The sequence below is a fragment of the Diorhabda sublineata genome, chromosome 5, assembly GCF_026230105.1.
Source record: "Diorhabda sublineata isolate icDioSubl1.1 chromosome 5, icDioSubl1.1, whole genome shotgun sequence".
In the NCBI taxonomy this organism is placed as follows: domain Eukaryota; kingdom Metazoa; phylum Arthropoda; class Insecta; order Coleoptera; family Chrysomelidae; genus Diorhabda; species Diorhabda sublineata.
Window position 1 is genome coordinate 17,578,873 of NC_079478.1, and position 72,089 is coordinate 17,650,961.

At 32.8% G+C, this 72,089-nt stretch overlaps 1 protein-coding gene across 1 annotated transcript; it reads left to right on the top strand.

Annotated features, from left to right (window-relative positions):
- The first annotated feature begins 23,299 nt into the window (after positions 1-23,299).
- On the top strand, positions 23,300-44,704 carry LOC130444083 (homeobox protein slou). Its single transcript, XM_056779068.1, has 2 exons — positions 23,300-23,828; positions 40,722-44,704. The coding sequence occupies exons 1-2, from the start codon at positions 23,300-23,302 to the stop codon at positions 41,219-41,221; spliced, it is 1,029 nt and encodes a 342-aa protein (XP_056635046.1). The 3' UTR covers positions 41,222-44,704.
- Positions 44,705-72,089: the final 27,385 nt, after the last annotated feature.

Sequence of the window (72,089 nt, forward strand, 5' to 3'; positions counted from 1 at the left end):
GAACAGTTAAAGTTATATAATAGTTATACCATCTGTCGCGCGTTTCGATAACCAAGTTTTTGTCGTCTTCAGTACAAGATGAAAGTTACTGAAATTTATTTATTTATCCGCGAAGATACTATGATGTTATCCTTTCCAAAAGTTTGGTTTTTGGGGATAATGAGTCCATAAAAAAAGCTAACTTATGGTAGAAAGATTATGTTCACGATTTTTCAAAAAGGTATATTGATCCGTAAACAATATCTTTTTTGAGGAGTTTGTTTGATGATGGAACTACATTCTCATTTGTTTATACCCGAAATCACTTCTTTCCAACATATTCCGAGTAGTTGTCAACAGCTTCTCGTGCTTGTTTTGATATTGAGCAATTCCGATTCTCATGAATGAGGTATTACTCATTTGGTGAATAGAAAGTAGAATGTTTACAATGAAATTCTGATGTTTCTTAAAAATTTGTCCTATTGTGAACATTAAAAGATGATGAAGAAGTTACAGGTGTAACAAAAGATGTAATTTTTTATTTTGATGAACTTCAATTCAATAATGAATCTGAGGATTACTAGGCATGGTCTACGTTTGAAAAGTCTTTATTTTTAGTAGTTATGTTTAATGTTTACAATATAATCAATATTCCGTAAAAAAGAAAAACTTTTTTTCAGTTTTCATAATTTTTTTCGATATTCAGTTATTGAATCAATTCTACTTCTATTGCGAGATCGTTTTAAAAAATTGGTTGAACGATTGGAATATTGGTACAAAAATGAAAAACAAATTGTGAGATTTGAAAAGAAGGATAGGAATGCACAAAACTAAAAACTGACTCAATATTTCTGATTGTATAAAATAAAATATCGGAAAAAAGTAAGAAAGTGATAATAAAAACGGTTACCGAAGTTGATTCTATCCATTGCTCAAAGACTCAAAGAGGTATCATAGAGGTTTAGTGGTAGATTATCCAGTGAAAAAAAGAGAGATTACCTAAACTTGATCAAAATGTCAAATAATACATTAGCCAACAGATTTTTGATTAACATAGCAGAATAAATTTATTACTCTGGAAATGATTCAGAAAGAATTTCCTGAGTGTAATAATAAATTTAAAGGTTTCTCAAAGGGACATTTCAGTTCACTGTAAGTTTAAATATAAAAAAATAGCTGTACATTACAACAGGATTATTTACACCTGATTAAAAAATTGAATCATATAACTTTTGTCTCTATGAGAATTGGTTCGATAGTCATGATGTAGTATTCAAAGCACGTGTTCTAAAGGCAAATTTATATAACTAGTAGAATCAGGTAAGGAGATTGGTTTTGTTCCGGCTGCATTTATGGTATCAATTATTTGCAAAATGGTTTTGAGATAATCTTCTATCCAATACATGATAGAACTAGGGAATACCCAAACTAAAATAAAGGTTTCGTTTGAACCTTCAAGTACCTCCAATAGCAACACATAATAAGGTAATTGAAATTATCAAACATAATTTTTGAAAACAATTTATGTAATAGATAAACTTTGTAAACAGTTGGGTCACAATTATAACAAGAATGTGATTTCCAAAGAGGAAAAATCTTTAGTACTTCTGACAATATCTCCTGTTGTGGTTTATTTGGAAGAATGATTTCCTGTTTATAATTTTCACAATTATATCATGTTCGATGATTTGGCGCTAATAATTTTGATGATTAACTTTTATTTATTTTTTTCATTCATTAATACTGTCACGAACTCGTCCACTGGCATGTGTCGTGTAGCCGGTCCTGTTCGATCATGTTAATAGAATTTAGTGTTTGGTGGACGCACCGGCTACAAATTTCCAGAATTTCTTCATAAAACCGCAAGTCTTTATATTGTTTTTATGAGCTTTTTACATCTAATATAGGTACAGTTGTTTGTTTCCAGCAAATTATGAAACTCTAGGAAAGAATATTCTTGACGATAATGTATATAAAGCGAGTTTCTAACAACCGTAGGGTCCAGTAAACAATCTGATGTAGTAAACACGTTGGAATAATAAAGAAGTGAACTGTGTGTTTAAATTAATTAGTATAATTGTTCAGTAATAAGTCTTACGGCATGAATAGTTAAGAGTATAAATAAATCTAGTAAGATACGTCGTGTGTATAAATTCACCCCACGGTTCAAATAAATAAGAAAAGCATGACATGAAATTTTACATGTAAGAATCGTGACATGAAAATATTGTTTGAGGATTGTTTGTTGTTGTACTATTCCATATTCTAGAAATCTGTTGTGAAAATTGGACAAAACATACATATTTATAAGCAAATATGTTATTTTCATATCAACACAGGAGTAGTCTGGCCTTATTTCGCTTTGTGAGAGAGTCTTTAATAAATAATATAAATTCTTAGTTCTATTGAATTAATTAATTCCTACTTTGCACACTCAGCTCAGCATCTTGCAACCAACTTTTTCGGTTTTTCTTTCATTTTCTTCTACTAATTTTAACCAAACTTTATATCATATTAACCTCCTGTCATTAACTCGAATATTTTGTTAACGATTCAAATAATCAGTCATGAGTTTAAATATTCAAATTCAATTTTTTCTGTTTTGTTCACTCATTCTGAGCAACATTAAGTACGAAGCTAAATTTGACAGACAAAAACCAATTCAGAGTATCAGCAACTTCAACACCATTTCATTAATGCCGAATTAAAAACATAAAGGGATTTCATTTAAATGGTAGGGCAATTGACAAAACGTCAGTAGTAGATAGGGAAAAATCGATCAACGCCAATAAAAGGTTTCCACTGATATAGTCAAAAAAGCAATTAACTATAACGAACACTCGTTTAACTTGTTGTAAAGAGCACCTGCACAGGATATATCAATGAATTTTCGATTTCTATAATAGAGAAAATAAATTTTATTAATTTCGTGAGCGGATGAAAAACATTACAAAATTTGAAATATGTTGAAATATACACTGTATTAAAAAGAGCCAATGATGAATCATGTGGAGTAGTATTTTTTGGATATTCATTGTTATTCTGGCACAAGTATGATAAGCCACCCCACAACGATCAACATGAAACTCTATACATAGACTATTGAAAACACGAGAAATCGATTTATCACATCTATTTTATGCGGAAACTTTTACTTGCGTAAATACAGGAAGAACAGATATCGAACTATGCATAACTTTATTCCATAGATTTCATCAAGATCTATCTGTGTGTGAAAAGTCATGATGATTGACGCATGCGCAGTGTTCCTGTGGAAAGAGTAAGCAAATGCATTATTTTCACGAAAAATTAATATATGAAATGAAAATTTAGTATTTTTGTAAGTTTAGGTTAGGTAAGGCTAGATTAGGTTAGGTTAGGTTAGGTTAGGTTAGGTTAGGTTAGGTTAGGTTAGGTTAGGTTAGGTTAGGTTAGGTTAGGTTAGGTTAGGTTAGGTTAGGTTAGGTTAGGTTAGGTTAGGTTAGGTTAGGTTAGGTTAGGTTAGGTTAGGTTAGGTTAGGTTAGGTTAGGTTAGGTTAGGTTAGGTTAGGTTAGGTTAGGTTAGGTTAGGTTAGGTTAGGTTAGGTTAGGTTAGGTTAGGTTAGGTTAGGTTAGGTTAGGTTAGGTTAGGTTAGGTTAGGTTAGGTTAGGTTAGGTTAGGTTAGGTTAGGTTAGGTTAGGTTAGGTTAGGTTAGGTTAGGTTAGGTTAGGTTAGGTTAGGTTAGGTTAGGTTAGGTTAGGTTAGGTTAGGTTAGGTTAGGTTAGGTTAGGTTAGGTTAGGTTAGGTTAGGTTAGGTTAGGTTAGGTTAGGTTAGGTTAGGTTAGGTTAGGTTAGGTTAGGTTAGGTTAGGTTAGGTTAGGTTAGGTTAGGTTAGGTTAGGTTAGGTTAGGTTAGGTTAGGTTAGGTTAGGTTAGGTTAGGTTAGGTTAGGTTAGGTTAGGTTAGGTTAGGTTAGGTTAGGTTAGGTTAGGTTAGGTTAGGTTAGGTTAGGTTAGGTTAGGTTAGGTTAGGTTAGGTTAGGTTAGGTTAGGTTAGGTTAGGTTAGGTTAGGTTAGGTTAGGTTAGGTTAGGTTAGGTTAGGTTAGGTTAGGTTAGGTTAGGTTAGGTTAGGTTAGGTTAGGTTAGGTTAGGTTAGGTTAGGTTAGGTTAGGTTCGGTTAGGTTAGGTTAGGTTAGGTTAGGTTAGGTTAGGGTAGGGTAGGTTAGGTTAGGTTAGGTTAGGTTAGGTTAGGTTAGGTTAGGTTAGGTTAGGTTAGGTTAGGTTAGGTTAGGTTAGGTTAGGTTAGGTTAGGCTAGGTTAGGCTAGGTTAGGTTAGGTTATGTTAGGTTAGGTTAGGCTAGGTTTTTTGATAGAGATTTTTCACACAAAGATAGATCTTGATGTGATCTATCGAACAAAGTTATACATGGCTCGATATCTGTTAGCTTTCCTTAGATAATAGTCACTTCCAGTAGAATTTCATAATTATCGTCGTGGGGTGGTTTATCATACTCTTACGGTCATTTAAAAAGAATTTCTTCACTTTCAACTGTACGGAAAAGACTTAAAAAGTGATCGAAAAACAACTCAGAAAATGACGGAAAACGCTTAGCATGGGATATACCGATCATTGACTGTTGACGACTGGAAAATATGATTTTTAGCGATCAAACTTATTCATTCTGGAAGGGTTATCGATCAAGTGTTATTAGACGACGCGGACGTGAAGGTGAATCTCAGTGCAAATCCGTAACAGACTTAAATACCCAGGATAATGTTTTTGATTTTATTGACAACAAATGGAACTAGAAGCTTAATTCCTATTGAATAAATTAAAAATTCTATAAAATGACTTCATAAATCACGCCGTGAATTTATTCAGTTCAAGGAAACATTTGATGGAACATTTCAACATGACACAGCAATTCGAAATTGATCAACATTTTTATTTATGAAAAGAAACTGAAACGGTTTGATTGACCTCACAATTCACCAGACTCAAATTCAATTGAAATCTTATGGCATATTGTCAAGAAACGTTTGGCTAAGATGGATTGGGCACTACAAAAGAAGAAATGGTTACAAACGCTAAACAAGAATGATTCCACAATGATGAAGTCAAGAATATACACCGTGGACACAATGCAATGATCTGTTTCTGACGTCATTTTCGCCGGAAGGTGACATACTTCATACTAATATAAAATTTTAACTAATCATAGTAAATAACATTAGTTTACAAAATTTAACTTCAAAATTTTGTAGCTCGAGAAACTTTGTTTTCTAGTTTTATCCTTTGAGTGTATATATTAATCAATAACAGACATATTTTTCTATTTTTCATTTTTTATGTCATGAGTAGTTCAAAGAAACAGATCATTTTTGCTATAGGGATATATGGAGAATAAGTGTTTTAAGATTTTAGAGAAATTATATCAGAGTTAGTGAAAAACATCTATTTTGAGTATTGTGGGATAAAAATTAGAAGTACTGTACTTCCAACAGTGTTTGTGAATAGAGTGTGGAATATTTAAGATTTTGGCGGTGTGATGAAAGGAGTGCTTTTAAATTTGGAACACCGACTATTTGGCGACAACCATGAAATCATCTCGAAAACATTTATTTTTGTAGCGTGAACGTTAACGGTTAAACACATTATCGAACTATAATCGTACTATAATCTGGCCGGTCGGTAGTGAGAGCAATAAAAGCGCGTGATCGGCTCATGGGATGCTAGTGGTACCTTTTATAACGATTCGTATTGGCTGAAGCAATGTCTGAGAAAGTCAAGTTCACACAGTTGCACGTTACATTAATTAATTATATTATATTCTTATATATAATATATTAATAATTATTTTAAGCTTTTGTTTTATTATGTTATTTATTTACTTTGATAAAAATTAAAAATTAAACTACATTTCTAGCATGCGCTTTTACAGTAAGAATTATGTGACTGTATAATAGCGCATGTTAAACATGTACTTTAATTTTTATTATTCTTTAATATGTGGTATTATAGTTATGTTATACATTAACTATCCTCTATTTTAAAATAAATTTTATTGTTAAAAGTGGCTGTGATATTCATGGAACTAAATTTTAACTGTCTATTTACGTTATTCAATGTGAAGAACAATTATTTCTAAACGCGTCATTGCTTTAATACTTTTGGAATTTTGACAAAATGCATCTGAGGATACAAAGCATAATAAATATTTATTATTTATAAAAACTGGAGCGATTTTCCTCATTGCAACCAAGTTATTGTTTTTATGACTATCATGAGGAGATGACCTCAGATAGGTTCGGGGGTTGGTTTAAGGGAATTTGATATAATAAACTTGAGGACGGATCAGTCAATGTAATGGACAATGCATCCTACCATTCCAGAAAATTAGACCAGTGTCCCACAAATTCCACAAGAAAAGCGGACATACAACAGTAGTTAAGGGAACGAAATATTAATTTTGAAAACAATATGTTGCGGGCAGAACTATTGGCATTGGTTAAAGAGAATCGGCCATTAGTCCAAAGATATGTCGTTGATGAGATGGCCAAAGAGAAAAATAAAATTGTTTTACGATTGCCACCTTACCATTGTGAATTCAACCCAATTGAACTCATATGGGCACAAATCAAGGGTGAAGTGGCAATGAAAAACACAACATTTAAAATTAGTGATATCCAAACTTTATTTACTAAAGCTTTAAATAATGTTACCCAAACCAATTGGAGTAAGGCAATCCAACATGTCCACTTTTTTCGAAATAAAATGTGGGACATTGATAATTTAATGGAAAAACAAGTGGAACCTCTAATAATAAATTTAAAAGCTGATTCGTCCTCGTCGGAATCAGATTCCGAGTTAGATTAAAATAAAAATTCATCCGCCCTTATATCGTTTTGTATGAATTTACTTTATAACCTTTGATACGTATTTGGATAAAACATATAGCACGACATTTCTTTCTTAGATATTACGTTACAGTATTAAGTACCCTTACATTTTTATTTAATATACCATAAATTTGAAAAACCGTCTAGCTATTTAAGGTTAGGGAAAACCAAATTACGATTAAAATAATAATTATATATATTTATAGATACTTTTAAAAAAATCAAGCAACATGTAGGTATAACATTTAGTAGTTAATTAAGTGAACGAAAATTTTAATGTATGAATGATAAATAAAAGTATTATTTATATAATATGATTAAATTAAAATAAAGTATTTAAAATTCAAATAAAAATGTTAGTTTGAAAGAAGCATTTAAAATTCAATTCAAATTTGCCACTAAATACCTTTTAGTATTGTGTATGGTGTGATTCAGGCTTATAATTTTTCTCTCACGCACTATGCACGTGATTACTCTCTGTAATGAGTGGCTCAATATAGTTGTGTTCAAAGTCCACTTCAGTGCTTAGCCGGCTCATCAATACTTGAAATATATCTGAACCCTTTGAACAAGACATTGAAGAACCAAGCCCATCACAAAAATGATGCTGATTTTTAACATATGACAAAAATGCTGTTCCCAAAATCAAGACTGAAATAAATTTGTTTTTTGATAAAAATGAGGTTGAAACATTAGAAACAACACGACTGGCCTTTATTCATTGACAACTGTAGCTTAAAATATATTCTGTTACATAAGGAAAATATTGTATAGAATAAAATAAAATCACCATATGTGGCAAATTTGCATCGATTCAAAATTTTGCTCGGCCAATAAAGTGGTTACACTGAGTAAAGAAGAGTATTGGTAAAAATAAATTGGCCCTTGAAAAGAAATATGGAGCGTGGAAAGAAAATATAGTCCATTATCCATTAGTAGCCGATTACAAAATTATCCTTCCATCATTACATATTGAACTGGGCATCAAAAACCTGTTGGATCACTAGTTAAGGAGGAGGACTGCTTTTCTTACATTTTCCAAAAATTTCCTAAGCTCACTATAGGAAAGATTGAAGCCGGTATGGACAGCTTCCGTCTTTGTGATGCAGAATATTGTACTTGTAGAAGATCTTCTGCTTTAATTGAACAATATGTGTTGCGATATGAGCATAAAGCTCCACTTTCTTCATATTCACCTGGACAAGTTTACGGAAAAAGGAGTTATGCGCAAAGAACAGGGAGTGCGTATGCATCAGGACATATAAGTGCACTATCAGAGTTTCTAGGGTAGGAATATGATGGCTGACTACTGTTGGTCTCTGATAACATCATTTTCCAAAGTCTACACATCAAAGAAGATCATGATAACTAAGTTTTTTAGAGCTAATGATTTCCAGCGATGAAACTGATTTATTTGTATCAATCAAGTAAGACGAAATGAAACTTCTACGATATTATACAGACTGTCAAACACATATAAATGTTTGGGGGCTATTCACATGTATTACGTAATAAAATAACACTGCTTACGGCAAAAGGCGACTTTATCAAAGGAACGCGTGGCACTTGTCAAAGAAAAGCCGCGTTGTTTCTAGACTAGACTGTACTGTATAGTTTAGGGCGGGAACATTCGAGACTTTCTTTCACGCCGATATAAATGTTGCGCCTGCATGAATTGGAGTCATTCTGAATTGTAACTTGAGAGCGATATTACGTCGATACAAAGTTTATTATTAAATAGTGGAAAATGAGTGCAGTGAAGAAATCTAAAACGTATCATTTTAATAAGGATTGGGAGGAAGAATTTTTCTTTTGTATGGTGAAGGATAAGTGCATTTGTGTTATTTGTCGTGCGTCAGTTGCAATACCTAAGCGTGGTAACTTAGAGAGGCATCATAAAACGGTTCATAAAAACTATCAAAAGGATTTTCCGCCACACAGTGAATTAAGAAAACGAAAAGTAAGTGATTTTATATCTTGTTTGAAAAAAGAACAAACCATGTTCACAAGACCAGCCAAACAATCAAAAGCTCCTACGATCGCGTCATTTTCTTTACAGTTCGACGAATCCACCGATATGACAGACACTGCCCAGCTGTGTATTTTTATTCGGATGGTATTCAATGACTTGTCGGCTAAGGAAGAATTTTTGACAATCATTACTCTGAAGGGGAAGCCATGGCGAAGATATATATGAAGTTTTCTTTAATTTTGTAACAAACTACGAGCTGCCAATATATACATTAGTGTGCATTACAACCGATGGAGCACCAGCAATGACTGGAAACAAAAACGGTTTTGTGGCATTGTGTCGAGGTAATGAAGAATTCCCTTCATTTTTTTCATTCTATTGCATTATACATCAACAAGTTTTGTGTTCCAAAGTTTTAAACACGGAGGAAATTATGGGCATTGCAACAAAAATTGTGAATTCCATCCGTGCACGTAGCTTGCAACGGCGGCTCTTTCAGTTGCAGTTGGAAGATAGGGAGTCAGCTGAACACACTGATTTAGTTCTTCACACAGACGTCAGGTGGTTGAGTCGCGGAAAGTTCCTACAAAGGTTTCAAGAATTATTGCCCGAAATAACAGCTTTTCTAGACGAAAGAGGTGATGACACTCAGATTTTGAAAAACGAAAAATGGCTGACTGATTTGGCATTTTTGACTGACATCACAATGCACTTAAACATCGTTAACTTGGAGCTTCAAGGTAAAGGAAAAACTATTATTGAGATGATTAGCGCAGTAAACGCATTCAAAAGTAAATTGCAACTTATGATAGATCAACTGAAAAGAAAGGATCTGAAACATTTTCCGTCTTTGAAAGCAAGGATTCCTCAGTTTAATTATGATACGTATGAGGCTGAATTATCAAATATTTTGGGACAATTCGAAATGCGTTTTTATGATTGCAGTAAATTGGAAAATATAGCATCATTTATGAGTTATCCTTTTTCATGTAAAAACATTGAGGAATTAGCTACTTAAATAGCAAGTCAGTTTAATATGAACTCATGTTCTGTTGAAAATGAGTTGGTGCAGATTATATCAGATATACGTCTCAAAGCTACAGCATCTGATACAAATTTCTGGTGTTTTATATCTGAAGATAAATATCCGAATCTAAGGCAAATCGTCCTTCAACTGACGGCATTGTTTGGGTCAACTTAGTTGTGCGAGTCTGCATTTTCTGAAATGAAGATAATTAAGTCAAAATATCGCAATCGACTAACTGACGATCATATGTCATCATGCTTGCGATTAGCACTCAGTGGTTACGTGCCATCTTATGAAAAGTATGCTGAGGACATGCAGTGCCACGCTTCAACATCCAAAGCCACTCTTTAGTTACACCATATGTAACTCTTTTGTTTTGTAACAACCAATAAACTCGCAATTTTGAATAACTATGAGTTTTTTCATTGATATTGTAGAGAAGAACCTAACTAAACCTAACCCAAACCTTGACTAAAATAATGTACCTATATTGTGCAGAAAGCTAATATCTATATCCCTACCTAGGTAGGTAGGGTGTATCGTGTATGTACGATAACCCTGCATCACACATACTTGCAGCCTCTCAGAGTCCATCGTAAGTATTCTAAAAATATTGAGGTAGATCGCCAGTAGTTCAAGTTTGAGCACACTGATCTAGAGCATATGATAGATTTTCAAGAAATTTTTGGCTAAAATGGATTGTCCTACAAAAATAAAAATGGTTACAAGTGCAATATAAGTGTGGTTACACGATGATGAAGTCAAGAACATATTTGTTACTACATATATATATATATATATATATATATATATATATATATATATATATATATATATATATATATATTACAGTAAATTATGAATAAGAGCTTTTTATATACCTGCGCATATAAATTTCATAGTTATTTTATTTTATCAGTCAAACTAATGAGCAATCGGTTTTTCTAAATATAGTATGACATGTATGACAATGTATTTACCTCGAAATTTCAATAAATAGTGTATCACGTAACAAGAGTTGTATGAGTGCGTAATGGGCTTACAACTCGTGTAACGTACTATACCTTTTCTACGCCCAATCATGCATGCTACTTAAGAAATCGTGTCTTATTTTTAAAGAAATTGCATAATGTGCTGCCTACATTTAGGGGCATCACTCTTTCAATCCTAAATATATCTGTCTAATGCTAAAAGTTTTTATGTTTTTTAATTGACTTAATTTGTGTAAATAGACCAAATAGCTTACGTAAATAAAAATTTGTATGTAATTTAATTAAATCAAGAAGTTTAAGTTTTCTTCGCAAAACGCACGTGTATGTTATGAGATCTTATTACGTGAGATATGTCATTTTTGGCGTAGGAAAACGATATTATACCAGGTAGATTTAAATAAACTAATTGATCAATTTATGGTAAATTTGGCTGAGGTTTTTTATATCTTGTCTATCATTCACAAAACATTTATTTTGTTTTATGTATATCATTTCTTTGATTAATAATTTTTGGTAGTTGGTGTCATGAGCTAAGATTTTTGTTTTGTTAAAATCAAATTCATGATGTGCATTTTTTTCATGTGTCTGTAGAGCATCTTTGGTGTATTTGTGACTATTTATTCTGTTCTCCAAGTATCATTTCGATATAATTTTTAAGACAATTCAGACATAGTATGGAATACATAATATTTAATTTTTTAGTGTAGTGAATAGAGTTGATAATGTGTGATCTATGACTTACATTGATGTTATGCTTCGATAAAATATATTTCAATTTTTTTGTTAGTTGGTTTGTATAGTGGAATGCTATCTATGTATCTTTTTCTTTACTTGAATTTATTTGTGGATTTATATTGTTCTTTATGCGTAATTTATATGTGCGTTGTCGGAAGATTCTATTAATTTGATTTTCTGGATATATATTATTTTTCAAAGTATTTTTGAGTTTTTTTTATCACTTCGTGGTGATATTCTGGAGTGAAGTGAAGTGGATACTTGGGTTAAGTTTATTAAAATTATCAAGAAATGTATTGCATTTGTTACTAGGAATTACCGCAACACTCGTCAATGTATCTTTTGAAAAACCCTACATCAAAATCTACATCATCCAGTATTTTCTCATCTCCATATTCCATAACAATTTGCGCGGGACTTGAGCAAATTGGAGATCCCATTGTACATCCGTTTAATTGATGGAAAAAGTTTTCCTTATATTGGAAATAATTATTAGTTTGAATAAGCATAATACCTTCTAGAAACTCGTCATAGCTGAGTGATATATGTTGTTTGATTGAATTCCATCTATTTTTCCATACGTGTGTTGAGATGATTAGAAATATTTGTGTACATTGAGACAATGTCTACAGATATGATTTTGTAATTGTCAGGAATATATACTGTATCTAAAAACTGCTTTTATGTAAGAGCGATTTTTGGTTATTTTTGATAAACTGTTGCCAAGTTATTTGAATAATTTGCAGAAAGGTGACTGGGTATATGACAATATTCGGTTTGTGTAATTTTGGTAGATCATATAGTTTTGATGGTGGAGCATTATGTGTTTGTAATTTTTTTACTTCATTTGCGTTCATAGAACCATTATTTAAAAGCTATTATATATATATATATATATATATATATATATATAAAAGTTTTTAAATAATAATAAAATATATATGTATATATACTCAATTAATCATATTAACCAAGTAAACACTTATTAGTTGTCTTCTTTTAACAGATAATATCTGCACGTAATTTTATCGTTCTCCGAACCACACAAAAGCGATTTCCTAAGTAGCAGATGTGTCAATTTCATTTCAATCACGACATAATAGGGGCCGTAATGGAATCAGCCTTTGGTCTATTTGCTAACACTCTAGTGCGGTCCACTTCCACTTTCCACACTCTCTCCATATTCTCCTTTCCTTTCACGATCACCCGACCTCATTTGGAAATCATCGATTCGAATTTAAACTTCGCTGGTTAACTAAGGGCCTGTTTACACTTTGATTTACTTGAGTTAAAACGGTTTAGATACAGATGAGCCAGTCGATTCAAACTTTTATTGGGTTTTGTAATTAGTCAAGTTTATTCAGTTGATTCGAAAATTACTACATTATTTTTTATTTATAATAGATATATCGCTCTTTTTCTCTTAATGGAATACATTTTTTGGAGCCGAAAGAGTAGATATATGGTAGATATATAACAAAATGGTAATTGAGTAATTGATAATTTTTATAAATAATTTTTTCGCTATATCTCCATATAACTTATAACTATTATTCAAGAAGATGATTATTGAATCAGTATAGCCAGCCGATTATAAGCAATAAACTGCAGTGTCAATTGGTTCAAAGGAAATTTGATATATCCGAGACTTTTATTGGTAGCTACAAGTCTCAACTCATCTCGATGTTCAGTTTCTATAGGTAGATCAATGTTTTTTGTTTGGTTTTCCAGCCCAAGTTATTGTCTTCCAAGACTGAAGGTAAACTAAAATCTAATGACTTGACTTACCTGTTTTATACTAAATTTTCCCAACAAAAAACCTAAAATACCAAATTTGGAAAAGGGTGATATATATAAAATTGGTGTGATATATTGGGCAGACTAAGAGATCCGTTATTGTCCGGTTTAAAGAGCACATAGCTCATTTGAAATATGGATGGAGCGGAAAATCGAGTATTGCCGATCACGCTGCCACACAATCATGAAATAAATATTAATAATGTGAAATTGCTAAGAATTGTATCCAATAATAAATTATTCGATCCATTTAAAAGCATTGATATTGCTAGATGTAAGAGTAGGGACAAATAGCCAATTCCTTACAGCCTACCATATAGTTAGTAGTCGAGGAATAAATGTGAAGATTCTCGCCAAGTAGATTTTCCACCTGGAATTAATTTTCGCGGGAGAAGATTTATTAGTGGGAAAATTCAATACAAAACAGGTAAGACATTTATTAGATTTTAGTTTACCTTCAGTCTCTGAAGACGATAACTCAGTTATCGAAACACGTATCAGGCAGTGTAATTGTGAGTGTTTGTGTAGTGGTAGTGTAAACAGTGTATTCAGCCGTCACATATCTTCTTTTCCATATTTCCAGTTTATTTCTGTGTCATTGTTCATGCTTCAAATGCATCTAGAACTGCTGGTTTCAAAATTTATCATTTCAAACGCTATGATTTTAACTGCTCTTGAAAGGTTTATTCCTCTCAGTCTTTTTAATAGTGATCCTACTGCTCTATTACTTTTTAGAATTCTCTTATCCAGCTCATTTTCTCTATATTTGTAGATGTTACCACGTTTTCATTCAGTACATTTGCTTTCATCTGTGTATTTTGACTATTTTTGTTCCAATACAAATCCACCAAAATCCGTTTTCCATTTTTCTCGGCGATCTTGTTAATAACACTCTATCATCTGGATATGCAATGCAATATGTATGGTGGAAGATAGAGTCTGTTTTTTGTATAATACTAGTTATTATTCATATTTTCAATATAAAATTAAATAGGTTCGTAGAGAGAGAAAGAGAATCGCCTTGTCTTTATCCTTCTCAGACGATTCATCCAATAAATAGTATTTCATTAAAATTCTGATACTTCTATTGTTCGAGATCATTTTAATGAGATTTTTCAATTTTCCAGGCATTCCTACTTTTTCAAGTGCTTCATATAGTTTTTCATATGTATTGAGTCGTAAGCCTGTTTGAAATCAATGAAATCTTGTATTCTATGTCAGTTTAAGAGTGAATATTTGGTTAACTATTCATTTCATATCATCCATATATGTAACAATAGAATTTGATTCCAGATGCATTTCGTTTTCGATTATTTTCATATCTGTTAGTTAAATGCTGAAAGAATCCACATGGCTTTACGATAAATTGAAATGTCTACTCCAAACCTTCAAATCCGGTCATGCAGCTTGGTACTCCTGTCATAGTGAGTATCAATTTTTAATTTATAGAAATAGTTCTAGGAGAACTGTCAGCATAATTATACTATATTTTGGCATTTATTCAGTTTCTGAGTTCTAGAGATATTTATTTATTTATTTATTCACATGATCCCACGATCCAATTCCAAATTAATAGTTAGGAGAAACGAGAAAACGACTAGGATGTGTCCAGAAGTAACTGGCCCATTGAAGAAAACACAAAAATATATACTTATTTTTCAGCGATGTTCAATAAGTTCGATACCCTTTTTATAATAATAATTGTCAAGCCCCTCAAGCCATCAACTGCTGACATTACCTCTTCTTGTTGGAAAATTTTTGACCACCGAACCCTTTTTTCAATCTGGGAACAGAAAATAATCCGAGGTGGCTGAATCTGGCGAATATGCACCCATGAGGTAGCAATTCAAACTTTAATTAATTAATTTAGGCCATTGCAATAACGTATGTGTGAGCTGGTGCAATGTCTTAATGGAACAATACTTCCTTCTTAGCCAAATGCCTAATACTCGCCGTTGATAGTTTTCAATTTTTGAAAATTAACCTACGTGTATCTCAAAAAACCGACGCCATGACCTTATCTACGCATGAAACGGTCTTTGCCTTCTTTGGAGCAGGTTCTCCCTTTTCACTTCATTGTTTTGATTGTTTTTTGTTTCGGGTGTGAAGAGACGTTCCATCCATGGCTATGAAATGGCACAAAAATGCTGTGAAACATTGTCAAACAATCGTTGGAAACATCTTCACGGCGCTGTGTTTGTTCCAATGTGAGCAAACGCGGCTCCCATCTTGCGCATAGCTTTGTCATGTCCAAATTTTCAGTTTATATGCGATGTACCGCACTTTGATCATCCAGTACCCTTTTCTTCTACATTTCTGAAGCTGTCACATCATTTGGTCGACCACTGCGATGCTGGTTTTCGCAGGTCATACGTCCTCGTTTAAAACTATACTACCCAATATTTTAATGTTGATAAGAAGGAGCATTCTCACCCAGAGATAGTAAATTTTTTCCATGTTTACAAATTAACTGAAAACGTTCACTATTGATGGCTACCAACCACCGACATCTCAGGCCAGATACTTCTGGAACCATCAGTGAATAATTAAATAATTAATTTATAAAATAGTGCAAATAAACAATAGGTACCTTAACTTATAATAATTGGTATAGTATACAGAAAGATACGAGAAAAGCGAGCTTAACAGTTTTAGATAATTCCGTGATATCTCTACAGAATACGAATAATAAGAAAACTATAAAACGGTAAATAGTTCATGTTTATGTTAGAAAAATAGTGCAAAACATTCAAATAGTTTCACATATGACATAACAGTCATATTTATTCAATGTATATAAAAATTGAGAACATTGAGTTCTACCAACTTGTAAACAGAATAAAGAGTGGGACGAGCTGAGAACCCGAGGAGTATGTATTGGTAGAAGACCTACCAATTCTAGAAAGTTAATTTTATCTGTCACAATTTTGTATACAGTACATATTTACTTATCCGTAATATCTTCTATAATAGATGTAGAAAGAACATTTCTTCTCCATTTGGTTCTATCCTTTGCTTCCTGTTTAGCCCGTCTCCAATTCAATCCTCTTTTTTTCAGGTTGTTTGCTATTGCCGTATTCCACCTATTTCTGGGTCTGTACTTACTTAATTTGAAATTAGACTTTCCCAGATTTTACATGTCCCATTTCCCTTTGAAAACTCTTTACTACTACGTTATTGTCCGTTATAATGGGAACTGTTTCGGTCTAACAAAGGCTTTTGCGTACAACAATTTAAATTTAGTAGTTGTGAAATCGTAATGATCACCTGTTTAATTAAAGGGTATTGTGATGTGATTTGTTTTTATGGGAATCGGGCTCGTTGATAGGCTCTTATCTAGTGGTTGTTTTTCGGTTTTATTTTATGAGTGTGTGGATATAAAGTGCCAAAAGAGATGTTAAATGATTAGAAGCGGATTAGAGGAAAATGAAAGTGAGATAAACAACATATAATCATCATTAACGGACATTAAACATTTTTTTTGTTAAGAAGAAAAATTGGATTAATTTTATTATCAATAGAACAGTGGGATTAACTGGTTCATTGTCTAAAGTTAAAAATCGTTATTTTGTGGTAGGTAATATCTATTCATATCTGTTTGTTTTTAACTTTTGTTCTTTATTTTCATATGTTATGTTGTTTGTATGTATTCGTTAACATTTTATTTGTGGCAATTCATTATGTATGTTTTGAGGCAAGATGGGTTGTAAAGGGCGAAATGGGGTTGTTTGTCTGAGAGCATTTAAATTTTTAATATATGGTTTTATTAATTTTTAGGTGAAATCATGTTCTTGCAAGAAAAAAGCTGGTCTGTATACACAATGCCCTACTATAGACTACTTTAGAGCGACATTCTAAGCTAATGAAGGAGGATGTTGAACTATTGGTTCCCCTTCGGTAAATCGGTAAATTTGTCGTGAAAGTGAACCGAACGGATAATTGACACAAGTGTGGCTGCGACATAAACATCGCAATAGTGATGAAGGTATGTACAACAACGTGAATTTCTTTTGTAGGTATTCGTTTGTACGTCAAGTTGATTCCAAAATTTTGAAATTTAATTTCTAATTCATTTCTATTGACGATTGTTTACTAACAATTACGTTTTGCAACAATTTACCTCTCCGTATATAGATTATTTTCAATTTATTGTTCTCATATATTTCTATAATTCACCTAATTGTCATATTTTAGCAAAACGGAACATTGGTCGACCATCAGAAATAGGACATGGGAATGATTTGTGACTTGTGGGTCACATCAAAAGTCTCGGATATATTGAACTTCGTTTGGACGAATTGATACTGCAGTCTATTGCTTATGATAAGCATTTTGAATTCCTGAACCAATTATTTTATTTTTATTGAAAAGTTTTTACAAGCACTAAAGCAATTTTTTTGTTTTCTCAATATATCAATCAAAAACACATTTACCGCTAGAATTCTATCTTATCCTTTTAGTTTTGATAATGAGCAGGGCCACATTCTACTAATTCTTTAACATAATTTGGCAAAAGAGTTGTCTTTTTCTCATTATCCAAACACCTACTGCACCTTACATGATCATCTCCTCAAAGAGCTGTTGTCTTACTAACAGTGCGTTCTCAAACACTGCCAATTCAAGTGCCGACCTATTCCAGGGCGTCTAAATGAACTCCAAGTGCGATACGTAATTCGTACCATCGATTCAAACAGTTCCTTTGCCAAAAATACCCTTATCACCTCCTGGATGACTACTAGACGGCCTCTTTCGCAAGAGGAAACTCTTATACCTTCTTCGGCTGTTAGCGACGGCATACGAAGATCTTCGCGAAAACTACCTTGCATTCCTTGACAATTACCCTATTGCTGTTATGAAAGCCCTCTACAAATCCCACCTGGTTGAACGCCAGCAGGTTTTCTGCGGTTTGTTTGTCGGGCTTCTCTTTTTTTTCTTCCTTTTCCTCTCTGTTGCTCTTTCATTCTATTGCAGTTCACGAGATATGAAAAAGAATGCGTAACTTTGACATGGTTTTCCAATTATCACTCTCATTTTCTTTGATTCAGTAAATTTCATTATTTAAACGACTTCTTCTTTTTTTGACATCCTGTTTATTACGTAATAAGTCAATAAATTGATAAATTTATCCATGAAAAATGTGAATATTTCGACTTCCACTCAAACTTTTCGAAAAAATATTTTTTCAACTCATTTCAAAATTTATAGATTTTTATAAATAGTAATATTATTTAGTGCTTTCGAAATAAAGTTTTTTGGCTTTTTATGTTTCAATAATTTTAAAATAAAAAATAAATTAGAGATAAACTCATCTTAATTCACAACCTCTATTGACCATTGTGTTTGACCATTTTCAATTTCTTGTTCTTATAAATTTCTGTAAAACTACAGAAAAATAGATAACAGATATCATTTACGTCACGCACCTCCTCATTGCTGAGTTAATTACCGATTGGGCATCTGGCAGCAAATTAAATCGCTACCGATGCAGCGCTTAATATATAAAGTTTCATGCATTGCGATCCCAGAGAGGAAAAAATGCTTGTCTGCTCGTTGGTTCGTTGCAAACCAAATTTCAAGCTCAAAAATTCACGTCCGGAAAATAGATTATTTTCGAAAAATTCAGTTCCCTCATCTAAAATATTTGTTGCTTGTATTCGAAGGGCCGATTTGTTAAAAAGATAAGGACTGTATTTAGTTTATATTTTGTTTATCGATCTATATTTCTAACGATCTAAAGAAGACTGGTTACATACTATCGTCTTTAGAACTAACATGATTTAGTAAGATCCTCTCCTATATCCAAGCGTGGGAGATGCAATCCCCACTTATATATGTTACAAGAATTTTGTACAAGAGTAGAAATAAAATAATGAACAAATAGAAAACAATGTTATAGCTATCAATTCTCTAATTTTTTTTATTATCACCTACTAATTTTGTTTTGACGCAATTCTGTTTTCTTTTTTACTTTTAAGTAAAACTTGTTAGTAGCAAATTAACGATTTACAAGAAATGAGAAATAAGAAGTGATCAGCAGAAGCATCAAATCCGAGACATTCGTATTACAAGGAGTGCGATAAGGAGGCAGTATAAACCCATTCCTATTCATAGATTTCATGGATGAATTAATTAGAAGTACAGAAGAGAAAACTAAAACACTTCATATTGGATACCGAAAAGCGCGCTAATATATCAGAATATATCAGAATATCGGATACTCGCTGGAGTGCTCATTACGAGTTAGTAAAAGTTGTATAGAGACAATTGTCAGTAGTTTGGTACATTTTCAAGATACAACAAAAGCAAATCTAGATACAAGATCAGGAGCACGCCTGCTCCTGCCGGCTGTTTGTGATTTTACCTTTCTAACCTATATACAATTCTGGCTTTCTATACTGGAGAAAGTAAATTTAGTTCAATAATATTTGCAGTCTCAAAAAATGACTCTGGATACAGGAATTACCCAACTAAACTAAACCACGGTTGTAGACAATGCTGTAACTTTTGGCATAAAAAAATGCAACGACATACACATCAACATCGAGAAACGAGGAAGATAAGAAGATCGATACCAGGTGAATCAGCTCATAATTATCAATTCAAGAAGAAATACGTAGGTCAATGTGTGAATACATAGACCGATTTCTACAAGAATTGTCGTCACGATACGGGGCCATGAAACAAATCAATAATATTTTCCAAATTATTGAAACAAAATTTATGCTAGAAGCTTCAGATGACGCTCTGGCTGTAACAGTTGACAATCTGATACAAATTTATGGTGAATTTGACAAGGAGCAGAAATAAAATGGTACCGCAGGCATGTAAAAGCCACAGATACGAGTATGGACGTTGCTGCCAAGTGGAGAGCACAAGAAGTCCTGATTAAAAATTATCTTCGATCTACAAGGGTCAAGAACAACTGTCTAATCTAGCCGTACTTTCAATAGAAAAAAAAATTTCAAAAGACATCGATTTCACAGAAGTTATTGAGGAGTTCAGTAAATTGAGGCACGAAAACACATATAACACGCTCCAAAAAACTATCTTAGATTCATTTTATCTAATTTTATTTTGTCGACCTATTCGTATTTTATTTTCTTCTCCCATAAATAAATAAATTTCACTTGCCAGATTTAAATAAAATAAACATCAACACTTATTTATACATACAAATGTAAACTGTATAGAAAGCTTGTAAAACTACATTTTTTAAAGCTGGGTTTGCCACCCCGAATCTCTGACGGGCTTAGTCCGCCACTGCTTATAGAACAATATAAACTGAAAAAAGCAGGATTTAGAGGTGAACAATAAAAAAGAAATAGGGACAAGGTATATTATACTTATTATATATTACGGTTTATTAAGCAAGTCACTCACAAGAGTAAAATTGGAGCAACAGAGATAATACCTTAGATGAGCGAGAAGACTGAGAGGAGTAATTAAACTCAACAGCTAGAAAACCTAACACTTAGATTTGGTCTTATAGTTTCCTTAAATATATTAAATTTGAAAAAAACCTTAATCTTAATTTTTATTGGGTTTCTTCAAGTTATGTGATTCTAATAGCGGGTATTACTCCCTCTGCTATAGCAAATGGCTCTAACCTTGTCAGGCATCGAACAAATTAAATTCTGGACATACTCCACCGGTATAGCATCCCATTCTTCTCAAAGAGAAATTTGGAGCTGATTTAAGTCACTAAAGGAAGGATGACGACGTCCAAAACGCGTCCTTAATAATCCCAAAAATGCTCTATAGGATTCATATTGAGAGATCCAGCAGGCCAGTCCAGTACTGTGATTCCCACTTTCTCCAAGTATTCGGTAACAATTCTGGCGGTATGTAGACGAGAATTATCCTGCATTAAAATGAATTTCTCACCAATAAATGAAGCAAACGAAATCACAGCCTCTAGGAGGACTTCCTCCGAGCAGTCAGAGGCCCATTATTTATGAAAATCAGTTCAGTCCGGTCCGGATCTCCTTTTAATAAAGCCGTGAATCACGACAACTACATTGAGCAAATCTCTCCCCTGATCTTCTCCACACTTTGTCTGGATCGTCTGAGTGGTATAGACCAAAAAGAGACTGAATAAAATAATTTCTCATTGCTCCAGAGTCTAATGAGAATAATGATCGGCAAATAAACGCTTTTCTCTTCGATGCCTTTCCAGGACTTGGAGCCCTGTCGCGGGTCGCCTTGATAAGATTTCATGCTCCCTCAGTCTCCGCCGCACTGTGCCTGCACTTACTCTTTCCCGAACCACGGGAGCCGATAAATGCCGTTGTCGCCCTTGGTCGCCTCTTCCTAATTTAGCTAACACTCTTCCAGAGACGCCGGAGTGCACCGTGCATGGTATATTTCGTTACCCCAAGCGTTTCGGCAATGTACCGTAAGCTCTGGCCTTCTCTGGCCAAAGCACCAGCTCGGGCTATGTCAACATTTGAAAGAACCATGATTCTGGACCAAAATAAAAAGACATGTCTAGTAATCACAGTAAAGTCTTGGTTAATAAATTAAAGATGTTTAAATGTGTGTAAAACTACTTACAGTTTAAAATAGGTTCGACAGGTAAATCACCAATCAAATCTGAGTTTCATCTAATTGTTTACTAATCCTGAAGGGAGAAACAAACACATTGCTGAACATTAGCTTTTGGTAAGAAAAATATTAAGTGTATTTTTGCTGTTGAATGTAGAATACATAGTGAGGCTACATATAGGGGATGGATAACAAAGTCTCACAGTTCTAGTAAAAAACATTTGGATAAGTGAAACGCCAGAAAAAATGAAAACCACGAGCAAGATAGGACAACACGCTAGGAAAAATCTTGTATGTAATGGCGCAAGATGGAAAGGACTGGAAAATTTTCATAAGAAATCAGTTTTATAGTAAAATTAACACCCCCACACTATTTTATTCCAAATTTCAGTAATTCGAAATTATTATTTGCCGTTCTCAAAGGAGAGAACGACTACTTTCCTGGCTAATGCCACGACGAATATTGAATTATACCCCCTATGAAGAACATGATGTCCATTTAGACCTTTTTATGGTATCAATGCTAATTCCAGGGTGAAGTTCCCAAGAGTTAGAATATTTTTGTGAAACAGTAGTGTACAAAACTTTATTCATTATTGAAAAGAAGCAGTTGAGGTTCATGAATATTTATCATTATCATCGTCACCTAGCTTCCAGTAGAGCGGAACATTAAGTTTATTTTATTGCTTACAAGAGCTTAAAATTGATTCGCACGATGCATGAATAGACTATACCTAATTGCAAATGGCATGACAACGCTGAACTGCATCGGCTGTAAGTTTCGAACAGTATTTTGTATATTCTGAAATTATTATAATACGAATTACAAAATTCTGCTTTCAAATTTCTAGTTAACGAACTGATGTTATCGTATGATATTTTCAAGCAAGTTACAGTTTAATTGTTTTAGAATTTTGTCGGAGCATTGTCTATCCCTTACCCTTTCGTCTACGCCCGTGATTATAGCCTGCTAATTTCCCAACTCATTCTTTTGTTATTACAAATCATATTCATAATTACAAAGCAAATAGCGCTGTGCGCCCCTTTAAGCACGGCTCCACCTACCTAACTTATCCGCCCAATGCAATCTAGCACTCTCGTTCCCGTCAACCAATGAATAGCTGGAATCTCCTTCCCAAAGATGCCGGAACGCCATTCTGTACTAGACCCCAACAGAATCTCAGTGAATCAAATTTAGTTTAGTATCTAAAAACCTCAACTTTAGATAACAAGTGTTTAGGATCTAAGCTGTTTATTAGTACGGGCAAAAACATATGATAGTGAATATATGTAAATTTATTTAAAACGTTACTGCAGTGATAGTTTTTATATGCTAGAATAAATAATGATATAGTGTAAAAATAAACATAAATAATGACAATGTTAATGATGGAAAGAATCGTAACGAACTCGAACCATAACGCTCAAGAAGAAAAAGATAAGTTGCATCAATCAGAACCTCAAATTTTTCGAAGGAAAGCGAAAAGAAAAATCGACGATACAAGAGATGTAGAAATGTGCGAAAATTCAGACGAAGAAGATTTGAATGTAGACGTCGAAAGTGACGACACCCTTTGCCCCGTCGACTTGACTCGAAGACAAGAAAAATTTAGTTCTTTCGATAATTTTCACAAGACTGATTCAAACAGTGGCTTTTCCAGTTACAAAGACGACAGAAAGAGTCCCAAAAGTGTTTGTAGTGAACGTAGTAGATCAAGAAGTCCCAGAGACCAAAGTCCTTCGGTAGTGCCTATTCAGAATAGACGGTTAGCGTTTTCCGTTGAAAATATCTTGGACCCTAATAAATTTACGGGAAGGCAGACTGTTTATAGTGACGGATTCTGTTGTTGGAAACCTTTAGATGGATCCAGCGGATCACCTGAATACGAAGGAAGTGACGCAGGTAAAGATATAACAAATATAAACTGATTAAAATATACATGTTAGTTATTTCCTTCTGGGGAACTATTTTTACGAAAAAATTTTGAATATTTGCGTGAGTTGACACTAAATATACAGCGAAAAGAATTATAGTCGTTCTATTATTAATTGAAAAAGCAAAAATAACCAAGTAGTATTATAATAGACAATAATTTAGAGGAAAAATATAGAATTAGAATCATTGGCATAACTATTTTGAAGCATTACATCCGACGAATAAAGCAAGAATAGATTATAACTTCATTGCTCATATCTACGTATAATTTATTATTTTTATTTCTCACCTAAACATCAATGTAATTGCCTTCAAGAGCAATACAATAATTCCAACACTTCTCTAACTTATCGATGCCGTGCTTGTAGGAGGATTTGTCTTTTGTATCTAAATAGGCTTCAGTTTCAGCAATTGCTTCTTTATTTGTGCTGAATTTCTTACCGGGACCCATTTTTCTGAGATCAGCGAATAGCCAGTAGTCACTGGGGGCCAGATCTGGACTATACGGTGCATGAGGAAGCAATTTGAATTATAATTCGTTCAATTTAACCATAAGTAGTTACATCGACTTGTGAATCGGTGCATTATCTTTTTCTTGGACATATTAGGCCTTTGTTCATTGATTTTTGCATTTAAACCATCCAACAACTCTATGTAGTATACGCCATTGACTGCCTCTCCCTTTTGGAGATAGTCGATGAACAATATTCTGATAATTTTACGACCTTAGCTATCCTACGCAATTTCGATATATATAATTAGATATACAAAATTTGTGGAATTTTCTGATATTTTATGGAATAACCACTTTAATTGGACAACCAGAACGTTCACCATCATCGGTTTCTGTACGTGCACGTTTAAATTCAACAAACCAATAACAAATGGTTCTTTTCAATGGAATAGAGTCCGGATAAAACTTTTGAAGCCATTGCTGAGCTTGTACAGTTTTTTTTCATCAACAAGCAATGATAAATTAACACACGAAATGGTTTCAAATCCATTGTTTTGAAAATAACAAAAGTAGCTTCACTTAAACGGATGCCACTTTTTTCTGACTAATCGAAATGTCATGAAATTTAACACATAGTCTTTTGAAAGCTGGTACTTCATGAACGTCATATGGATTTGACAATGGCAGCGCCATCTATGTATCAGTCACACGACTTATTGATTGTTGTAATAGTCAGCACGCACAGCACCTAACCTGTCATTGCTAAGTGTCAAGCACTTCTTTGACAACATAGTTAACGTATTGTAATAATTACCAAATTCATCAAAAGTATCTTCAGTTCACCAAGGTGGATGATTTCTTAATTTTACTCAAAATTTAAAAATAACCTGCATTTTGGTTATTGTGTGCACATTATTAGCATCGCTTCATAATCGAAATTTTTGATAGTCTTTTTTGTAAACAGTGCGCGACTGGAAAACATAATATAGGGGTAAAACATAAGAAAAATTTTTATTATACTTATTTAAGACAATTTGGTCATACCCGTTCATCCTCTCGCAACAAAATAATGTCTTATAAAACGTATATAATAAATAAATATTTTATAATATAATTGATCATATAAATCTCCAATAAATATTGAGAAAACCCAACCAAAAATACAATCTTCATTTCCTTCTTTTAATATATGTATCATGAAAAATTTTAATGTAAATTGACGTAGGTATGTTTGTACCGCACTTAAATTAGGGAAACGATTATGTTTGCGTAGTTCTGCTTTTAATGAATATAATTTGAAGTTACAACTTTTTTGTCTGGATATTTATATTTTCCATTCACATAAATTTTATTATTTTATCTTTCATAAAACTGCTATAGTATATTTTGTTTGGCGAAATACTTGGTAGAATGTTTGTAAGAGTTTATGGGTATATTACGTATATTAAGTATATTACTTTTGCGTTCGGGATTCTTTGTTATAGGCATTCAAGTAAGAATAGATAAAGTATACTTCAAACAAAACTTAAATGGGTGCGTATCATAGTATTGCCACACTTCTTGACATTTTACTTTAAACTGTAGGTATACTTATTAAATCCGTCAAGGTCAAGATGGTTTATCTGCCATTAATTGTTTTTGAATATTATAAATTATTTCTTATTATCATACGTGATTGCGCTTATTATAGAGTGTCTCTTATAAATAATGGCTATTTTCAATGTTCGATTGATTAAATATCCATTCAAAACGAAAGTCTAATATTCCAAGTATAGCCCAACGTATTTTATGGTTTTAATCTAACTTTGAGATCATGGTAAAACCATTCTTTGGCCTTAGATGCAAATAATGGTCCAAATGCATTTCCACCATCATCAAATTTTTCATACGCAAGAATTTGGTCATGTATATGATGAATAGTAACGGTGCAAGGTGCAGGATAAATGCTGGATGTGGAATGATTTCAATACCACCAAGTTCTTCGATCTTATTCCGTGTAACTTTTGCAGTATATGGTTTGGCATCATCTTGTTGTAATAGATACCTCACAAACATTACATACATTTACATCAGAATTCCACTATATACCTCGACATTAATAACTCAACCATCTGGAATGATTTCGAGGTAGGTACACCAAACATTTATAATTTTACCGGATACACAACAAGACTTTGCGCTTAAATCGATCTCTCTTTCAAGCTGGCTCTGGTAATTGTCTTTTGTCTAACCACTCACCACTAACCCCTAACAATGCGTTTAATAGAACGAACATCTTTTGGCAGAGCAAAGAGCTGTTTACACATCTCTACTAGACGTTTCTCGGTTAATTCGTCAACTTTTATAGATCTTTTCTAATGATTTTGGAAGGCTCTGTATGATATTTTTAGAAGGTCCAAGGGAATCCGATAATCGGTAAGTGCTGGTACTGCTTTCCTAGTAACCTCAATATCTTCCAACGTCAAGTCCCCACTATTATAACGATTGAACCAACGCTGTTTCCTTTGCTCATTAACTGTGTCTTCTCCTTTAGTTTCACGTATTGTTCTCTCCGCCACGGCTGTTTAAAATATCTGTTTCCAATCATGGCTTACAAGAATTTCATATGTATTTATTGTTAGAAGGTACTGCGTTCTCAATAAACAAACAGTATGATTAAAAGAATTTGAAGCAATAGTACTCGTTTCAGGGGCGTGTCGGAAGGGGGACGAGCGGGAACGGACCCATAGCCAAAATATTCAATAATGTTCTTTAAAAAAAATTAAATAATTTATATTACAAGATATAATTGAAATCTGCTTGTAATAAATTGATAACGTTGTAAATTTGTTGTTGTGAAGCTACACATGGCATTCTCTGAAGGACCAAATCACTATTATTTAACAACATTTTTAATCCCTCTAGATCCCCCAGAGGATCCGTGGATTTATGTCATAACCCCTCCTAGACCCAAATTCTATACACGCCACTAACTAGTTTCAACAAGTTTAAAAAGAGACATCTGAATTTTTATATATAAGAGGCGCATTAATTAAGACCCTCTAAACATACAAAATTTCACCAAACATAAAAAAATAAAGATTCTTAAGATAAGAAGTTATGATGATCGTAAAAAAGCTTATGATAAAAAAGCTAACTCATTTAATGAAACTTATCCAAATTTCAATTACAAATGTAAGTATAAATTAGGACCACACTTTTAATTTGGAAAATTCTAAAACTATTAGAACAAGTAGTTTCCATTCAAAATTACCTCCACACTGTCCTACCAACAACTGCTGTAAGTAATGATGAAAAATACTTGTACACTATTCAAATCTTTACAGAAAATTCTTGTACATCCATTTGGAAAATTTGTGTTAGATTCATTTGTATATAATTAAAAAAATCATTCTTATAGAGTAAGGAAGCTGGTAGCTGATCATGATGGTAGTCAGGAATATTACGCAACCACAATACAAAATGTAGATACCTACAGAGGTGTCGCGAAGATTGCGTGCAGCTGGAATTTAGTGAAGATTGCGTACATTCTCCCAATTTGATGTTTGGACCATTCCTTGAAGAAAATATTTCCAATAGACCAAACTATTTAGATTTGTTAAAATATCAAGTATCAATTTCCTGTAACAACATAGTTGGTAATTTTGGATAGTGCGTCACCACAACTTTGTGTTGTTGTTCGAACTAAGTTTTTTGGAATTTCTAGACCAAGTTGAATGGAGTGTTAAATAGAATGGCCAGCCAGATTTTTGGACGTATTTAATATGGAACAAAACTGGGCCTGACAATAGGAATGAACTGCAAAATAGAATTCTGTCAAGTTGAAGAAGACAATTTGAATATCCAAGTTGTAAGCTTAATTGACTTCCGTCATATTCTCGAGATATAGTGCTCAGAGTTGTTTCTAGAAATATTTTCTTCGAATAATGTTTGCAAAGATCAATGAAGGAAATGCGTTTACCTTAATGGAAACTATATCGAAAATTTTTTGTCAATAATTTATTGTGAGTCGGTCAGTTTTAGAGGTGTAGTTTTAAGTCTAAATCATCCTCGAACTGTCGAACCAACAAATTTATAATTCTTGTACATCTATACATAGAGGAAGGTAACTATATAAAATGTTAATTACCTCAGAATGTAATTTTGTGCAACCATAATGCAAAAGGTAGATGCAGACACTATTTTACAAGTGAGAAGAAAGACTAATTTCTTTGAAGTATATATCTTGGACCATTATTTGCAGAAGGTAATTTGAATGGATCAATGTAGGTATTTAGATTTGTTAATAAAGCAAATAGTTCCTGCAAACATGTAGTTGGTAACTTTTAAAACAATTGGTTTCAGCAGAATGCTACGACATTACAACAATTTGTTGTTATGGACATCAGAGTTTACCGGTTGTTTCCAAAACTAGTTTTTCAGATAGTGGAGTCATATATGGGCAAATAAATGGTTTACAGAAGTTGAACAATTTTTCGAGTCGCATTAGAAAATGCTTTAGAAGATGGCGAAATTGCGACAACCTTCATGGAGAGCATATTGTACAAGAAAAGGATATTATTTCATTGTAAGTCGGTCAGGGACGGAGCAAAGAGATTAGCTCTTATATACAAAAAAATGAGGATGAAGAGTTGAAGAAGATTATTATAGGAATGAATTTCGTGAAATAAAAATTGGATCGACAGCATTATTTATTGAATATATAAAACACGAAGGCTAGATAGGGAGGAGAGCCATCGCAATATATAACGTATATTTGTTATTGTTTATTAGTAGTAACCGCGAAATGCAGAGATCATATTTATATGTTAATTGACAAAAGAAGTGGAAATTTTAGAATCAATTTTTTTTAATAATAATTATATTAAAAATTCAATTAACTAAAATCATATAAACTGCGCTATAATAAAATACTGCAATAAACACATTTTTATTAAAGTATAATAAACAATAGATAAAGATTAAAAGTATAATAATATACAATATTAATTTATCTTACAGTTTCCGGCCGTATTTAAGGCAGAATATTAAGAAGAAAAATAATCAAATAAATTTTGAAAAAGAATTATTGGCTTCTTAATTAATATTTTTAAAGACTAAAAACAGTAAGAAATTATTATTTTTATACATAAATAGTAGCGACAAAGAAATTTCGTTTTAAAATATAGTTTTATTTAAAAAAAAAGAACAATTCTAATAAGAACAATATTCCAGTGTTTTCTAATTGCAAATGGTTTCACTCAGGGAAGTACAACGGCTATATTCCGGTCTCCTTTAGATAGATTCTTGTGTGTGTTGTTCCAATGTATACCTCTGTGTACTGGCACCCAGTTCTTCTAAATATTCCAAGATCAACTTCGATTATTTGTGAGATAATCGCTGTTGAAGCTTTTTGACTATCGGTCAGAATTGCTGCACCTTTTTCCGGTAATTTCTGTCTTGTTTTTATCGGGGCATATGTTTCAAGTTTGAGGATGCCACGTTGCTTAGTATTTGTTTGGCAGCTATCAATAGTGAACGTTTCCAGTGAATTGACTTGAGCCCAGCCTGTATAAAAGCTGAACTAGATTCTACTCTGGATGAGACTGCTTTTTTGTTATCAACACTAAAATATTGGGTAGCAGAATTTAAACGAGGCCGTACGACCTGCCAATACCAGCATCACAGTGGTAGATCAAATGAGGTGACTATTCCAGAAAAGTTGAAGAAGATTAACAAAGTGTTACTAGATGATCGTTGGTTGAGATTGTACGAGCTATTAGACATAGTGGGTATTTGAAAAAGTGCGGTACATTGCATATTAACTGAAAATTTGGTCATGACAAAGCCGTGCACAAGATGGGTGCCGCGTTTGCTCACAATGGAATAAAAAATGCGTCCGGAAGATGTTTCCAATGAGTGTTTGGCAATCCGTCGTTTTATAACGTAGGCCCATCACTTTAATCCGAAACGAAAGAACTATCAAAACAGTGGACTGAAAAAGGAAAACCGGCACCAAAGAAAACAAAGACCGTAGGATAATTTTCATTGACTATCTTGAAAAAGAAAAAACTATCAACGGAGAGTATTATGCGAACTTGCAATGTTTGAGCGAAGAAATAAAGCAAAAACGAACGCATTTGACTAAGATTAAAGTGTTTTGTTTAATCAAGACATTGCTCACACATCCGTTATTGCAATTGTCAAAATTAATGCAAAATGACTCGGCGGTGAAAGATTTCCCAACAACAAGAGGTCAGCAATTGATACGAATCGCCTATATCAATATTTCAGTGAAACCTTGTAGCTAGTAGTAAGTTATTATGAAATGAAAAAATAAATTGTCTGAATTACTAACATTACTTGCTCAGAGCAATTAAATAATAGTTATAAATGCTTAAGTGTAAAATGATATGAAATTTTAACATATGGACTCAATAAACGAACATGTTGAAATATATATCGCATAAAAATATCGACTATCTAATATGTTGACATGAAATGCTGCCAAATTATGTTAATTACATTTAATAAAATCATCCGCGAAATGTGTCTATAAATAGTATTTAGTAGACTATTTAGTAGACTACAACATAATATATAAATTCTTCGTAAATTAATTTTTGTCGAATGAACATAGTATAAATACTAATCTGTGAATAATAGACGTCACTAGGAACAATAAACTATACATCAAGTCATTTATATAGAAAAAACAGAAGAAGTGGAAATGGATAGTAGAACAAATTTTAAGCTGCGAACCTAGTATTCTAAGGTAAACCTTCATGGCGAGACCTATCATGATATGTGAAACAGAACCAGCCTACGAACAACCTCTACAAAATTCAATTGCCAATAAGAACAGAAATACAAATATTGTCTACAGCGGATATGGATATTACATAGGCAACAGAAATCCCAAAACATGTAACAGTGTGAAATGAGCAAAAATTATAAGTACTTGAAAGAAATCAATGCATATTAACTAGAGAAGAGTAGGATCAATGCACCATTACTAGTGAAATGAAACCATTAAATGGTTCGAAAACGATAAAAAGAACCTGAAGCAACAAATACTTTTCGGGCGCAAATGTACGCAATTAGGAGAAACACCTTGTACAATATCAGTTAGAAATACCGAAGGCAGAGAATTGTCATGTTGAGTACTCCTCTGCAATCAATTCCACAATGACTAACGACTGCTTACGTATACTAGGCACGAATAACTTAGTGAACCTTTTATGAGAACCAGAGCATTCAGGTGTGAAAGAAAATTATGAAAATTCAAGCTAATGGAAGACGACGGGTGGAAGGTATTCTAAATAGGAAATGAAGACTTATTTAAGAAGAAGCCGACGAATGTAATAAAATGGATGAAAGAACTACTAGTTTTAAAGACAGTCCTTTAAAATTACTAAAGGAGGGAGCACTTTATATCTTTCGAATCTCGATGAATGGTCATTCCATTGAGTATACCATAACACGTACATACAAATATATGAGCGATTAGATAAATAAAGAAAAAATAGGACAAAAAACTGAAGAATTCGCTTCCCAAATTTGTTTCCGAAACTAGTAGATTTAGTACCGACTATCATTGTGTTCTGATTTGAACTATACTTTAAATAAATATAAAACTTAAATATATATTTTTGTATTATTTAACAAAAAAAATTTAAAGATAACGCATTTTTTATATTTATACGTCTTAATTATATGGTAACTGAAACTATTTCGGGTTTTGTTAATGATTTAATAAATTTTGTAAAATAACAGATTTTTCCTGTTGCTCTAAACTCAAATATTTGAACTTTTAGAATTCTTCTCTGTGTGTATGCTCTTGTCGTTCCTTTCCTATTATGTATTTTGTTTGTTGATCTTCATATTGATATTTGATAGCGTCTTATTGTACATTTACAGATTTTCTTTGAATTTCTTTTTTCCTATAATCACTATATAACTACACAACAGAGTTATAATGTTGTTTTCTACATTCTCTTGTCTCGTATGTCATATCCCTCAAAATTTTTTTTGTTTCTCTAATTGCTACATTTACTACCCTCACGATCAATAGTGAGCTCAAAATAACCCTTTTTACCTCAAATGGGGTTTAAAATAGTTCTGATTCCCCTTACTTAACTTAAACAGAATTAAATAATTATTACTATTCCTATTATTTACCTTCCTCGAGTTTTCCTTATATCTTGACTTTTTACTTACCCAGAGGCTTTCTTTCATGAAGCAGCAGTGTGTATGTCTGTCTTAGCCTCCTTTTCTCTGTTCTCTTAGTTGTCTGTGCTGGGTCTTAATAACCACTGTGTTTCTTCTACTGTGTATTCCACCTTTGCATTTAGAGTTTTCTCCAAATATGTGAGATACATTTTGGAACGGTCCTACTTAACGCGAGGATTTTATAGTTTTGGTATTCTCTGTTGTAGATTGGGGTATAGGTCCACAAATTCCAGTTCACAGGTATGTTGTCTTCAAGTACTTCTTCGTGCAGAGTCTCTATTATATTCTTCACCTTTTTCTGATAAACAGATTAGCATTTTATCATATCCTATTGCTTTCCCTAATATATGTTTTTCTATTGCTTATTTGATCTTCCTTTTGCTTATTTTTTTGGGGCTTCAATTCATTATCATGGCTATTTACTGTATCTTCACCTAGTATTTTTTTTTCTTTCGTGTTCCTTCTGAGTTCTGAAGGTTCTTCAAATTACTTCTTCAACTATTTTATGCTGACATTTATAAGGTTTCCATATCTGGGATCTTTTTTGACTTGATTTATTTGTTGTTTATACTATCTTGTTTTGTCATCTTCTATCAATAAATTATTTTTGTTTTCTGTTTGTTATTTAGATTTTTCCGCATACACTATCCTTTTCCTTTCAAATCATAATACTATAACTTCCATATATTTCCTATTTGTTCCTTTTTCTTACTTATTTCCAATGAATCTTCACCAAAATATTAACATTTCCGTTTATTTTCATCCATTATGTAAAACTTGACATTTAATTTTGTTGTAGTCTCTTACTTTTCTCTTGTTCCCTTTTATTGATTTAATTTTCATTCTCGATTGTAAGAAAAGTCTCATTATTATTATCTTCTCAAATGTGCAACTTTGTGACATATTTTTTATCCCTCAAAGTTTTGAAATCCCAATTATTATCAACGCCAGAATTATTCGATTTCATATCGGTTCTTCGAGACAATTAGAGATATTTTTGAAAACAAAACCAAGCTACCGAGACCAAATTTGGAAAGATCCTCGATAAATGAGATAAAATCGGAAAAAAAATTTAATTACTTCGAGATATCCGGAATAAACATAGTAAGTATAATAATTCAACTGAATTTTGTGTATCTAATTAGGGTCACATAAGTAAGATTTTTATTAAATCTTCAATTAACCGAACTGAATTATATTTTGAAAGATGATGTTGAGCTGTATCATGTTAAAGTAATTGTGTTAAGCAAATAATTCAATATAATGGGTCGAACTATATATATATACCTCGCGAAAGAACCGCTAATAGCAAAGCAAAGCGAGCGTTCCGTTTTCATAATTAATACATCTGCTTAGAGAAATAGCTGCAAAACCAAAGGATTAATTACAAAGTTCACGGCTTGCTAACGAGCCCTGAGGCAATTAAACTGAGGCTGTTAATTACATGTCTCGCTTCCGTTATTCCAAGAATCGCATTGTTTCCATCTCAAGACATTACAGCGGCAGCTCAACTTGCTCGAAATTCAGCTTGAACTGTTCCTAACTGTGAACTAGGTGGAGTATTTATGTTCGTGAGGTGTTCCGAATTCACAATTATTTCTGTCTGTCATTGTTTCCTGTTGTTTTTGAAACTAATTTGTTTATTTGTGGGGAGTTCGTTCTGGGCGAGGAAACGGAAATTTTAATAAAAGTATTTTAAGATAAAATAATTGTATAATTGTATTTAATGATTACCATAAAAATATAAGGGTGTTTTTATAAACTTTGATTTGAAAATGAATTTTTGATTGGTAATAAGTAAATGGGGTTTCATACAAAGAATGAGACTCATTTAATCTATTGAAGTGTACGTGTTTTTTGAGTAACATTATACATACATATATACATTATAACAGTGTTATTATACACTGTAATTATTATTTACTGCATGTCGAAGTATTCGCCTTTGAGATCTGTACATTTTGGCACCCGCTCAAACCAATTCTGGAAATGTATCTCTACTTTGGAGCTGATATCGTAGAAACATGTTTTGAAATTCTACAGCTTCTGGTAGATTTGATGAAAATCGCTGTCCGCGCATCTTTTTTTTAACAGTAAGGAACAAGGAAAAGTGATTAGGCGATAAATCGGTTAAATGTGGGCAATTAGACATTAATTCGATGTTATAATCCTTCAAATATTCAGTTATTTGATGTACTTTATTGGAGTTAGCCTGCAGAAACTTTCTGGAACATATCTTTCCTACACCTAAATGTTTATGCAAATCTATTGTATTGCAGTCAACGATATCCTAACAGATGCCTCTATCTGTCTGTAAATTACATTCCTATCTTCGTCAATTATATTACGCTCAGAAATGTTTTTCGGAACGTACGCACGATTATGACGAAATTCTGGAAATCAATTGTATCTCTGTAGTCAGTGGCACCACATTTCATTAACGATTCCTAGACTTCCATTGTTAAAACTTAAAAGGTAACTCTCGTATATCTACATGGAAAATTGCAGTACTACGGTTCCAGGGGATCACCTCTCGCATGCTTTAAGTCATACCTTACCAACAGAAATCAACTTGTAAGGGTTGATAAAACGATGTCATTTTGCAAGTCAGTAGAATGTGAAGTGCCCTAAGGCCTGAGCCTTGGGTACAGTACTAGGCCCTATTTTGTTTCTGTTGATAAACGACATCGCCTATCTACACATCAGCTGTAAAATATTTGCAGATGACAATAGTTTCTCTTGGAACAATCCTTATCTGACGGCACTTCATAGGACCATTTCTAGTGACCTAATCACCCTTAAATCATGGTGCAATTCTAATCTTCTCTGTCTCCACGTTTTTAAAACCATATCATATAAAAATACATTGCAGCCTTTTTCATTAAATAATACCACCATTGACCACCATTGCATATTGCTCCTTATCTAAAAAATTAAGTTCTTCCTGGTTTGCGCTGAGATCAATTTCAAAAGAACTGAACTTATCCACCTCCTTAACAATCTATTATGCCCTTATTGAGTCGCATCTCCGATTTGCCCTTCCCTTTTGGAGTATGTGTGATGCCACTCAATTTGAGCGGGTCTTCAAACTACAAGAGAGAGCTGTTAGATATTTACTCGGACTAAACAGCAGATCTCACTGCAGGGGCTTCTTTAAAAGATCAAAGACTCCTTCCTTCTTCATCTTTGAATTCGTTTGTTTAATTCGTAAGTACGGTTCTCCAATTTCAGAAAGATCATAGCACAGCTATCCACTCAGGAACGCGGAGCACGACCTTTATATACCTACTCCACGTTTATACTTAGCTAGAGCTCAATATTTTACAATGCAAAAAAATGCACAATCACTTGAATCGATATCATCTTTTTCTGCATTCCGCAATAATTTAAAGGCATATTCGCTGGAAAGTGCCTTCTACTCTGTAAACGATTTCTATTCTAATAATAATGTTTAATTCCGGACATGCTGCATATTGATTTAATTTTCGCTATGGACTATTATTCACATGTCGAGAACGATTTAATGCGCTTTTGATAGCGAGGGCTAGCAATAAATTTCGACACTATTAAATTTACTTACATCTCATGAAATATATAACCCTCTTTCTCCTTTCAGTAGAATTCATTTTTGGATTTCTATCAATTTTTTTTGCATGAAATAATGGACATCTTTGATACAGCTTGATACAGATGAATACAGCTTTATTATCAAAAATTGTGAGAAAGTCAAATTAATGATTTTTAACAGTCAAATGGATATAAAAGATTTATATTTATAGTATGTCGGTCTTTGCTGCCAGGAAAAGAAGTATGAACTTTTTAGTAATTATTGGTAATGATTCAAAACAGTCAAAATGCGTTGTTTAGAATGAAGGAAATACAAAAAAATATTATCATTGCTTACAAAGATTGTTATTAAAGAGCAAATAAAACTATATGTCTGAAATATGTTGCTAAATGCTTATTAAGTCTTCTAAGTTCTCATTTTTCTCTTCATAGTATAAAAAAAATAAGACGACGGAGGTCCTCAGATTTCTGATTGTAAGCCGTTAGACTTTTCTGAAGAATTAAAGGATCATGCACAGTTTTTTAGTTAGCTAGAGATTTTTCAAATATTAAGAGGACCTCCTTGTACTTGTTGGTAGAGGAATTCAAATTTAATTAGAAACCACTTATCAGTAAATGCGAACATATGCTCTTATTGTTATAGTTTTAGAAATAAGAAAATTAAAATTCGATTCATATGAATGTTAAATAATTTAATTTGGAAGAGACCGATAAGTTGACATTTTTTTTGTATTATTTCAATCATGTTGAGAATTAGAACAAGTGAGGTGAGACTCGAGACTCTCGTTTCCTTCTTGTCTTGTCTCAATTTCTTAACGATTTTCAACAGATACAGATACTACATACCGGGAGATCTGAGAGTCTCTTTTCCATTATTTTTTCATATAGTCAAAGTCAGTTGCTATTGGTATCCATACATTTTATAGAATATGAAATCTGGTGAACATTTTTGGTACATATGATTTGCTAGTTTTTCTATTACCGTTAAGATTAACTTATAAGAAAGAGTCCTATTTAACTCTCTCCATCTTGAAACTTTAGGAAGAACCTAAAGTCAATTATAAAAATTTGCATTTTTTGTATGATCACATCTTTCAAAACTGTTAATATCTTGAGTGTCCTAAATTATTAGGTTATAATTATTGGAGAATATGGAAAACCTGATATGGAAGACTTTTATTTCAATGAAGCCGGTATTATCGAATGTCTTGTCCGATGTCGGATATCGTGTGATGCACTGATGCTTCCTAATTTAATACCCAAATAAAGTCCCTCATTATTACCCACGTAGGCTTGACTTGTCTTTAAATTTTTAGGCTTTTATGTAGCTTTAGTACATCGAGCATGTTACAAAGATCCTCGTACTTTCTAATGCCAAATCAGTTCTAGTTGTTCTAACCACCAACGACAACGAAATAGTGGAGAATATTTCTACTAGTGAAGATGAGGGGTATTATTAAATATTTTACTAAAAATAAATTTAATATTTTTATATGTTCTTTAGAGCCTTTTCAATGTCAGTATAAGAGCCACAAGCTACATGGTGAATAGAAGAGATGTGTTTTTGTGGCCAAAACCTCACGAATCTGTCACAACCAGTCCTCCCTTGTAAAATTTAAAGTTCGTAGTTGAAAGTAGGGTAATGACCTTCAATTTCGACTTTGATTGACATGCCTTTTCAAGGTAAAGTTAGTCACTTGTTTACGAAGTTGAAAACTATGTTTTGCGAGTCATAGTGTTACCCATAAATCCAACTTTTATTGTAGCAATAAAACCCAGACGATTCCTTGCAAATGCTTGGCTTTCCAGTCAAAGGTCTCAGAACATTATTAGGTAGTATAATTTGCCTATATAATCTATCAAAATGCCTTGCACAAAACCGTCCATGATTATAACTATTATTAACCGAATAACTGAAAATTCGGTATCTTCACCTTCTAATAGAGTAAACCTCCGAGTAAATCGAGTTATTTGCCAAATAAGTTATTAGACCGTCACAAGTGTCAATTAAAGAGTTTATTAGAAACTTAAACTTTAATATATATTAAAAGTGATTTGTTTATTTGATTAGTTCATTTTTGGAAATATTCGTCATACAAATAATTAAATATTTAATATGGATGCTTTTCAAGATTTAGAAGATTTTTTTGCTGAAGAATTGATTGAGGAAATACAGAAAATTTCAGAACGGGCTTATTCCGTTCGTCATAAAATTGATCATTAGAATTATTTGTCCGATAATGAATTTTTTTGCCATCATCTTTTTTCTTTCCTATCAATTATTTTCAATATAAACTATTATTTTCAGACCAACACATCTTTCTCCAACATTAACCTTAACAAAACACGCACAGATCGTTATCACAAACGTTATCACTTCTTTGTCACATCTTGTGAACAATCAATGCAATTCTATCAGTATAATTAAACTTTCTTCCTAAATTGATTTAAATAAATGTAAATCATTTGTAGGTCATTGTTATTCCATCATATTACATGTTAACCAAGCTGTTCATTTTCTGTTTTTGTTTTTCTTTGAATGCGATTTACTGAACAAAATGTTCAATTTGTCATTGTGTAATTTTATATAATCACCAATCCGGCATAATAAAACAGTAGAACCAATTAACTTTAAAAATCCTCGAAGCTCGCCGCTGCCGTGATATCATAGCAGTCGTCGGAATTGGATGAATCCTGTGTGTTGTGATGTTTAATCGCGATAAATCGGAGGCGGCGTGATGGTTGACAGTAGCGCCACCGCAGTGCATTGTTTTAGCGGTGAGCAGGCAAATGAATGTGGTTAACACGTTTGTCGCTTGTTACTCGTATTGATTTCATGGGTTGCCGTGATGTTCTCGAATTACCGGCGCTTAATCATAGTGAGCCCTGGATTTAGTGAATTAAGCGAGAGCACTTTGTATCTTGCGTGTACGCTCTAGTGGTAGGAGAATGTGCGATCGGACAAACCATATCATCACGTAATGGACATTTCAATTTGTATTTTGTAAATTGCAGCTTAAAGTTTCCAGAATAATAAATAATTACCGATTAATTTTCATATGTAATTTCCCAACAATACTATCAGGAATCTCAAAATTTTGTATAATAATATAAGTTACCAGTGTCTAATTTGGATAATTCGAATATTTTGATACCTATCGATTTCGATTCTAATAATTATGATGGGAATACAGTGGAGCAGACGGATTTCTCATAATCCATGGCGATATTTTATTCATATTCACGCTGGGAGATTGAAATTAGTTGATTAAAGCCTTGTTCCAATTTTTCTGATACTGTATGCCAGATCAAGTGAAAATGGGGAATGTGGCAATAAATCGTAAAATCTTTTGGCCAATAACAAATGTGTCGAAAAATTTGATAATATTTGTTTTTCGTTTATCTAAATTTTTGCTTTATTGGATATAGGCGTTTTAGGTGAAGTCCATTGTTTCGACTGTATATTTGTTTTATAGATATAATGGTCCACCCAAGTTTCATCTACTGTGACATATCTTTGGAAAAAAATCACCTTGATTGCGTTTGAAGATATTTGATTATTTGTGTCGAACTTTTAATGTGAGCGAGCATTTGATCAGCATTAAATAATCATGGCACCCACGTTGCTGATAGTTTTTTATATGCAACTTTTCATGTTAAATATTAAACATCCGTTCCATAATTGATTTGATATATTTGAACTAATATACTTTCGGCAACAATTACACTGGTGATGCATAGGAAACATTAAACATAAGCATACATTTTGTGCTTGAATGTCGTCGAATGTCGACGTTTTACCAATTCGTATTGTTGGCAGTTGCTTGCCGCTCCGACTGACTGTAACAGGTCCAATCTGAATAAGCAATAACTTCTGAAGAAGCTAACCACACGAGCTGGCGAAAGGTCTAGTATTTATAGTTATTTTCCTGGCCTAGTCAGAATCAGTCAGAGAAGCAAGCGACTTCTGAAGATGTGAACCATGAGAGTTGGCAAAACGTCAGGTAGTATTTTTTGATGACTCTCTTGATAGTCGAAGAAACATTCAAGCAATGGACGACGGTCGCGGAAGCTTTTCACAATTAATCATATATCTGCCAATATGAATATCGACTCTCTCTTTAGATTACTTTCAATAAGAATTGGTCCTCGTCCTAGGCCATAAAGACTCTCCGGTGCTGAAGAATCTTCCGGGCGTCGCTGGATTGGAAACTACCATATGTTTAATTCCTAAGATTTTTCTCAGTGTATTAATAAGAAATTTTATTGATATGGTAGTTTCGTTACCTCCTCTCTACTTAGCTGCAATATTGTTTTAAGTGTATTAAGATTTTTTTATAAGTCTGTAGCCAAATATCTATCTTTTTCTCATTTCCTAAAGTGATATATTCCATAAAAAGTGATACTTAATGTCAATAAATATAAAATGTTAAATGCATTTCCAGTGAGCGAAAAAACAAATTGTCGTATTGCGTCTCTATTACAAATGTTTCTTCTCTATATCGTGATACTTCTTAACATTTAATAAAAATACAATTTTTCGGTTTAAATTTTTAGTAACAAATATTGACGAATATCCTTCAAATATTATACAATAGTTATTCTCCAAATCTTTTCATTTGTTTCAGGTAAAGACCATCAGTCAGACGACGAAGAAGACATTCAAAGTGATATAAGTGAGGATTCCAAAGATCCCTCCAAAAAGAAAAAAAGTGACTCGAAATCGCAAAATTCCGGCAAACCTCGACGAGCAAGAACTGCATTTACTTACGAGCAATTGGTAGCGTTGGAAAATAAATTCAAAACAACAAGATATCTCAGTGTATGCGAACGGTTAAACCTAGCGATAAGTCTAAGTTTAACCGAAACACAAGTAAAAATATGGTTCCAAAACAGAAGAACGAAATGGAAAAAACAGAATCCTGGGATGGATGTTAATTCGCCCACCGTCCCTCCTCCGAATGTCGGTTCCGGAGGATCCTTTCCGGGATTCCATCATACACATAATGGTTTACTTTATGGACATCATGTTCCTTACGGTGGTGTTTATCCTCTGCAAACAACTAGTGCTAGTAGTTATTCGCCATATTTTCATTTAGCTAATCATGGCCATAACTTAGGTACTTGAACCTAGTTCATGCATTAGTATATAGCTTGGGTTAATTAGTTGCACACACAGACATATGTAAAATATCTGAAAAAATCACTGATTGAAATTGATGAGAGTATCTTTCCATATTGAAGACTTTGTTTATACTAGCTCTACACCAACACTCAATTACAATCTCTGAAGGCGATAACTTGGTTAGGTTAGGTTCAGACAGTGTCATTGTGATTATTGGTAGTATAAACAGTGTGTAGTATGAATATTATAAATGGCTCCAGAAATTCCAACTTATTTATATCCTTCTTTGATTGTTCTGGAAGAGTAGTAATTCATAAAATGATGGCAAATCATTTGGTTGTAGTTCCAACAATTTTCCTTGGTATAATTAATAATATACTGCTTTCAACAATTCTTTAAATAATAATTCTCAACATTTCTGAATTCACATTCATTTCAAGTACTGTACACATATGTATATTGAAGCGTCAGTATTATTTGACTCAAATAACTCTATAAATTCGACTCTTCACTTATTAGGCTCTTAGTTATCTTCCTGAGTCATGTAAAAAAAAGATGCACAACAGGTATTCAATGGTGATACTTTTTTAAAAATTTTGTTGTCTAGCACTAATCTGCATCTTCTGGGATGAAGCACTAGTCTGCATCTTCTTGGATGATATATGGAAATATATTTACATGTGAAGCCTTCAATATTTTCATGAAAGTTTTGGAAATTACACTCCAAATTATTCTCTATTTCAGCGATAATTACTGCATCATTATCATAGTATCTAGTATGCTTATTCCAATGTATTCTAAACGGTAATTTTTCTTCTTAGTTTTGTCGTCTGTCATTTCAGCTTCATCAAGCTATGTCCATATTTGGTTTATATAAACGCTCCCAGGCTATCTTGAAATTTTTAATAGCTCAAGTCGAAATAAAGTATCAAATCATGATTAAGGCCGACAAAGGAAGAAAAAAATGGACAAAATCTAGCGTTGGATACATTCACTAGACATTTCATGAATAACGATAAATATTTGCAGAAACTGTTTCTGTTTTCATACAAAATTCAAAACGAAACTGCAAATCACCCAATTTAGATGCTTGCAGGGGCTTGCGTTTTTCTCTTTTCAACAAGATTTTATGTGATTCTCCATATTTTGAATAAATTCTTGCTTTTAAGTTTCTGGGGGTTAAATTTTCGTTAATATCATTCGTTTTACGTTTATTTAAATTATTTACCCCAATTTCTAGAAGTATAGAGAACTTTATATGATCTACGTATTATCATTATCATCATTATTCAATTTTAATCTTAAAATCTGGATATTTGTGACAGGAAAGGAGTATATTATGAATACAAAACAAAATGTCGATTATTACGAATGAACGAGACTTCATCTTTTCGACTGATTACTGATTCTGTTCTTGGTATATTATCAACTAACCTTTGGAAATCATATGGTGTGAAGCTATTCAAAATTTATTGGAGACAGGTTTGTAATTCTGTAACGGTCCTTGCAGGATTCGATATAAGCTTTTTCCTCATGCTAGGCCCCAGGTTTTCAATCACTGCGAGATCTGAACTAATGAACTTCCATTTTGAAACTAGAAGATTGCCTTTTGAAACTCAAACTTTCACTTTTTTAGCTGTATGATAAGCAGTACTATCTTGTTGAAAAATATATCCAATATTATATGAGCATTTGTCTTAAATTTGAGGTGTTGGATTTAAGGCTCGTTAATATACTTATCAGCATTCACAATACTTTCCATGAAGCGTAAGTTTACTCCTTACGAGCTGATATGGATCCCCAAATCATAACAGACGCTTTCTTTTCAAGACAGTCATTCTGAATAACTTTCTTTAGTTCTTCTGACACTTTTGAACTTTCCTAGTATAATATTTTGGACGGTATACTTCGACTTATTAACACTGTCAGCATCGACAAATAATATTATTTCTCTTATGATGGCTACTTTTTCTTAATTGGAGTCGATAAACATACCATTCAACTTATACTGTCTCCAACATCTCTTTTGTTAAACATTTTTTATAGGCCATTTCAACATAAAAACTCTCCTATTATACTAAATTCACAAAAATTATTTTTCGGGGATTTGGACCAACGTCATAAAAAGAGCTCGTATAAAATGAAACTCAGATCTAAAAATTTGTCCCGATTATCTCAAGCCATAATATAATGAAATTTATTTATTTGTACTATAAGACTGTATATCTTGAGCACATATTCCAAAATACAATAAATTATTGTTCACAAGCACGTTTAACTGAAGTACTCCTAGAAATTTGAAGTAACAGCCAAAATACTAACACTCTTACAGAGGTGTAAGGCTCATATTATATAGCCTTTTCAGTAAAAAGCTTTTATTTATATGCACACTAATCACCACGTACATAAAAACACTTTTGGAACGAAGCTTCCATAATTCAAAAGTTTGAAGACAGTTATCTTATGGAATGCTTTAAAAATATTGATAGATTACTTCATCTATCTCATCTTCTCCTGTGCAGTGTGTGAGGATGCATTATCGTGTAGGCGAAGATTGACTAACACAAAAATTCTGTGGTGTTACTAATTGATGTAGTTGTTGATTCAACACCAGCATTTATCTCAAACATTTCTTCTTCGATCATAAGTCTCACTCTTTCAATTCTTCCAGTAATAACTGAATAACGGGGCTTAACGACACTTGCCTCATCACCAAATGATATCTTTCTTGTTTTAAATAGTTGGTCATGAAGGACTTTCATCACCAAATGCGTGGTGCAACAGTATTAGGCTTTGTTGTTTACTTAACCCGCATCACTATTCACCCTGCGATAGCCTCGATTCAATTGCAGTCAGAGCTAACTACTTAAGCATAGTGGGATGTAAAAATGCATTGCTGTTAGCTCAAACTCTCCTCGTTTTGTAGCATCTCAAAATATAGTGTTACCCTCGTATACATTTACGTTAATGTATTCACCCAAGTTAGAGATAGATACTTTTCCTAGAAAAGATTGAAACTATCATTGTAATTTCCATCATTTCAACTGATGCTCAATTTTTTTCTTCATATACCTCAATAGATTGGGAATTGAATTACTTTCATATGTGCCTCGTAAGTTTTTCACATCACTGGTAGATGACATGATTGAATTAATTTCTATTTCACGAATATATTATTATATTATAAGAATTATATTTGAATTATTTAAATTAGAACAATCTGTGTAGAAAGAAAATTTTTTTTTGCTAGAAACTCAAAATTTTCCAATTGCTTGCAAAATGCTTGTACAAACATTTTCAATCGAAGAATTTCAACAGAATCAAACTAATCTGTGAATAGAGTTTGTATTTTGGAATATACAAATTACTAAAAAATTTTTATGTAGCTAAATATGCTGTGCAAAAATTAGTGTAATATAGTAAAAAACAGTTGTAGAATTTAATGTATTTATCAATTGTACATGAATTTGATCTTGTAAATATATCACGCCTTCTCAAAAATATAAAATAGTTTTATTAACATTACATTGAATTGAAATGAAGACAATTTTCATTAAGTTTAAAACCCTGTAAACTTTGAAAAATTTTCCAGAAAAACTAGGTCAGGATTCAATGAGATTCAATAGGGAGATATAAAATTAAAAATCATTACAGATGCTTCTTTTCCCCTAGTATTTCATATCACCCATGTTGGTTATTAGCGATGAATTTGGTAATACAGGGTGGGCCAGAAAGGCGTACGATTTTACAAACTCTTTTGCGTTTGAAGGTTATGAGAGGGAGCTGCGCGGATGGTGGGGATGAATAGTTCGGTTCTCGTAAATTTAGAGGCGATGGATCCCTTCACCGGAGCGCAACGTGCATTTTGCATTAAACATTATTACAAAAATGACGATTCGTGCGCTATAGTTTGGCGTTTGTTTTGACGTGAGTTTGGATTACAAGAAATAAATCGATGTCCGAGGGAAAGTGTGGTTCGATCGTGAACAGATAAGAACAAAAGACACAATTCAACAAGTTAGAGCTTCAGTTCAACGTAATCCTGGTCTATCGACTTGCAGGCAATCAGCCGAACTTGTGGTATCCAGAACATCTTTGCGTCGCATTTTGTCGAAAAATCTGAAATTACACCCAAATAAAATTCAACTTGTGCAGAAATTACAGCCAAATGATTTAAATTTAAGACGAACTTTTGTTGGAATAATGTTGAAACGCTTTCAACAATATTCTGTTCCCCGACGAAACCCATTTTCACTTAAATGGGTAAGTCAATAGACAGAATTGCCGTTACTGGGATGTAAGGAACCCACGTGCAAAACATCAAAAGCCTCTACATTCGCCGAAAGTAAAAAAGTAAAAAAAGTAAAGTTTGGGCGGCCATATCAGCGCACGGAATTATCGGACCGTATTTCTTTCAAAATCAACAGGGGCAATCTGTCACTGTAAATTCTGAACTATACATAGGCATGTTCATGGATTTTTTCTTTCCGTAACTGCAACAATTTGAAGCCTATAATCGTACGACATGGTTTCAACAAGCTGACGTGACATGTCATCCTTTTAATGCCTCTTTGGCGGTCGTAAACAAGATATTTGTTGGAAAACTGATATCTCACTGAGGTGACATTGCCGCCTAGAAGTCCGGACCTAACACCACTGGATTTTTTTATTTGGGGATACCTGAACTGTAGATTTTACTCCAATAACCTAGCCACACTTAATCAATTGAAGACCAACATCCGAGAAGAAATAGCAGCTATTCCCTGCGCAATGTACCAGCGATTTTTAACCAATTTGAGATCTAGATTCGAGGAATTTTGCAACGCGATAGTGCACACCTGGATGTTGTTCTTTGTAAGAAATGAATTTTCCAGATGTATATCTCAGACAAAATAAAAAATTTTATGTGGATTATATTTAGTTTTTTTTTATTATTATTTTTTCAAACTCGCCAAACTTTCTGGCCCACCCCACACAACTTGTTAATTAAATACGTACTTAACAGATACTTAAAGATATTATCCTTGTCGCAATTCTTTCCGAGTAGGGTTTTCATGTCATTTGGGAAATTATACTGTTGCCTTTGCGACGCGTATAATGAAAAATCTAAAAGTATATGTCTTGCAGTAAGTTCTCGGTTACAATTTATACACATAGGTTTGTTACCTCTTCAAAGTAAATATTTAGTATGACCTATTCTTAGTCTAGTTACTATGACTTGTTTTAAGCCATTACTGCATATTCGCCGCCACTGCTCAACACTTTCTTTCATTTGTTTTCGTTTTTGAAATGATCTTTGCCATTCAGATTGCCACTTTAGTTTATTATTATTATTATTTTATTCATACATGTCCTATACCTAATTATAATGGTTGTGGAATTATTCGACTTTCTCTCATTTTTTCGCCAATTCTATATTGAAAATAATGTAACCCACTGAGTTATTGCATTTTGTGCAGTATAGCAAATGTTTATCGAATATATCTAAAAAATAATCGAAAAATTCTTCCAAATACAAAGAACTTTTTGTGATTAAATTTTTTTGATAAGTCATACAAGTTTTGAGAAAAGTATATGGGTTACCTTATGTTTGACACCCTGTACATCACTGCAAACTGTAGCGTCTTTCGCTTATTTGTCAGCATCTCCATTTCCTTGTATTCCTTGATTAGAGAGCACCCAAAAAAATCTGACTTATAACTTGTTGTTTTGTATTAGGTGCAATTGTTCTTTGATTATTTTATAATGCTAAAAAGGATAACTAGATATGATGGAGTTACTGTCAACAATATTCAATGAAGCATGGAACAAAGAAAAGCCACTAACCGATGGGGATATTCACCCAGGTATACCTTTAGTATTGTGTCAAAAGTGAACGAACGGTTATTGGACCAAAACTGGTAAGAGAAATGAGTCGTAAAAAATTTCAAAGCAAATTTAAAAGAAGAAGAAGCATACATGATCACAACTTCTATGGAGGGTAGATGATGTATGCCAGGACATCAAGAATACATTTTTAGTGAAAAATGAAGTATGTATGAGGCCAAAATAATTGTATCCCGACTTTTGGCTGCAATAGCTAGATGCTAACAAAGCTTAATACAAGCAGTGTGAACTGAGTACATTAAAAAAGTCGTTGGAGTAAGAGAAATAGACAACGACTGACGTCGTTAAATCTGTAAAATTCTTAGTGCTTGTTGTAGACGATTGCTTCTACATATTGCCGCCTTATCCAAAAAATTTCTAGGTAGATAAGATCAGTTTCTATTATGCCCTTATTGAGTCGTATCTCCGATATGCCCTTCCCTTCTGGGGTACGTGTGGTGCGACTCAATTTGAGCGAATCTTCAAACTTCAAAAGGGAGCTCTATACAGCGAGGCTCACTGCAGGGACTTCTTTAAAATATTAAAAACTCTGATTCTTCCATCACTATTCCTCTTTGAATCCGTTTGCCTACTTCGTAGAATGCTTCTCCAATTTCAGAAAGATCATTGCATGGCTATCCACTTAGGAACGCGCAGCACGACCTTCACCTACCTACTCCAAGTTCAGAATTAGTTATGGGCTCAATATTTTACAATGCAACAAAATGCACAATCACTTGAATCGATATAATCTTTTCCCGCATTCAGCAATAATTTGAGGGCATATTTATTGGAATGAGCCTTTTACTTTGAAAAAGACTTCTATTCTAATAATAATTTTTAATTACGGGCATGCTACTACATACTGGTTTAATTTTTACTATGGACTTATATACGACTTATATAATAATTATTACCTATTACTATTACCTATAATTTTGTTACTCATTGTGGTTTTATTCTGTTTATTCTATTGGAATTTTATTTTATTTATATCTTTATTTAGTTATTTTTATATTTGTTTTTCAGTTTTTACAAATTATAACAATTTTTGACAATAAAGCATTTCTTTCTCTCTCTATTGCTAACAATAAAATTCACATACTTTTGTTATACATTACAATACCTATCAAAGTTCATTCTCGAGATATTTAACTAAACTTTCATGAAAAAGCAGTTACCAAACTAATTAATTTCGTAAACTATAATGCAAGTATCGTTATTCCAACCGGATATTCCAAATTATTCTCATGCTTTTCAACGTGCGCAAAATGAATGTTTTATTTATTATTTCTATTTTAAAAACAAAATAATTTCCTCCTGTACTTCGAAACAAACAAAAATAAACAGTAAATCAAACCGTCATCGTTCTACGGCAGTTCCAAAAACAATTTAAATGCGTTCACACCTCCAAAAGTATCTTTAGAACGCTGGTTCTTTTAGATATTCTGTCGGCGCTTTTTACATTTCTAACAGATGCTACCGAACGAAGAAGTCTTACACTAATTTACTTTGATATTTAATATGTTTCGGTATTGTGAGATCGCAAATGCGTAACTACGACCTATCAAAAAATTCTTGTGACGACCACATGTCTACTATTAAGAAGTTTTAATTTTTGCCATGTCTTTAGTAATTAGGGAAGGAAGTATTATAAGGAAAACTAAAAATATTTCCACACGAAACCGATGAGTTTATATTTTAAATTTAAAAATGTTCTAGTAAGGTTATGAAATAATACTTATATAAAAAATAATATTAACTTCAACCATCAATCCTAGCTTAATAGTAAAACTTTGTGATGAAAACGAGTGGTATAAAATTATTATTTCATATATTTAAAAACCAATTTTCAACGGTTAATCGACTCCAGCAGCATCTTTACTGGGTTTGAAGGTAAATAAATCATCACATTTACTAACAGGTGTCTCACCTGAAGACCTATCTATACACATGTTCACACGCCAGAAATGTGCTTCCAGGCACTAAATTTTTTAAAAATATCTTACTACAATAAAGATTCAGTTTCTATAGGAAAAATGAATAACAATAAAAAAATAAATTCACGATTTAATTGATTTGTTTGATTTATATTACGAAATCCGCTAACCATGTAAATATTTTTTTTTTAAATTTTGAAGGCGCTCATTGTGTAACAGTGTCGATACCATTCACATGTCTCTTCTCTCTTTTGGTCCCTGATGTCTCTCACAACAAATCTCGATTATCTGGATGTGATTATATTTTAGCTTGAGACCATGTAAAAATTTTAATTATTGTTTTTCGTTTCTTCATAGTAAATTACAATTGAAAAAACTGCTGAATCCTGTTTTAAGACCTCTCTAGTTGCATCAAAACTATATTAGAATCCATGTTTCTTTTGCCTACGAAAGAAGCACAATAAAACAAATTAATAAAATAAATGAAGTCTTAGAATAGTGTACAATATTTTTAAACATTTCTTTTAAGCTTATTAACCGTTATTCGTCTTGATCTGGTAAGATATATTTTCATAATTCTCTTCTTTAATTTGCTAGTTGTCTAAAATACCTATTTTCGGTTAAGACACTTCCCTTAAATATTAACTGAGAAAAATTATTTGCGACATTTAGTTGATTCTAATAGGTGGAATGTAGTTGGTACGTAGTATGTAATGTAGTCATAATCTAAACTAAACAAAATTCCAATTGAAACATCACCACAACCACTTCTTCTAGAACTGTCGTTTGTAATTTACAAAACCGTCATCGTATTAAATAATCTTCATGATCCTGTGGTCTCTGATGACCATTATTCGCAATGAAATTGTTGTTTTCTATTTCTCTTTCTAGACAAGTGGTTCCATTTATATATATAAATGAATTGCTGTTCTTTAGTTTCACTAAAACCTGAATACGGCTGAACCGATTTGGCTAATTTTGGTTTTGAATTGTTTGTGGAAGTCCAGAGAAAGTTTAAAAGCTGAATAAATATGAAAATGCTTGGAATTAAATAAAAACAACAATTTTGTTTTACCTTGATGTTTTATCACAAATTATATTTCTGAACGCCACCATAATATTTGACATTTGACAATCAACTAATATGTCGATACATCCTCTATGCCGATCGATGCTCCATACAAAGAGTGCATCTTTCTATCTTTGTAAGTGACGATTACCGCTATGTGCGCGAGAATTTTCTACACTTCGGTGATCTTTTATGATAGTGACATTTCAATTTTTGTGCTCTTTTTTATGTTGATCTTTTGTGATAGTGACACTTTACTGCTTAGTGCGCGAGAACTTTTCTCACATTGATTAATTACAATTTACGATGCCGAGGAGAATACAACCTAAATTAGGTTGTCGCAGTCAATCAAATGTGCGAAAAGCTGTCTCACATGCTAACCGCACTGATGACCAGCGAGAGACAGATCAAGAAAATAGTCGTATTGGTATGTCAGAATTGCGAACAATCATAAAGGGTAAATAGAAAGGAGAGAATGTCTTGATCTCGCATATATCAATGATTTCAACGGATTTACCATTCGATTTTAAACGTACAATTTCCGATACGTCTGTCCTTTGCGATGACCATAAATAAATCGCAAGTGAATTCAGTGAGAGTGATCGCATATGAGTTGGGTGTTCGAAGTGGAGGTTGCAAAGTGAGTCGTAACATTTTATTAAACACGTTCACGATAGCATCATGAAGTGGGCAAAATTTGAGGCGAAAGGTAAAAAAAGAAGTTGGTGCTGGCATCAAATTGATTTCGATATGTTATTTTTATTTCCAGTAAATTTCCACGCTCTACTAAACTAAGCGTCTTTGTTGCGTGAAAATTTTGGAGTGTGTAACGAGGAAATCTCGACATCGTTCTCTTAATTTTTTCACAATTTTCCGCTAGATTATTTAATATGATCGTATTAAATATAAACCGGGTATGTTAAGGTCGGTTGGCGACGCGTGTAGTTGGGGCCTTTGTATATGAACCCCTATTGCAAAAGCTACTTTGTTACGGATTAGAACAACTGCACTCAGAATAGTTATAATATAGTTAATGGTTGCCCCATGTAGAAGGACCTAAGAGATAATAAAAAGATTGAAGTTGGTACAATTCAAGACTAAAGCCAGTTGAGTAAGTTCAATACAACTCTCCAAATCTTATCAGAAAATGCCATTAAGAGACAATTTTTGTCTCAAACAACTCAGTAATTTTACGGCTTAAGATTATGTAAATGCAATTAAAGTAGTTTCATCAACAATTTCAGAAGCTTTTTTTTAATAAGAAAAAATCAAAAACTCACTTCGCTAACGTAAGGGTGTGTACAAAGTAACGGAAGGAAAAATAATTTCGCGTTGGTCCGACAAAATGCTTTAAGCCCACCAAAGCAATGAGTCCGCAAGTTCCAACCCGTTTTTTATAAGGCTCAAATAGTAAGAAATTTTTATTGTTGATAACTTTTAAAGCCCAGACTGTGGGATGTGTTCCGTAACGTCTGTGTGCCGAATGTAGTTATATAATTTGTTAAATTCTGTTGTGTTTGGTTTGCAATTATGGTTGTGTAAATATGTGAATCAAATTGCACAAAATCAAAACAAAACTGCACACTAAGAATATCATGTGAGTATGGTATAAAGTATAAAATGTGGTATTACTTGATAAACCAAAACCTTCTAGCTCCTGAGTCGTATATATCAGAAAAAGTATTCAGAATACAACAAAGAGAAAACTATTCAGAACTCAAACGAATCAAAGTGGAGTTCTACAAGTAGAATCAGTTTTATACTTATTATATAGATTACAAACAAACATCGATCAAATTTAAGTATGGAGCATCACATTTAACGAGACCAAAGTCACAATGGACTCGAGATTGCACTAGAAAAAAAAGAGAATCTGTTGTGTTGTGTATTGGGGAAAAACTTTTTATTTCTTTTTCTTCTTCTGCTATCCATTAATGGAGGTTTGCTATCACTTCAAATCATTTTGTTTGTCTCTGGTGGTTTTAATTAATTCTCGTATGTTTCTTATCTCTGTCCAATTTTTGATACTATGGAGCCACAACATCCTCTTTCTGCCCAATCCCCTTCTTCACTCTCTTCTGTTCTGCCAAGAGTTGATGCAAATCCTACCTCTCACTCAGTATCACATGTCCCAGGTATGCTCTGATTCCTCGTTTTATAGTGTCCTATTTCCCTCAGAATTTCTTCGTTTGTTTTTCTTACCGTCCATGTAACTCTCAAAATTTGTCAGTAGAACCACATCTCAAATGTCTCCAAATTGTTAATGGTTTTAAGCTCTTTCAGTGTCCAGCCTTCTATAACGTACATGAGCATGGACTATACGTAGCATTTTGCGAATCTTATTCACATTGTGGTCAATCGAACTTTGTAAACATGTTTTTGAATTTCAGTAATGAGCTCCTTGCTTTTTCTATCCTGCACTTGATCGGTATATCTGATGACCAGTCTTCTCGTAATCAAGCTCCCAGATAGTTAAATTTTGTTACCCGTTCAATCTCTTCGCTATTGTGTGATAGTTTTAGATTCTGGAACTCATCTAATTTGCGGATGATACTAGGAATTTTGTCTTTGTTACGTTGACATGGATTCTCATAAACCGAATGTGTATTCTAACTATATCCAGTAGCCTTTGGAAGTTATTCATGTTGTCTGCTATCAGGACTGTATCATATCGTGTATTGTTCATCCATGTTTCATTTGATGCCTAATTGTTAATCCTCGAGAGCTTCTTAAAATATGTTTTCCGAATAGAGGTTAAACAGGAGTGGGGACAAATCACTGCCTCTAAGATTTTTCTGCGCCTTTAAAGTTTGTTGTCAACTCTAACTGCAGCTGATTGGTTCCAATACAAGTTTTCAATAAAGCGTATATTTTTCTGTCGAATTGCCTCAGTATTTGAATAACTTTATGACGTTGCACACTGTCAAAAGTGTTTTCGTAATCTATTAAACACATAACTACATCTTTCTTCTGGTCGCGGAAGCTCTGAACTAGTACTAGAATTTTATGGGAATTCTGCAATGAATAATTTTTTTGTAGTGGATAATTTTAAAAAAAATTTTTACAGGTATCAAATTCCTATTAAACAAGCACTCACTACATACAAATCTACAATTGTGTGTCAGATAGTATTAACCAATAATCCAATAATTCAAATATTTCTGAGTACTGAGAGAGATGGTAATACTCATTACAAATAGTGTCTTCCTTCGTGATCAGAAGATAGCGAAGTTAGGATCAAGGACTTCTAAACATAAAAAAAAACAAGAAAAGTCAGTTATTTTGATCATATAATGCAAGGTACCAAATATCACCTCGCAGAAAGCTATCGTGGCTACTAAATATTAGAAATTAGACTGTACTAGAAGTAGAACAACTATTTCCAGTAACGACAAATAGAGACCAATCCAAGTCAATTTTCCTGGAGATAGCCCACGCTTGAAGACAGGCATCGCACCGAAAGACGAAGAGACAAAAAGCTTCAAACAATTGCTTTCAAATCATGTGAACGTAGAGGCTATTTAAATTTTCGAACAAAAAGATTTAAAATTAAGTAGCCTTTTGAGTTAGTTCAGTAGCTCATTGCCAGTGTAATGTACAGTGTGTGTGTCTCAATTACACCTATACCAACACAGATCCAAGTTTTTTTTCAACCCCAAAATTCTATAAGCGCATGACTATTAGCAAATAATCTAGGATAGTACAGTGGTAGAAAGATTTACGCCAAATTTGAGTCCTCAGACATTTCAATAGAGCCATTATTTTTTTTAAAAATATGTCTCGATTGAAATGACGTAGTGAATTACGTTTGGGTAAATAATAGTGAAAATCGGCGTTTAAGTGGATCGGAAACTTTGTACCTAATGAATTATAATTGCTGCTGAAAATATTGAAGATGATAATGCTAATCAACATGATATGATGATATGGCTTGAAGAAAAACTTCTGCGTAATATTCCATCACTGTCGCGTATCACTCATTGATAACTGCTTATAATACCAAATAATCTTTCAATAAAACACCCTTGTAGGAAGGTAATTTTTTCGCCGCTTTTTGTTATGAATTATTTACTTCTTATTTTTATTAGATAAAAGGTGGAGATTTCATAACAAAGTGCGAATCTACTTATACATAACTGAAACTTTTGAAAAAAATCGCGTTTAGGACGGAAAAAACCGAATAAACGATTAGTAGATTTGTGAGACCGCGATTTTGTGTAAACGACATATCAACAAATTACAACTTACCGTTAGTTTATAATTTTATATTATTAATATTCATATGTGAAATATGCCAATTATACAAAATAAAAGAGAACCTTTAAAGGTACCAACATTCACTTCAATGTGTTCCCTTTATATATAAATATCGACAAAAAAGCTCTGCATAAGTTAAAATCGAAATAGTGCAATTGATCTGTTAGAAATCTGTTGTGTAGCCCTAGCAATAGAGCGCTGATCGTCCAGCGAACGGAGGGATTCAACCATGAAATTGAATTATACAAGAGGCCAGATTTATTCCGAGCTGATACATGCCAGCGCCAGTTTCTCTCCTTCACTCTCATTTTCCAATACACATATACCTACACAACACTACATATAACCGACCTGAATGTTTGATGTTCAAGCTATTTATTTACTCAAGAGCAATGTAAAGTGGAAAACAATAAGAAAAATATCGAAAAATACAGTGTGAACCAGCCAAAAGAGATATTTTAATGTCTGTTTCAATGAATAAACCTCATCATATTTTACTAACAGTTGTTTCTAGTGACTTTTAAACAAGAAATAGGGATATTTGTTTATGTATGACTCATTCAAAGATACGGAAAAAACTATTTCTAAGATTGAAGATCTAGATTTAGGTAGAAGGTTTCTCCATAAGCTGTACTGTATGTATTTAGGCTTGATTGGATTTTATAAAATAACAAAATAAGTTTCCTGCCATTCACACGCTTTTTAAATCTATACAGTGTGTCCCACGGCGAGTTAAAACTATCTGTATATGGCAAAATACGCATAAGAAAATCATGAAAATTTCTACGTTCTACCCTTAAAGATATGAAAATGGTTTCTGTTCGTTTGCTTTTAAAAGGTAGGTTCGATTTACTTGAATCTATATTGAAAAATTTTTTACAGGGTATGTATAAAAAGTGTTCAACTTCATAAATGTCAAATTTCTTTATTTTATTAAATAGAACCACCCGGTTTTTTTATTTTAATGCATTCAGGGGTGAACAATAAGATAAATTCAAGTATACTTTCCTATACCGTTATCTAGATATTAAATTTTTTCAGTACATTTTTAGGAATGCAGGTGTGGTCTAAATTTCATTTGGACCCGTTGATACAAGCACGAAGAAATAAAAAAGTATTTTTCTTTATCTTGTAGAGGACTGTAAAAAAATCAAATCAAATTGTATTTACTAATCCTATTCGAATTTTTAGTCGTTTCCGAGATATTTTAGGATTTAAATTATTATTCTATTTTCTAACAAGTTTTCTTATGTATACTTTTAGTAGGCTTTGTAATAAATGATACTTATTTAACTGTCATTAGTCAATTGTTGATACTTTCGAAAATCGTTAAAATGGCTCATTCTAAATTTCATAACGAAGATAAAATAAAATAAAGGTTTAGGTATAGGTATAGGAAAGTATACATGAATTTGACTGATTTTTACCCCTGAATGCATTAAAATAGAAAAACCGGGTAGTTCTATTTAAAAAATAAAGAAATTTGATATTTATAAAGTTAAACTTTATTTTTTTATACCTTGTAAAAAATGAAAAATTTTTCAACATAGATTCAAACCCTGCTAGAAGCAATCGAAGAGAAACCATTCTCGTATGCATTTTTCGAAAAAAGTTCTCAGACAAAAGTATACTGAATTTTTATGTCTATTTCTAAAATATATCTATATACAGGGTGCTCTAATCAAAATAACAAAGTTGCATTCGACTTCTGGTGGAACCAGAAGTATTTTGCAATATACATATAGTTTTAACTCGTGGGACACCCTGTATAGTATATACTCTGTGATATATTTTCAATGCTTTCTTAATTTGCACAAAAACTCCTTCACTAGTTTTTTAAATATTAGCAAAACTATTTCTTCCCTCTGTTGATCCTTTCTGATTATATGATGTCAGCTTGGTACAAATCACTGTAAGTCACAAGACTCTTAGAGTACACAAACCCAATACGTCGTTCAAAACTACACATATTAAGGAACAACAACAATTCTAATAATGTCATTGCAGAAGTAGAATCATCAATATAAAGCATCTGCATCGGCTACAATACGCTCGAGCGGCTTCATTCGCTTGCAGAAATCCGTTTACACAATCAGCAAATATACGTGATCTGTACCAATAACATCAACAAAAAACCCTGGTGGCAACGTGTCTACAACCTTCCATCGATTCTATTAGGAGCGATCTAGGATGCCTAATGGATGTATAAGAATTGTGTACAAGAAATGCTTGAGAAATCATATCAGAAAAATATTTGAGAAAATAGGTACTCACACACAACATCAACGAAAATTGCGTTAGTAGAGAGTATGAAGAAGCTTCAAAGAGATGGCTTATTAGCGGAACTCTCTTTCCAGAAACTAAAGGCCTCCTGATGATTCTGGATCATGTGATTTAATATCCGAACACTCGAACTGATAAATGCAGAAAGTGCCAACAATCATTAAAGATCATTCATTCAACATAGAACAACTGCTTGTAGTGTGTTAGCCAATACCGATTATCTACACCGGCATAATCAAGTGTGCAATATCATCCACCAGAAACTGACCAGCAAGTTCGATCTTCTCAATACTTTCACACGGCATTATAAGTACCAGCCGCAGATGGTGCTACATCCTTTATAACCGATAATTAGGTGGCGTATAACAGACCTAACATCTTGGTGGTTGATAGAAGGGTCAATTCAGTCCTTCTGGTCGATGTAGCTTTGTACCGAACACTCATAACGTTCTCAACAAACACCAGGAGAAACTAGATAAATACGCGGATCTCCCAATTGATATTAAACACATTTGGCACAGCGATAATGTGGAAATAATCCCAGTTGTTATGTTATGCAAGCGGCGTCGTGGCAAAGACCCTGCAGGATTGTAGTGCCAAGCTGGGATTACCAAAAAACACCTTCGCCGACATCCAGAAGGCTGTAATATTGAACACTTTCCATACAGTGCTCAAGTTTATTATGTGAACCAAGCTTGCTCCTTTTGATACTTGGTATCCGGAATAGGTAAACGTTACTAGCCCTAAGCTGAGTAGGGTATAAGTCTTTCGCACAATAGAATAATAATTGAAATAAATTTAATCAATCGTTGATTCTCTATTCATTTCAATTTCAATAGATTTGGAATAAGAATTTTTTAAGGCATTGAACCAAATAATAAGGTGATCTATATGTTAAGATTGAGTTAAGTTAAGATTAATGCATTTAATTGACTCTGCCTAAAATTGTACCAGCATTTTAATTTTGGTTGAACATCAACATGATATGATATTTATAAGGTAGATATTGATTTGGTACGAATAAATCTAAAATAAAGTGTTCAATTAATAAAGTGACATATATTTAGGTATTTTGACCACAGGGAACTACCAACAAAAAGTTATTTCTCTGAGTAGTTTATTTTCAAAAATGATTAATTTATATAATGGAGTTCTCTAACTAAATAGGTAATATTAATGAACGTAATGAATACCACCGTTATCTCGTAAGGAGGGTCAGAAAGTCTTATTACTTGTTTCGTCTTTCGTATCACCCCTCAGGTGTGACATACGATACGTGATAGATAGATTATCAACACCGTTCCAGGAAGTTTGATATAATTGGTTATTCAATACGAAATCAATTCCTTGATGTGATAAATCATAATTTAAAATCTGCAATCGATACTTCCATGATATTACTTTGAAAGAGGTTTGATTTAAAAATACGGGGAGTTATTTTATGTTTTTTATTAGAAACGAAGTAAAAAGTAACATAAACTTTGAATTAATATCGTAGTACTTTCATCGTATTTGTCCCCTTCATGATATGGAACTTTTAGCACATTTTGTTATTTAGGTAGGAAGACATCTAGCAGCCAAAAACTCGCGAATCAAAAGCGATATCAGCACGACATCGCACATTTTGATGTTTGACTAGGATCGTTTTAAAGTAATCTGTGATGCTTTTCATTTGAAAAATCCGAATTTATGTCTCTCTTCATACTGAAAACTCTCTAGTTTTCTGTAAATCTATTGAAGTATTATATAATACCGGTGGTAATTTTGTAAGTTCTTTAGATTAATATATACCATAGCTTTCAACTGTTAGCGATTATTAAAAATTGTTGGGAAGGAATATTCTGGAACCAGTTAATATTTAATCTATATAAAACAATGAAATTAAGTACTGTCATATTAAAGCCACTGTTTGCCGATATCGAACCGAACCAATTGGGAAAACTGTTACTACTTCGATAGAATATAAATAAAAGACAAGTTTGTATAAAATAATAATTTTATTACCACAAGATTGGTACACTAACGATTACTTTTCGACATAATCACGGAAGAGATTGAGACATATGTCATAACTGTGGACAAGCTTTTCGATACCCACCAATGTAGCCTAACCGTTCATTAACAATACAGTACAAAACAGAACTTTAAACTTCTGAAAATTCCGTAGACAAAGCAGCAATGGTGAATTTACGATTTTCTTTAACCATTCTGTCAACTCGTTGAACCAGATCATTTGGAACGACAGATTTGCGTCTTCATCATGCACGACCATCTTTAAGCTTTCGACACCGTTCACGTACAACATGATCACTCACTAAGTTTTTCCCATACACACCACTCAGACTGCGATGAATTTCTGCAGCACTATGGCCTTCTGCCTATAGGAAACGAATCATTCACTTCATAATTCACACTTGGCAGGAGCATCAATAATGACGGACAAAGACAATTTTACGTGACTATAGCATAACGCCGACTGACGCCTAAATGTCCACAATGGGGGAGTGTGTAGTGCGAGAGCTTCGCAATCCCCTACAGCACTCGTCCGCTTACTTATTTCTGCCCGCGTAGCGTCTGCACGGAGTGACCGGTGACTGAAAAAAAAATAACCCTTGTATATAAAGCTTGTGCCACGATTTAACAAATTTATACATTTAAATGTATACTATTTTGGAAAGTGTAAAAATGTTCGTATTCAAGTTTATAACATAAACTGTTTGGAAAGCCACTAAAATTGAATAAAATTACTTAAATACACTAATAAAATGTAAATCAACATAACCTCATTTCCTACAATTTTTCTTAATCTCTATACTACTGTCCAAGTTGAGTAACGTTGGCGTTGTGTGAATTTGAACTCTCATTCGATGTACGACGTGATGTATATGTTTCCATTAAATTGAATTTATTTCGAGTGGCATTTCTATGCCGTAAAGTGTCATTTCATCGAACGTTTTCGAATGCAATAAAATAGGATATATCACACAATATACGAAAATGATTATTTCCACCAGCTTTCCACCTTGGCAACCTCAAAATCGTTCTATTGACATTGTCCAATTGTAATATTTGCTAAGCCATCAATTACTTTTATGTTTACCAAATAGTTATTTCAATTAAATCAGAACTTCACGCTCATTTATTCTATTCATTGAAAATGATTTAAGTCCATTGTCATAAGCCTTCGTTTTGAATAGTGTCCACTTGTGTGAAGTCAGCATATGCAGGATACAGGATCAGGATCAGGACCGAGGCTTAGAGTTCGAAGTTTATCCCTCCCCCTTATCATGCACCCTACATACATAGGCGGATGATTAGTAAATTCTTATGATAATTTTCAGCGTAGAATATTAGTATAACAGATATGATTCAATTTTTTCCATATTTTACCAAATTTGACATATTTACTAATGCTGTACATAGAAAGAGGGATAAAATTCTAATTCATAACGAAGAGATATAGATTGAGAAAGTGTGAAGTTATAAAATAGGTAGTTTTGTTTCAAAATACATTAGTTGACATATATTTCACATTAAGAATTTTTCTGACGTCGATTCTGGTTATATAAGCAATGTCCTTTATGTTAAGGTGAAAGAAATAAACACATTTTTGGAAACATCACTTTTAGATCAGTTATTAAGTTAAGGAGGAACATTAAATATCTAATTCGTTCCATATCGAAATGCCGTACTAAATTCAACTAAGTTAAGATGAAACTCACGTTTCGTAATCTGTTTAATTTATGAGCGCGCGCTAGAGCGTAAGAATAAAAGTTTATAAATTGATCTTCACTTGTACGAATTCGAACTTTAGTTCGTTTTCCTATTTTGTCCCATAGATGCTTGACAGGATTGACGGAAACTCGCGTTATCGTTCATGTCCATAAAAATTCTACTAAGAGGGTTCTTAGGTGACTTTCTCACGGTACAGGACCTCCATCTACACCCACCAATTCGATACACGTTTATATAGAAACTTATTCAAAACCCTAACTGAATCTTCTCTATAACTTATTCTTTAAATAATATTGAACTGAATATATCATTTCCTTTGATTTTTCCAGATTCTTTCAGTTGACCTTACAAAATCTTGAATTATTTGAGAACAATAACTTTCATAATTTCAGTTTTCATGTTCCCTTGCACAAATATGTGATATTCCACGGATAGCAGTGAACATATGTCTGATTTTCTGGATAACAAATTAGCTTCGTCATCAATGTTCTATCCTTTTATCCACTTAGTCATTTCTACCACGCAATTGGTTCGCTAAAACGAATTTAATTACTCTCATAAACATAAAAAACCAAAGTACAAAAAGCCAAGGTACCCTCAGCGTCCAAGGGCCATTTTGAAGAAAATTTAAAATCAAATTGGCTAGTTGTTAAAATCAACATGATAACAAATTAATTTCTAGCTGCTTATCAAATTTAATTTTTGAAGAGAACAGAGAAGAAGAGAAAAATAGTGGGAATAAAGAGATTCGACACAATTAGACGCGAATAGAGCGTAGTGAGTGCAGTGCAAAAAACACACGAAAAGAAGAGGCAGGCCCAGAATGCAATGTAATACAGAAAAAGTAAACATCGTGGAATAAGACAATTGAATTGGAAGTAAATGCTAAAACCAAATGTAGATATATTACCTCTACACTTATATTAAAAGAGATTGCAGATAAGTTTTGAAGCTTAGATCATATTTTTTGCAACTGAGAGTATACGTAAAAGTATGGAGATAAGTCTATTGTAGTTTGAATGAGAGAAAAAACAAAGTGAATATATGTTTTTATTTTATTACTTATTTCAACAAAATACTGGGCATTTACTTTATAGCGATAAAAAAGTTTTTTTCTAAATTTTGTGAAAGATATCGTGAAAAAGACAATTTACATTAATTAAATCTTATTATTTCTTGTAACATATGTTTCATAAGTTTTCTTCTTGTATTGTTAATCATAAATAATCTTATCAATTGAAAGGAATTAACTTCACTATCAAACAAATAATCTCAGTTTACTTGATAAAGAAAAATTTCCTAATTTCCATTTTTTGTCATGTTTGTTAAAATGAATTTAGAAATACAAATTGTAAATACTTATCAATGATATATTATATCGTTAACAGCTAAATAGCCTCAAAATTATAATAATCGTAAATTAGCCCAATATATACCTGAAAATATAGATGTAAATTGAACTTCATGCAAATGATTATTTCTCTTAATTCCAAATCTGGAGATTATCCCCCAAATAGTTTTCATTTTTTCCAATTTTTGGTTCCAGATCATCATCACTGGTTTCAGATGGAACAGAATCCAATATGTGACTCAAATTTTATAACCTAAATACACTACTTTCCACGCCAACGCACAAAAACTCAGATTGAGGACAATGCGCAAGACAGGACGAATGTTTCTTGTGAAGTTACATGCTATCAACCAGGGTTCGAAAGGACCGTTCCGGTATAATGCCCCTAACGATACCTGAGGTTGGATCGCTCCTATAATATTCTTAGAACTGTCTAATGTTAAGTTCATTTGGAAAATCTGACGATTACAATTTTACTATTGATTATTGGAATAGGAACAATAGACACAAATAGTCTAAAATTTTCAACAAGACCTGTAATACGTTAAGAAGAAATACTTGTTCCATGATTAAGCAGTCTTCTTGAGCTTCCAGATATCATTAAAAATGAAATTGAAGCAGATTTGTCAAATGCACATCGTTTCAATAAAAAAGAACGGAAAAATATCATAATGAACCTTATTCCTCTCCAAGTACTCTTGCATCCATATTAAAGAAAATAGTTATTATAAATTTTCTGTGGACTTTACCATATTATTATTATATACCTGGATAGTTTAATAAATAATTGATTATAAATTAAAACCGTGATTCCTTGATATGCCCACACTACCCTCCACTGGTTTCTCTCACACTTAAGCCCTTGGCTATCAAACCGATCCAGAATTAAATAACAAAGGATTCACTCAGACAGTTGACAACTTTAAATTGGTTTCCATTGATCGTTATTTAAATGTAAATTGCCAAGTTGCAGTCAAAGTATTAAGCAATTATGTAAATTTTCACGCTGGAATTATAAGTTAAATGGATAGTATTGTAAACGTTTTTCTCTAAGTGCAATTTGTCAAAATCATTTCCCAGTTATTCTAATAATTCCACCCAATTCAGAAAATGTATTATTTGTGAATATCTATATCAATTCATTTCATATGTATTTCATAAATTTAACTACTCTTCTTGATAATTTGTTCAAGTTTGTTCAAGTAGTTCAAAATTTCATTATATTATTTCATAATATATTCTTTGATTTATTAAATTTTTGAGTTATTTTATAGGTTATTATCAATATTATGTTATGAGTTACGAGTGTTTTTTATTGCTTTGTTAATCATTACAGTACTTTTTCACTGACTATAATCTCAATAAAAGAACCACAGCAAAAATTGTATTATTCATTTAAAAAATAAATAGTAGAAAAAATTAACTAGGTATTTAGTTTTTTCCATCGAAGATGATCAATTTTGTTAAACATTGCCTATCCTACAAGGTTAATATGCATCTTTGTTAGAAGTTAAGTTTAGTTTAAGAACTTTTTAAACAATTAAGTTCAAGAAAAGATGATGATAAAACTAGCGAAACAGAAAAGAATAGATAGAAATGAAGACACTTATGAATCGGTAAGTTAAATTAAAGGTACCAGAAATATTAATGATCTTGAAGCTCCCATTTCATAGCCAACCAATAATGCCAAGATTTTGACAAAAACTTAAGACAACAATGAAAAATAACAGTTTCAACGACCAGGAAATGTTTGACAGAGGATGTGAATGCTATTTTCCCGTACAAAGATATCTGGTTTGAACAAGTTGATAAAAAGGAACATATACAATAACTTCCGAAATCCCCAGATCTCAATCATTATTTTTATAGAAAATTTTCACTTATTACAGACAAATATTGAACAGTTAAAAACAGAAAGGAGTATAAGACAATAATTCGACTCAAAGTCATTGGACATAACAAATACTTTCTATTTTGTTGTAATTTATAAGGAATAAAAATGTGATATTGGAAGTTATTTATCACTTTTTGCTATACTGTTGTCATTTAATAAAAATATAAAGTCATACTTCTTTACTGTGTGTGTATGTGTCTGTGTAATGAAATCTTCATCTTCTACTTCATTTGCTCCCAGTTGCAATGCTCTGAAGCTCCGTAGAGTCTTCGGGTGCACCGTTTATATTCGTAATATTTAATTTGATACATTTAACAGATCTTCCAAGGTAATTGGATCCCAGAAGTATTTTTGCTCACCTCAACCCCTGTACTTTGTTCCAATAACTATTTTTTTCCTATCTAACTTTTTTTGTAGGGTTTTCTCTATAGTCCTAGAGCCGATCTAACAGAATGGCCCGTTAGATATGTTCTCATGGCCCGGTTGTACATATGCAGATCAGTCTTTATTTATTATTATTTATATACCTGTATTATTTCTGAAAGATTGATTCTTGGATACCCGACCTCTGTCCCATACGTGATAAAGGTTACAATTTTTCCCAGTAAAGTTAATGCAGACAATCAGGACTATACTTTTTATCTCCTTTTCATGTTTGTTAAAGAGAAGTTCTATGTCATCCTTCTGTTTTCCACACAATGGTTTGCATGTATAATCCTAGAAGAGGTAATCAGGCAGGTCTTGTTGATTTTACATCAGTCTCATCGATCGACACTACCTTTTGGTATAATTGAGTCCCTTCTGATGTAAATTACTATGTCTTCAGCGTATTCCTGACAAAGGAGGTCAATCAGTCTGCAAAAGAGTTCGTCTACTACCAGGCCCCATATAAGTGGGGATGTAATTGCTATATTATAGATATGGTCTCTTGCTTTCATTTCATAGTAGCAAGTAGTTATTACGTCCATCTCGAATCTGATCTTTTTCTGGTATGAATATTGTCAAAAGCGCTATCTATATAAAAAATGTATGTACTACGTTTTTAATCGAAGCATTCTGAATTTTCTCTAAATTAGGACTTCCTCATGAAATATTGAGAATATTAATCGACGAATCCGTATTTGAACTATTCAATTCGATAAAACTACAAACATTTTCTATATATATTAAAAAAATAATTTCACTTGGATTTATTGTCAAGGTTATTCACATATTTGATATATTTTTCTTATTTAACAATAAGAATTTAGTAATTCAAATTTCCAATTCGAAAAAGAACAAAGAAAAAACAACTTTATCTTAATATACGTTGGGAGTTTTGGCTTCTGATTTCAGACTACCCCCAGAATCGTCTCGCCTACGTGCATTTTTAATGGTTTCCCGGGAAAACAAGAAAAAGAGAAAATCGGGAAAAGAAAACCGTTCTGAAGATTAGCAGGAAAATACGCGGAACCTTTCGATTTCGATTTCACGCTCTCATAAATAGACGTTTATCTAAAATGGTGTCGAATACCCCTCGACGTCAGAGAGGTTTACAAATCGGAAAATGGAGAAGCTAAAATTAAAGAGTGTTTTTTGAAAATGAAAATATTCCACAACAAGATGAAAAATAATAGTTGTTACTGAAGTGTAATATTTTAAGGAAATAAAGAAATATTATTTTAATATACTTTTACTACGTATTATGTCAAAAACGTATTTACTCAAATCACAATAATCTAACATAAAGAATGAGAGCGAGAACGTTAAAACCTTTTAGTTTCCGGATGGACAATCTTTCTCAGAAAGTAGAATTTGAACTCTGTTAATTAATTATGAATTAATTAATGTTGTAAGCACTATACATAAGAAGCAGAGCTGAAAATATACAGAGTGCTCCAGAACTTGATGCAAAAAATTTGGGAGTAAGTAGATGACGTGAAAATAATGCTGTGTCATGAAAAAATTTCTTTTTTCTGAGTTATAAGCCTTTAAGTTGCGAACTTATATTTAAGTATATTTTCTAAATTATGCAATCGAACATTATGAATTTTAATCGGATGATTACGTACGTCTATGTAGTGTGTAAATAATTTTACAATACCGTCTGAAGGCCAGGAGCGGCTCATGCTCAATGGTTAAGAATCCATAACTTTTAAAGGGACCATTCGTACAATCTAAAGATAGCTAAAATGAATTTTTCAATCGATTTTTTAACAAAAAGGTACTCTTTGTTTAACTCGATAAAATTTATGGTTTTGGTAATATGTAGATTTTTAGGTCGTTGTAAGGAAACCGCTATAATGTGACATTCTGTAGAAAATTATCATAAATTGTAATTATTTATTGAAAATACTTACAGGAAGTATTGAAAAACAATCAAATCTTATTGAACTGCATTCGGTCGAGCATCGGAAAAAATTTAATTGCTTAGCATGCCACTTAACAAATAAAAAGTAAAAAAGAACTAAAATAAATATTCGAAGTGACTACCTTGCACTTCTCTACACTTCCGGAGTCTTCGTATGATATATCTTTGAGCTTGGAAGAAAATTCTAAGATACTGCCTTATAGTAATGGAAGTTTATTCTATTGATCATTTCCTTCCTTGTGTTTACTGGTATTCACAAAAAAATGAATTCATTATATTCAATACAAGGAACGTGGTGGCCATGCAAATGGACATTCCCGACCAATCCACCTATTAGGAAAAATGTTATTATGATGATTTTTTACATCATTTAGGAAGTGGGAAGGACTCCATCATGTATGAACCACATGTTTCTGCGAATGTTTAGAGGAATATTACAAAACATGGATGGGAAATAATTATGGAGACATTTTTAGTATTTCTGACCAATCAGATTATTATCAGAAAAATATGGACCAAATTATTACCCACTAATCCTGTCCTCACATTAACACAAAATCGATGTTGATTCTTTGTATGATTTGTACCTTGAGGATTTTCATCTGCCCATAATTTTAAATTATGAGAATTTATAAAACCGTCTCGAGTGAAACCAGCTTCATCAGTAAAAAGTACTTTTTCAACACATATATTATCAACTCAATGTTTATCTAGAAACCAACGAACGAAGGCCAGTCTTGCTGGATAATCCTCTACTTCTATGACATGCACTTTTTAGATGTGAAAAGGTGAAGATGCTGCTTCTGGACAATCCTAGGTTAGTTGTCGTTGATATGTTAAATTGTTGGATAGAACAATAAAATTATTTCGGATTAATTTATAGCAAAAAACTGCTTATTCAATTTTCTCATGAAAGCAGTCACAAAATTTTTAACAAAATGGCCATCATCCATTATTCAACCTTTAATTTTTCTTGAGCGAGTTCTAATCGTTCTCAATTAAGCATTCATCATCCATTAAGGGTTTTAAAAAACTTTTTTCCAAGTCTGATAGGATTGTGCAAAAGAGACAATTAATTTGAAAAAAAAATAAGAAGTTACAAATAATTATGAGTTTTTATGAAGTTTCCAAGGCATCAGGCGAAACTTTAATTGCAAATTTAATTCTGGATGAGTCCTGTTCCATTTATAATTACAAGGTTATATATTCATATATTCAGTCGACTCATATCCTATATACCAAGATTCCTTTGTCTTGATCAGACTTTATTCACCACCAATTAATATTGGCTACTTTGCTATTGAGAACTTGCCAATGTCTCAAGAAAAGTAAACAAAAATGAAAATAACATTTTTTTCTACTCACTTAGATTTGACTAATTGTCTACAGTAAGCTTAGGATTACACCTACAGAGAGATTATATTAAGTTAGAATCTCAGGAAAATTATTTCACATAGTTTGTATTGTAGATATATGAACCAAACTTTATCAAAGGCTTGTGCTTTGTCCATGAAAATTACCGATCATATTTTCTTCCAGTGCTTGATGTATTTGTTGATGAATCGATGTATCTGCTTAACAATTCGTTCTTTCTGTCCGAATCAAAATTGATCATGTAAATTCTGTCACTTCTCGTATTATCCTAACTATTAATAATTTTGACATTTTGAAAATTATGCTAATTTATCTGAAGGATTTATATTCTCCAGGAAGTTTTGGAATGTATATTATTTGGGATTTGTTCCATGAGGTAGTAAACTATTAAATGGACTGGGTTGTAAACCTAAGTTAGATATTTCATACCTATCAAATGACTTGTACAGAGATTATGTCATAACTAAGAGTCTTTTGGGTTATTATTTCATAGTAGAGTACATAGTATAGGAGAAAGACGTAGTTTTAATGTATCGTCAAGACGATCTATAAACATTATTGCCTATTCACTATTACGTTTTGTCCATTGTCCTTCAGAATTGCGTAATGTAGGATTTCTTGATGGTAGGCGATTTAGTTTACGCATTGTGCTTACATGTCTCTATGTATTGAACATGTTGGACTCATTTTGAAGTTTGATTTTTTTGACTCGAGCTATACTATCTGTCAAAAGGTTTTGCTTACCCTATAGTTTGTTACTTATATAAATTTCTTATTCATTGATGCAATTCCCTTTGCTTTTATCATTTTGGTACAAATTTGTGACATTCTCTGTAAAAATTTGACAAATAATCGCCGTCTATTGGTTCCATTCGTTTGTCAAGATATTTTAAAGATGAAGATGAAGAGGAAGTAGGATACTAGTTTCTAGCTTATCTGCCCAATTTGTTCCATAACAACTAAATCAATTCAATTCAAATACTCTTTGCACATCTTCGAGGAATATTTGAGAGAATATTTGTCAAGCTGTTAGATAACTTTTTTTCTCATATTTTTTATAGCCTTCTTCCTTCAAAATTCCACCAGTTTTTACAAAGTCTCCAGTTGACCTTCCTTCAAAATATCGCAAAAAAATCACCAAGATTCCGCTGTGGTTTATAGTCGAAAGTACACTTAGATCTACAGAACACTATTCTGTAAAACTCAGAAACTTCAAAATTCAATTGAGCCATTATTTTTGGGCCCTTGAGTCATCGATAATATTCGATAACATTTACTAATCAATACAATACGTTTAGCTTCAACGGTTGTGGTTTTTCTAGGCCCTGGTGAATTGCATATTTTTTCACATTGTAGTCCACGGAACATCTAGTCGAGGTATTTTTAATTTGGCGGCCATGCACGAGTTTCAACTGATACAACTTCACAATAGAATGTCTTGGTCCAAAAAGTTTAAAGCACACCACGTTCTTGCATCTCACATAGCTAACTGGGGCTACAATTCCATCATAAACATCGAAAAAATGATTCAGAGCTGAAGAATAATAGACCATAGTATTTGCAAGTTTTGACTGAGAAAATATAAACTAACGCTCATATATAGTAAACAAATAACGGATACTATTATTTTTGGTTTGTAAGACAACGTTTCGAACTTACCTTGATAATATGAGAGAGAAATTTGTTAAAGTGTATTATTTTTGAATTTAATGAATGTATTATGAGGTGAGCACAAACTTTTCACCGGTAATGTACGTGAAAAACTTCGGAAAATTGAACTTATTCACGTGAAGGTTCATTATCCTCACGTTCTTGTTCCAAATAATGAATCAAAGATGCAACGATAAAACTGCTTATGATATATTATCATCCATTTATTAATAATACGAGGTCTAATTATTAAATAATGACTGCGCGCCTAGAGGGCGCCCTAGATGGGTGGGGTAAAAATCGAGTAGTGTGTGTTGAGTACCTACATATCTTGTTTAAACACGTTTCAAAACACTTTTCCGTCACTATTATAGTATTTGTGCAGTAACGATTCGAAACGAACGTGTTTTTTTCTCGTGTCGAGAACCTTGTGTGTCGAAAAACAGGAGCAACGTATCAATCTCAAATATTTTTTTAAATTGAAAAAAGCTCCGAGTGCTATAATTGTTGCAAGAGGCTTATGAGAACAATTCTCTATCTCTTGTGCGGGATTTTGAGTGGTGTAAGCGCTTTAGTAAAGGCCGAGAGAGCACTGAAGATGACAAGCGCCCAGGTCGCCCTGCGACTGTTTCAAATCCGGTAACGGTGACCAAAATCAACCGAATTGTGCGTGTAGACCGTCGAATAAGCATCCGGATGATTACTGACGCTGTAAAGACCGATAAAGAAATGGTTAGAAAAATTTGACATGAGGAATTACACATGACTAAAGTCTGTCTGAAGTTGGTGCAAAAAATTCTGACTCCTGACCAAAAGCTCTTGTGTCAACGGGTTTGCTCAGATATCATTGAACTGTTAGAAAAATATCTGCTTTAACAGAGACCCGATTTGAGTCAATGCAAGCGGTAAAGCAAAAAACGGCAGAGTTCCTAAAGGCCCTCACCAAAGAAGACTTCCAGCACTGCTTCGATCAATGGGAAAAACGTATTGAAAGGTGTGTGGCGACGGGAGAGGAGTACATTTAAAAAACCCTTTTTCGTAACTAGTCTCGTTATTTAATAGCCTCGTATCAATCATATTTGAATTTTTAACATTGAAATTAATAATGTAATAAAATATTACAAGCAGGCTACTCCCAACAGTTCGTTATCATACAAAATGTTGTTGTACTAAAGGTATATTGTTGATATATACCTTTATGTAATTTTATAAACAAATGAATTTACATGTTATATGTTCTGCAAAATAATATTTAGACGTAATCGGTTAATCGAATTGTTTAAGACGCAAAAAGGACAAGTGTCCATCGTAATATTACCATTATATTCCTTAATACCAATTGCTTCTGAAACTAATCCTCAATCGAAACAGAAAAAGAAGTTTGTACGCTTCCATAACGCAAGTAATTCGACATACCGGAGTCATAATAAGGTCCCCATTGTATTCTTTTGTTAGTGATCGGGGCCAACAATGGCCCAGATGAAATAAACGACGTACTGACGTCGACTCTAATACCAACCATTAATAAATTACACACACGACACCCTCGGGACGTTATGCGATTGTGTACCGTTATTAGCGACGTAATGACATCTATTTATATTATAATTGCCGAATTTTAAATGGCAGTCGGCTGTTTATGGGTTACAAAATTGACACTAGTTTGTGAAAAAATTTGCAGAGTGAAATGGGTCGTAGAAAATTCTTAGATTCGATTTTTTATTTTCGTAACGAAGCAGAAGTCGAGTAAATCTATATCTGGAAAGACAGGCTAATGTAAAGACTTTTATCAAAAGCGAAGGACGCGTTGTAGCTCGGATGAAAAATGTCGTTAGTCCATTTTCAAGTCTATTCCTTCGCACATTCTCGCATCAAAGTTTCATTACCCCTTGTAACATTAGAAATGTATAATTTTTTCAATTCTAATCTATCGAAACGAAATCAAATTCGACCAATCCATTTTCCAAGAATTGTGTAGATTTTATCTAAAATGCCCTTCATTGAGGTGAATATTTGGGTTATTCTGGAAAAAGTGAGAATCCAGTTAAAGTTGTTTTCTATAATTAAGACTAATCTTTCTTATAATCTTAACTACTGTTGAAAACTTCACCAAATATTGATTATCTATATTGTTTGGAAATTGTTATTTTCCAGCCACATTCAATTTCATTGAAACCAATAATGTGAATAATGTTGATTACAGTTCTATTGTTATAAAATGTATTTCCATCACACCATAATATAATCATCACTTATACCTACTCTTCGTGGATGAATACATGTTCGGAACATATTCTAAACAAAGCATGCGCACCATACGCACGCTCGACGGCAGATATTGGAAGAAACTTTTTTTCTGATCCATCTCGTGAGTTTTCATTATAGTTTACCACAATCTTTCCTACGCGCAAGCTCGACGGCAGATATTTGAAAGAATTTTTTTCGTGATCCATCTAGTGAGTTTTCATCATAGTTTTCCACAAACTTTCTGCTCAATTCAGTTGTCAGAGCTTTAGAACTGGATTTTTTTCTCTAGAAATAATTGTTCTGTTCTTTTGGCAGCTCGTACGTTTCCGGCATTCTCAAAACGGATCGAATTCCTGATTGATATATTTTTATGCTAAAGCTTCGCAGACATATTCCGAATCGTTTTACATCTCATAATCAGAGCGAAAGCTCGCTTCATAATGAAAGCCTATTATCTTCCAAATGTTCGTTCGAAGTCTCCTCAAGTAATTTATATTTTCACTGTTCAGAAAATGCTGCTTCTGAACGCATTTCTACGTTTTCAAGTATTCAGGGACGTTAAAGATCCAATTGTTTTTATATTTCTAAACATGAAGTCATTTCGAAGCGATTCACTGCGGTGTTAACACATCTTATTTACAACCTTACATGCAATGCTTTTATTACTAACGTCATTGAAGGTTAGAGAGGGTCATATTACACACCTCTACTCCCCGCCCTCATTTACCGCCCTCACTTCCCGCCCTCTAAAATATTGTGATCGTTAAAATTTTTTATATTTAAAAATATAACACATTGACAAATATTATGTTACCTATTTAATGGCATACAATAAAATCCAACAGAGAACTAATAT

Bases quoted from the DNA above. Each gene is read 5' to 3' on its own strand.
- LOC130444083 (XM_056779068.1), top strand. From the start codon at position 23,300: ATGACAATGTTAATGATGGAAAGAATCGTAACGAACTCGAACCATAAC. The intron at 23,829-40,721 runs GTAAAGATATAA...CATTTGTTTCAG, and splicing joins ATACGAAGGAAGTGACGCAG to GTAAAGACCATCAGTCAGAC.